The 72,089-nt window shown below is 37.1% G+C and overlaps 5 protein-coding genes and 1 long non-coding RNA gene across 7 annotated transcripts; 1 reads left to right on the plus strand and 5 right to left on the minus strand.

The window, feature by feature from the left end:
- Positions 1-8,213: 8,213 nt before the first annotated feature.
- LOC111805767 (myb family transcription factor PHL8) lies at positions 8,214-9,704 on the minus strand. 2 transcript variants are annotated; one of them, XM_087128202.1, is made up of 5 exons: positions 9,305-9,704; positions 9,145-9,221; positions 9,001-9,058; positions 8,840-8,918; positions 8,214-8,755 (listed from the first exon to the last, which is right to left on the minus strand). In XM_087128202.1, the coding sequence occupies exons 1-5, from the start codon at positions 9,444-9,446 to the stop codon at positions 8,359-8,361; spliced, it is 753 nt and encodes a 250-aa protein (XP_086984328.1). In that variant the 5' UTR covers positions 9,447-9,704; the 3' UTR covers positions 8,214-8,358. The 2 variants fall into 2 exon arrangements, with proteins under 2 accessions (XP_086984328.1, XP_023546754.2); XM_023690986.2 differs by having other exon boundaries at positions 9,326-9,696.
- An 11,577-nt stretch (positions 9,705-21,281) lies between these two features.
- Positions 21,282-21,719, minus strand: LOC111805733 (E3 ubiquitin-protein ligase MPSR1). Its single transcript, XM_023690949.2, has one exon. It carries the CDS (start codon positions 21,717-21,719, stop codon positions 21,282-21,284), a length of 438 nt encoding a protein of 145 aa, XP_023546717.2.
- A 1,406-nt stretch (positions 21,720-23,125) lies between these two features.
- On the minus strand, positions 23,126-27,221 carry LOC111806165 (uncharacterized). The gene is made up of 7 exons (XM_023691535.2): positions 26,543-27,221; positions 25,547-25,618; positions 24,372-24,430; positions 24,073-24,229; positions 23,902-23,982; positions 23,723-23,812; positions 23,126-23,550 (listed from the first exon to the last, which is right to left on the minus strand). The coding sequence occupies exons 1-7, from the start codon at positions 26,831-26,833 to the stop codon at positions 23,341-23,343; spliced, it is 960 nt and encodes a 319-aa protein (XP_023547303.2). The 5' UTR covers positions 26,834-27,221; the 3' UTR covers positions 23,126-23,340.
- Positions 27,222-32,188: 4,967 nt separating this feature from the next.
- Positions 32,189-39,664, minus strand: LOC111806048 (putative apyrase 6). Its single transcript, XM_023691389.2, has 9 exons — positions 39,514-39,664; positions 38,612-39,218; positions 38,365-38,477; positions 35,654-35,761; positions 34,293-34,347; positions 33,490-33,687; positions 33,282-33,379; positions 32,943-33,139; positions 32,189-32,856 (listed from the first exon to the last, which is right to left on the minus strand). Exons 1-9 carry the CDS (start codon positions 39,634-39,636, stop codon positions 32,553-32,555), a joined length of 1,803 nt encoding a protein of 600 aa, XP_023547157.2. The 5' UTR covers positions 39,637-39,664; the 3' UTR covers positions 32,189-32,552.
- Positions 39,665-47,875: 8,211 nt separating this feature from the next.
- Positions 47,876-53,094, minus strand: LOC111806151 (uncharacterized). Its single transcript, XR_002816749.2, has 2 exons — positions 52,917-53,094; positions 47,876-48,330 (listed from the first exon to the last, which is right to left on the minus strand). It is a non-coding gene; the product is annotated as an uncharacterized LOC111806151 (long non-coding RNA).
- Positions 53,095-62,105: 9,011 nt separating this feature from the next.
- Positions 62,106-64,404, plus strand: LOC111805695 (sphinganine C4-monooxygenase 1). Its single transcript, XM_023690873.2, has 2 exons — positions 62,106-62,416; positions 63,719-64,404. Exons 1-2 carry the CDS (start codon positions 62,195-62,197, stop codon positions 64,256-64,258), a joined length of 762 nt encoding a protein of 253 aa, XP_023546641.1. The 5' UTR covers positions 62,106-62,194; the 3' UTR covers positions 64,259-64,404.
- The last annotated feature ends 7,685 nt before the right edge of the window (positions 64,405-72,089 follow it).

Here is a 72,089-nt window from a genome sequence, read left to right on the forward strand (position 1 = left end):
TCCTAAAACTTATCATGAAGTAGCATAATGTATTTTTCGAAAACAAGTGTTAATCTTGAGCAGATCATCTCTAATTAGGGTAGCCTCTTGATTACTTGGAAATCAATGATTATCCTAAACCTTATCTTAAGGTAGCATTTTGATTACTTAAAAATCAAGGAAAAACTTAGAGCTCAACTTAACTTAAAAGACAACCTCTAGATGAATTGAAAATCACCCACTATATAATTCTTAAAGTTAATCGCTAAGGGTCTTTAAGGATAGTTTCGTTATTTATTTTCAGTCTTGATTTTACCCAAATTTAGTTCATGTTTAAAACTTGATCTAAGAAATCTTTGGTAAAGTTTGATGTTATTACCCATTGGCCTCTCTATAAAGCTTAAAGAAAAAAAAAAAAAAAAAAATCCTAGAGCTCACCTATAAATAGCCAAGCCCTAATAGGCAGCTGCCACCTCTCACATTGCACGAAGCTTGATGAAAGCCAGCCGCTCCTAACCCCTAGTTGTCGCCCACCTCTCTTTTTCTCCTTCCTCTCTTCTCTTCTCTTCTCCATGCAATCACTTGCATTGTTTTCAACCATCGCCAGCTGCATGTCGCACATTGCAGCCCAGCGGCATGCCAACCTCACTCGCCGCCTGTTTGACATTGCAACCTTCTATCGTCAAAACCATCTGCAGTAAATAAATCGCAGTAGTGCTACTTTTCGCTGTCGACCGACACGCTGTGATCGCACGCATGCATCGCCGCTATCATCTTTGCCCACATCACCACCACCGTATTTGTCCTCGTCAAAGTTAACGTATTGAAGGGAGAGGTAAGGGTTTTGCTAGATTGGATAATTCTTGGTGGATTCCAATTTTAAATAATGAAATGCTGCCATTACTTACAAAATCTTTGGACATCAATGGTGTCAAAATGAGAATTACAATATGACGTCTTAACGTTTCCCAAATAATTTTGTTGGGAATATTGGAATTGGTTTCAACCTTAGGAAAGTAAGTAACCAAGTTCCAACTAGTACTTTCGGATCATTATGCAACTAAGGTTAAGATGTCTCGATAGAAACATTGTCTCACTGCTAGAGCAAGGGAAAGCTCGAAATGGTGGAATAAACTTCGTGGGATAAATTGCTTGCACAATAGGTCGAGGTAAGGGACCTTCCTCTTGGATCAAGTTTTTGTTTTTAAATTGTTTTTAAATTGTTAGATATGCATGCACTTGTATGACTGCTTGATGTAGGTGTTATGAAGTGTCGTGGAACATGTTTTTATTCATGACTTGATTTTTGCTAAACATGTTTTTATTCATGACCGTCATAGTCACCTTTGAGTTATTATGACTAATTGGTGGTAGTTGGACATTGTTTATTCACGATCACTACCATAGCTACCTTTAGGTGATTATAATTAATTGGCGTTGGTTGTTCATAATTATTACTATTGTCATCATGGAGGGATGAAAATCATGTTTGTGGAAAAGTTACCTACGGTACGTACGAGTAACTATCTACTATGGTCCAATGATTTTGATTGATTAACCATATAATAGTTTACCTATCTAATCTAGATGGGGAAGTTCCTTGATGAGTATTTTTAATACTAACCCTATTTCTTAGAATGATAAGTTCATGATACAAGAGTGAGAGGCCGGGTGAATGAATCGATCATGGAGCAACTTTGAAATTTTTATTGTTTGATTTTAAGGACGTTTTCACCTTTTGTTTTTCAATTTGTTTAATTTATATTCAAGAAGTCTCGGTTTATAAGAATTAGGAAGTTAAATTTATGAAATCTATTGATTTATGTTTAGGTTGTTGGACTACTTAATTAAACGGGAGGTTTATCAAAGTTTCTTAGAAGGGGTACCCTACATGATTTCACTAAATTATCTTTTAGCATCTTTATACGTATTTTAAAGATATAAAAAAAGTCTTGTTTTTAAGTAACAACTAGTACGTGTATGGAAATTTTAGCTCGTTATACTTTCTTAAAATCTTGAGTCATTTGAAGGATTTTTTTACCTTGAAATATTTTAAAGGAATCTTAGACGCATTTTGATCCTTTACCCCTTAAACTTGATTTGAGTCCCAAACATGATCCAATGATTCTAAAAGTTTACATAATCTTTGGACATTATGAAATAAAGTTTCTCTTAAAGTTTCATGATATTTGGAGATCGTTTGGATCATGAACCAAAAGTAAGTTACCTTAGGAGAAATATGGTCATTTTGTATTATTACTTAGCTTAGCTACCTTAACCTATCATATTGTGCCTAGCATTAAAATTTCATGGACACCAAAATCCATTTAATTGGTCATTTTAATGTTATATGATCTTCGAGGAAAACGTTAGGTCCTTAACACATGGTTCTTTGCTTGATTTTTCCATAATGCTTTAAATCTTACTTGACTTAAGGTTCATAATGAAATCCAAGCTATTCATACAAGTATTACTTAATAAAAGTCTAGATACTCTACTTACCTCATCGTTGACATTTGGGTCCTTAGTTCTCGAGTTTTCTCAGTATCTGAATTGCACCAAATTTTGTTTGGTAAGTTCATCTTTGAGTCTAGTTTCTGGAACAATCAAGAATTTCTTGAGAGTTGATCAGAAAGAGGTTCAATTTGATTAAAAAAAAAAAACGAAGAGAGGGTCAATTTTGGATTGACATGGTTGCCCACGTCATCGTCTTGTTCCTCAGAATAGTGGAGAAGCACGATTTGGCCTTGCAAGATATCTAAAACTCACTCCTAGCCTCATACAGTGAAGTTTGAAAGTCATTAGAACATGTTATGAAGTTTATCTTATGATGTTTGATAATGTTGAAATTTGAAAGCCATTGGAACATGTTAAGTAGCAAACCAAGAATTAAGGGTAAAATGAACCAAATGCCCCTAGGACTACTTATGATATTTGAAGGCCTAGACGTGCTCCAAATTACCTATTATTTTCTACTATTCTAAAGTTATGAGGATAAGTTCAAGATTTCAAGTTGATTGGAGTAAGTTTGGAACCTAAACCAAGATAGAACCTAAGAAATACCGAAAGGAAACACCTCAACACACAAGACCCTTCTAGAACTCTCTAAAGAACTTATGATGACCCTATGACTTTCTAGAATAACTGAGGCTTGTTATTACGATGGGTTTGTATATCCATGTTACAAACTTACAAGACTGAGAACCAATAAGAATACTACACAAACCTCTACAACTACCAAAGTAGGAAGAATGCTAGTACCACTCAAGGATAAGGGACCAAGGTCCACAGACACAGAAATTTAAGAATGCTATGTAATACTCTAATCATGCCAAAAGTGACCCATGACCTCCCACCACCCCGTGCTTTAAGAGGCCCACATTTCCTCTTTTAGGTGGGATGCCCTGCACTATGTTCTCTTTGCAGGATGTCATGTTTGGCCTCATGTTTCCCTTACCTAGACGAGATGCCCTACACCATGTTATGGGTACCCAAAGATTCGCAGGATACCATGTTCATGTATGCACCGATCAAGTGACCTCTATAGTCTATCATGGGGAGCAGTCTAGGGTGACGATGGAAAAAGAAGAGAGTAAGTTACCTTAGCCACGAATCTAGAACCTCCTAAGACCTCTCACAGTATAGCATGCTCATGACTTAGACTACGCTGCTTGGAACATATGAAGCCTTGAGCGTAGGTATTCAGACTATGCCGCTTGGAACGTATGAAGCCTTGGATATAGGTACTTAGGCTGTATCACAAAGTGCATGAAGCCTTGGACATAGGTTAAGACTGTGTCGCTTGGAACGTATGAAGCCTTGGACACAGGTTGTCAGGTTCATGACTCATATCATAAATCCTAGGGAGAGTGTCTTCAAGAACAAATCAAGAACAGAACAAGAACCTAGAAAGTACCAAGAACGAGATAAAGATCAAGGAGTATGACATGGATCAAGATCCAAGTCCTACGGAAAAGAACAAAAAAGACAAGAACTATAGTACTAAGGCCCTTAGAGAATAACAAAGGTTTCAAAATCCAGGGACCAAGGTCCTCAAGATAGATTATGTTATGAACCCACAAGTCAAGAACAAGAACTAGAGGGCCTAAGTACTTACAACCAAGAACCAAAATAAGACAAGAAAGAGTGTGGTACCCTAGCATATCAAGGACACGATTAAGAGCCTACAAGAAGGCTACTTACCGAGTCTTTATACTCATCCCTTATTCTCCATTTTTTTTAGGTAATAAGGAGCTGGTCGAGGTCGAGAGCGGACTCTGGAGCAGGTCCCATAGACAAACCTCACCCGTCATCCTCAACCCTTTTCTTTAAATTTTTTTTGTATCTATTCCTTATTTTGTGTTTTAACTGTTATATCGTGTTTTAATTACTCATGTATAGACACTATTTTGTTTTAATGAATGTTAGGCTTTAAATACCGTTTGTTTTATTTCGCGAAAATTTTACCCCTCTTTTTGGAGTCATTGAGTCAACCCGGTCCTTATAGATTATCCTAACGGTCTCCTAAAACATGTTATACATAGTCTAAATTTCATGCAAGCTAAATAGGGAGAGAACATCCATCAATCACCCGGAGCATATATCACAATAGCTCATCCTTCTTTCTAACACAGCAAAAAGCATTTATAACATACATCTCAAAATCAACCTAGGAAAATTTGGTAATTTCGTACTTGTTGAAATTGGCCAACTCGTATTCTAGTCATGCATATTTTCGTTCTATTTTCATTCTATCCTACAAAAGGTATAAAAACCGCATGCATCTTGGAATTCAACCTAGCTTCACTATTTGAGTAGGATAATAGGAATTAATTTTGCATGCCTAGACAACCAATATCAGTGAAGGAGCATAAAGGGCCAAGGGAGTTATTCCGTTGGAGAGTCTTCTTGCCCACTCTTTGACACAAACATTTTCCTTCCACTAGAGCAGGTTCCCGGGAAGCGATTTTCAGGGAGAGGAGCAAGTAGTTGTGCTAGTATCAGATGGAGATGGAGATAAACGGAAGGTGTTAGATGTGGCCCACAATCGAAATATGTTGAAACAAGTTTTCTAAATGAGAGAAATATTTGAATAGAAGACCCTTAAGCACTTGTACTTATTTTTTCTTTTGTTATGAAAAGAGCATACATCTAATGAGTATTTATATTAGAGAAAGTACTGAATAATTTTCTAAACTTTCTCCTCAAATTAGCTAGTATCGTATTCTATTAAGTCTACTAACAATTCTTCTAAAGTTGCTCCATAAGTTACTAACTTATTCTACTAAGTTAAGTTTATTGGCACATAATCTATCCCATAAACTTGACTTTGTTCGAGATTCTTCACTCCCAGCAACTCCTGCATCTCTGCAAAGTTAACCTTTTCTAGGGTCTTGGTTAAAATATTCACACGTTGTTCTCTAGTTCATATGAACTCCACACGATTTGTCTCTTCAAAACACACTCATGGATGAAGTGGAAGCAATTGTCAATGTGTTTGCTATGTCCGTGAAATACTGAATTCTTCATCAGTGCAATCGCAAATTTGTTGTCGACATAGAGAGTTATTGGCTTTAGTTCACTCCTAGTTAATTCGCAAAAAAAAAAAAAAAATTCTCAACTACAATGCTTGGTACGATGCCACGGTTGCTATCATGAACTTGGCCTCATAGGAAGATAGCGCAACAGTTCACTGCTTCTAAGAATGCCAAGAGATCAAATTTTCATTGAGATAAAATGTCATTCTTGTGTTTTCTATCGTCGATGTCTCCATCTAAATCACTATCGGTAAAACTAACTAGATCTTCAGAACCACACCCTCTTTGATATTTCAGCCCATAGCTTGTGGATCCCTTCTTAGAGTCTTAGAGTGGAGAATGTACTTGACTGTTTGATGATGCATCATAAACCCTAAACCCTAAACCCTACTCACCATTCCAACAACATATAAAAGATTCGGTGAGTCAAGTACCTTAGATTCCGATGATGTGCCTGTACTCATAATTCACCAAGCTTCTTTCAACATCTTTACCAAGTTGTAACTTTATTTCCATGGGATATACTTGGTCGGGTTGCACTCTGTCATCTTAAATTGCAACAACAGCTTGTTAGCATAGGTTGATTGCTTTAACATGATGCAATATTTCCTTTGGTCTACTTCCATACCGAGGTAGTATGTGAGTAACTCGAGATCAGTCATATCAAAATCTTTCATCATTTGTTGCATAAACTCTTTGAAGCCTTGCACACTTGTACTAGTGACCATTAGGTCATCAACGTACACACCAATTATGAATGTTTCAACTCCATTATTTCTTGTATGCACTGCTTGCTCTTGCAAGCAGTTCATGAAGTTTAGAAATCTTTAAGCTCTTGTCCAAACGTATGTTCCATGCCCTCGGTGCTTGTCGTAAACCGTAAAGGGTATTTGACAACTTGTACACTTTGTACTCTTTGGTTTTGATGACGAACCCTTCCGGTTTGGCAACGTACATTTCTTCTCGGAGGTCACCATTTAGGAATGTTGATTTGACATCCAAATGATGGACCTTCCACCTATGTTGAGCTGCAAGGGCAGGAATCGACCTTTCATATGTTGTTGGAATGGTGAGTAGGTACATGGAAAAGCCTACTACGATGCCTCATCAAGCAGTTAAACACATTCTCCGCTATGTGAAAGAAACCACAAGCTATGGGCCAAAGTATCAAGGAGAGAGAGGTTCTGAAGAATGAGTCGGTTTTACCAATAATGATTTAGCTGGAGACATTGACGATAGAAAAAATACTGCAAGAATGACTTTTTATCTCAACGGCGAATTGTGGCACTATCTTCCTGTGCCACAAGCTATGGGCTGAGAAATTTGTTGAGCGAAGTGACTAGAAGTGAACTAAAGCCGGTAACTCTCTACATCGACGACAAACCTGCGATTGCACTGATGAAGAATCCAATATTTCACGGACGGAGCAAACACATTAATACTCACTTCCACTTCATCTGTGAGTGTGTCGAGAAGTGACAAATCGTTGTGGAATTTATATGCACTAGAGAGCAACGTGCTGATATTCTAACCAAGGCCCTAACAAGGGTTAAGTTTGCAGAGATGCGAGAATTACTAAGAGTGAAAATCTCGAAAAAAAAGTCAAGTTTACAAAGGAGATTGTGAGCTAATAAACTTGGCTTACTAGAATAAGTTGCTAACTTAGGGAGTAACTTTAGGAGAATCGTTAGTAGACTTAGTAGAATAAGTTACTAACTTATGAAGCAATTATAGAAGAATGGGTAGTAGTTGCCAAATTGTGGACCAAGTTTAGTTCTTTAATTGAAGATTGTTAGTGGTTCTTAACTCCCGGAGAAAGTTTAGGAAACTAGTTAGTGCTTTCTTCACTATAAATACTCATGAGATGTATGCTCTTTTCACAACAACAAAGAGAATTAAAGAGCTAAGTTTCTTTGTTCCAAAAGTCCCCCCCCCCCCCTCAAGTTTTTCCTTTGCTTCTTTCCCTTGTTTCGATATAGTTTGATCGTGGGTCAAATCCAACACATGCAACGTTTGCAGCACCTCCTACACTGCCTTTGCTGAGCCCTTCTCTACCAACATGAGAAGAACGTCCTTCGAGATTGCTTGGTAGATAGCGGCAAGAGCCATCCTGTCCTTACGTTCCTCCACATCACCATGCTCGATGGCGTCCCACACGCCTTGTGCCTATAGGTTAACACGCATCTTTATCGACCATGCTGCGTAATTACTCTTCGTGAGTAACAGGTATTGGAGTGTTACACTCCCCTTCTTTCCACTCTTTATCGTTGTCATATCTCCTCCGACAACTTCGTCTGTCGATGACATTTGTTTTGGCATCCTAGCTTTGATATCAAATGTTGTATGTAGCCCAAGATCAAATATATAAAATAAACAACTAAAGAAGAAAGAACAACTTGATGGGAGAGATCTTTCGAATAAAAAGAACCTTAAGCACTTATTTTTTTATTGTTGTGAAAAAAGCATACATCTAATGAGTATTTATAGCGGAGAAAACAGTAACCAGCTTCTTAAACTTTCTCTCCCGGTTAAAAACCACTAACAATTTTTGTAACCCTTGGGGACAGTGCTGGATGAATATAGTAGTACGTATGTTCTTACCCAAGTAGTAATGGGCCGATTTCATTAGTCTTCTTCCTCAATTGGACATTGGTTAAGAAGCATAAATTCACAACATAAGGGAATAACTGGTAAGAGTAGAAGAATGATTCTTGTGGTTCTAGATTCACCTTTGCATGTCTTTAGCTTGCTTATAAACCCACAATCTCTTTTATTTAACATTACATACCTTATATACAACACTACCATTTACACATTCCCATCATAAAATAAAACCACCTTTTCAAAGAAACTCGATCAACTCTGATCCAATTCCACTTCCACTTCCAGTTGCTGCATCATTCAAGTCGACCATTCTGAACTCCTCTTGATTATTCTCATTACTTTCTTGCATTGTTAATCTCTTACAATCTCCCTCAGAAACAGAGCTGCTCTGTTCTGACAAACATGAGCTCTCACATCCAGAGCTCACCATTGAAGCCAATTGAGAGAGCTCTTCCAGTGCTTCTGAACAACAACCGTACCCTGCAATTGTCTCTTCTGCCTTTCTCAACACTCTCTTTAAGTACTTCCCTTGTGCTTCAATTCTCAGCTGCAAATGCCTTTGTACCTCTATTTGCTCCTGCAGCCTCTTCTCTACTTCCATTTGCATTTCCATAACATCCCATATCTTCTTTCTCCTTCCATTGTTCATCCAAACAATATAAACACAAAGCAATGTCTACACAACAAAAGGCAAATTCAAAACAGAGATGGGTTTTTACTCTTTCGTGTTATGATTTTGACCCACATCGCTGTTTTCCACGTCCAATTTCCCACCTTTTACCTGCATCTGTTTCAAGTCTTCAAAGAACAAAAGTAACTAAAAGTGAGAGAGATTGTTAATGAAGAGTTTTGTGATGGATTGATTGTATTGAGAATTAACCTTCCAGCTTGAGTTGGGCATTGGCTTCAGACTGCTGCATTTTTCCCAATCTAAATTTCTGGCTCATAAACAAACATAATTAACTTTCAAGAACAAATGGGCATGTTTTTTATAATTTGATATTGCATAGAATAGAAGAAGAACCTGTAAATGGCTCTTGAGGTGGTACAGCCTAAGCCCAGTGATACCCATAACTCTCATCAAGCTCTTAGGAGTGGCCTCTGCAACAAACCAACAAAAAATAATGAAACACAAAGAAAAGGAAAATGAAGGAAGATGTAATAGAAGAGAAAGAAAACAGAACTGAAGAGAAAGAAAACAGAACTATGTGCTCCACCGAGATGATTGACAGCCTCCTCAAATCTGTGATGAAGCTCCGGAGTCCATTTCAGCCTTGGCTTTGCATCAGTAGACAAAACCAAGTTGATGTGGTGATGATTCTGCATAATTCTGTTTGTGTTTAGAACAAAATGGGATTTGGTCGTGTTTATATGTCCGTCGGATGTTGTCAGGAGAGATTGGTGGGGTAAGGCTATGTTGGAAGGGAATATATGCTCTCATCAGCTGAGACTCTTTCTTTCCTTTCTATCCGATTGCTTCCCGATTATATTACGTTCATACAAACTTTTACATTGTTTAAAATTTTGATGTTTGACTTGAAAGGATGAGAGAATCTCCAAAAAGAAAGATGCAGCGTTGCAAGGGAGGAGTGTTAAAAGCAGAGAAAAAAGCGTAAGGTTTGTTGTTGATATACCAAAACCCATCATGGAATCACTTTGTTTGAAAGGATGAGGAGCTTTTAAAGTAATTTGATTGCGATTATGGATATTTGTTTTGCTGATTCAAAATGGGTCATTCCTGTTTTTGTTGAGTGTGTGATTCTTTTTGTTCTTTTCAAAGGATGAAGGAATCAAACAAAAACTTATCCCTTTCTTTCTCTCATTTCAACCAAAACCACAATCATACAATTCGTTCGTAGACGTATACGCTCTTCACTCAACTGGTTAAGACGTATACTCTTGATTAGTAAGTCAAATGTTCTATAAACTCCAATATATATATATATATATATATATACACATTTTCAGTAAACTAAGCACCCTGAGATAGTGAGCGACGATCAATAGTCTAGACTTAGTGCTCCTTGAAATTGGATTAGCCTTTAAGAGCTAGTCTTGAACGTTCTACAATGCAAAATGAGATTACTGCATTACCAAGTAATAGCAGCATATAAGCAATATGATCGAGCCAAGCTTAGGGTAGATAACATAGCGCATTGAGGAACCCAAGTGCCTTTATTTGGTGGAATGGTCGGTGGTCTTCTGAACAAGGCATTTGCGTTATAAACTCGTCTTGAAGAGTGTGGGACCACGTAAGTAACTTTGTAGCTAGCAAGCTCACAAGGTCACTCTCCTAGATTCAGAATAACTCTATGGCTCTATGGAAGGGTATGCCAGTTAACCTTCCACAAATGATGTCCATATCAATAGGTGTCATACGTCCTATAGGCTTTTATGAGGTAGTGCCTCAACCCAATATACCGATCATTTAGTGCTCTGGCATAGCAAGCTGACTAAGTCAAGAGAACAATAAAGTTAATTCACCCCGAGCTAAAATACGTCTAGTAGACTCATAATGTTAAAAATTGGTGAACAACCTCCCCCAAACCCATATTGAGTTTCTGATAGACAAGAGAACCACTCGAAATTTTAAGTCCTCCCCATAAGCTCAAATAGCAATAGAAATTGGTTCGAAATTCCTCAAGGCTAAAGAAAAGCTAGTGTGGTTATAGAGGAGATGTCTCGGGGCACTAATCCTATCTGTATATTTTGGGTCCTTTATGTTTTGTTTGAAGTTGTATCTCAAACTCATTCTACATTTGTAAATAAACTTGAAGAACGTTGGCTTATACCGAATTTAGATTTATTTTTAATTATGGTATTGTGTTTAATTTGCACAAAATGTTACTTATTTAACAAGGTATGCATGCATGTTAAGAAATGAAATAAAGGGGAAACAAAAGAAGAGAAGAAAAAGAAGATTAAATGCGATCGAATTCCATCCATCTTTGAATGGAATCAAAATCCAATCATTTCATTTTACAAAGCAACATTTTTCCTTTCAAACCCCATTCATTTGTTTGCATATTGCTTCATTATAACCCAAACTTTCCTCTCCATTACGTGATTCCTAACATGATATCAAAAAATTTCAAAGTGTCGAACAAAGAATTTTGAACAAATGGGGTACTTTGTTTAGAGTTTTTAAACTTGATTAACATACCGATGTGGAGATCCATGATTCCTAACAGTTTCGAGCGAGATAACTCAAGAATTTGTTATTGATGGGTAGAACAGCTTTAAGAAAGGTGGGAGAAATTGTTAGAGCTTAAGCAACTTTGAAACATAATGTGGGGCGAAGGTTTGAAAAACAAGTTAAAAAGAAAGAAAGAAAGAAAGAGAAAGAGAGATTGAAGTGGGTTTCCCCTTTAGTGAGAGAGGTAATGGCGTAGTTTGGTTCAACACCTTTATCTTTACTTTAATATATTCCATAAGAGGTAAAGGAGATTCCGGGGATGATGCCTAATGCTAATGCCCCTCATCCCCACTACTCTTACCTCCAAACTCGATCAAGATCCAAAGGTGAATGATTCTTGTTCGTAAATCAATTATTGTGCTTCGAGAGGGAGGGGCCATATCACAACAAAGTAACTCCTTTTTTGAAACAAGAATCAAACTAAAATTCACATTCAATGGTTTAATTCAAATTACATATACTTTACGTTGATTTGTGTGGTTAAAAAGAGATTTTTGAATTGATATATAACTTTTACGTCACGCCGTAATTAAGTATAGAAAACGACATATTTCAAACTTTTGTTCTAAATTGACAAATAAAAGGTAGTAAGAAAAACAAAATAGTGTAATGAGATGTTCTAAATTTACCATTAAAAGGTAGTGGGGAAAACAAAGCTGAAGTAAAATAGTGAATGAGAAAGACGCGTAGGAAAGGAGAAAAAGGAAGAAAAGAGAAAGTTGGTGAAGGGCTATTATTGGATTTGATCTATTGAACTAGTAATGATATTTTAACAGTTACGTATGTGATTGCATAATGGGTTTTGTGGTTGGTATCCATTCCAGTTTCAGCTTTCATCCATGTGTCTATCTTTGTCACACCCGTCCATGCATTTATTTTTGCGCACGCGACCATCGAGGGAGGAATCATGTACAAAACGACCAGAAAGAACATGCACTATCCTACGAGTGGAGGATATGGGTTAAGATCCAACTGTTAGGAATGAATGTTCACCATTTGAATTGTTTAGAATAGCAAACTTATATGGAAGACATATGGAAAAAGCTTTGGTGAGTCTTTATTCTACTTGTTCCAACTCCTCTAATGGTACTTCTTCGTGATTGCGTAGTGTCATGGTCATGCTTATCAGAGTGTGTTACACATGGTATGCCAATTCCTTGTGCCTATTTCATGTTGTATTACTTTATCGCTTTCTTGATATATTATTTTATTTTTTATATTTTCTATGTGTATGACTGATCTGAACCAAATCATCTCTATCAGACACTATGAACTTGAAAAAAGTTGTGAAGAATATTGTTCAAATTACCATAAGATGAAGTCAAGTTCTATTAAAATTGAACTCAATTCTACGTTAAGAAGATTCAAGTCTCATTTATGCAACAAGAGCTTCAAGATGCTTCAAATGCAGCTTCATTTGTTCTTAAATTGCTACAAATTTATGACCGGTGATAATCTAAAGTCATGGTGTTTCTTTATTGTATTTTAAGGTTTTTATTTACTTAACATTAAATTTATATAGTGGCTAATTATTGTCATAAAATATATATAGTGGCAAATTATGGTCATAAAATATGAAAATTACAACTCTTGGAATGACTCCCATACGTTAAAGAGTTTTTATTTTGAGGCTATATAAAGCCATGTATCTTATTTTTGTAAAGCAGACTTACAATGCAGCAAAAGGAGCATTTGTGCTTTCCTTTAGCCAATGACTAAGTTTCTTTGCCATTATATGTAGTTTAGATTTCATGTTTAGATTCATTCAGATGACATGATCAATCTTGCTTGTAGAGTAATTCAAATCTCAAACAAAGTGTTCTTAGTCTTGAGATATTCGATCAACAAGGTAATCTGAAGTTTACTTCTCTTGTAGTGATTCCTTGTCATTTGGTATCAAAGCTTTTCCTTGGGTTGATTGCTTATCGTTTGGTATCAAAGCTTTCTCATAGGTTAATTTCTTATCCTTTGGTATTAGAACTTTCCCTTGAGTTGATGATTCCTTATCATTTGGTATCAAATCTTTTCCTTGGATTGATTCCTTACCCTTTGGTATCAAGCTTTTCCTTGGATTGATTATTTATCATTTGATATCAGTGCTCTAGGATCAAGATCATATATTCTATATCAATAATGGAAGCTGACTATCCTAAAGGATTTTCTATATCAATAGACAAGAGTCTGATATGGAACGGTTAACTATGCGTACTTAAAAATGAGTCTATATCAACATAAAGAGTTGCTTTTTGAGGCCCACGACTCGCCATATACTATCCACCCTAGGAGTACCAAGATGTACTAGGATTTCTAGTCTTGTTATTGGAGGCAAGGGATGAAGTAGTACATAACTGAGTATGTAGGTCAATGCTTGATCCGCCAACATATCAAGGCACCAAGACATCGTCCATCAGGACTCTTACAACCCCTTAGTCTCCCCTACAAAAATGGGAGTACATTACCATGGACTTTATTTCAGAGTTGCCTAATACCAAGAAGGGCTTCACCGTCATATGAGTTATCATCGGCAGGTTGACCAAGTCTACCAACTTCATCCTAGGAAAGATAATATGTTCAGTAGACAAGTAAGCCCAACTGTACATGGAAGAGATAGTTTGAGTACATAGAGTTCTTGTATCAATAGTATGAGATTGAGATGGAAGATTCATGTCACACTATTGGAAGAGCCTACAAAAGGCACTAGGAACACTACTAAGGTTTAGTACGACCTTCTACTCTCAAACTACCGGTCAGAAAATGTAACACTTAAAATAAGAATAAGTCGCTCATGTAAGACTCAAAGGATCTAAGGTAAGGAATTAAGAGATTTAAGCACTGACAAAGGTTTGAAGCAAGTCATTTCAATACCCTAACAAGTAATTTTAGGGACTTGAGGCCTTTGGAGAAAGATGAGAAGGAAATAAAAAAGAAAGCCTAAAAGACAAAAATGTCATTTTTTCAATTTTTAAGAAATTTTCGAGATTTTTAATTCTTTAACTAGAAGATCGTGAACAACAACATAAAAATGACCTACAAAAAAAATGAAGAATTTTTAGAAAAGTTATAGATTTTTGAAAAAAGTAATAATAAAATAATTTTAAAAAATGGCAAATTACCAAACTACCCCTAGCCTCGAGATATTTATGAAAATGCCACGGATCAGAAAATAAGATATGTGACGGTCAGCAGTAATTAGAAAATCTTTCAAATCTTCAAATCTTCAAATTACCAAACTTATTCATTTTATACTTATTTTTATTATTTTATATGGTTATAATGTTAGAATTTAATTTTTTAGAAATTAGGTTGGTACAACATTTTATTATATTATATTTTTGTTTGTAAATATTATATTAGACGTTTACATTTTTTTTAATTATATTGTAAAATGGAAATTATGCATTAGAAAATTTCATAACCATTTAAAAAAAAAAAAAAAAAAAACTAAAAAAGAAAAAATAATTTTCGCAGGAAACCCAATGTAACGACCTTAGTTTTCTACTAACCTAAAGTTATTACTAAATATGCAGCGTTGTGTGGAAATATTTATTTAAAACGAATTCATAAAACAATCCCATCAACTTACATGTTTAGGAATTGGTCTTAAAATAGTACAAAGAAAATATTAGAATAAAGATAGTTAAATATAAAAATAGCAATGTCCTACACTAACTTAAATCTACAAAATTAAATACAACTACCCTATGCAAGTTTCAAGGTTTTTATTGCGATGTTGTCGTTAACCATACATGGTTGTTACGCCTTTACCTGAAATATAAAAGTAGTACATGGGTTGAGTATTTTAAGAAATACCGCAACTCACTCCACTGTTGAGGTCAGGGAATGCAAATATATGCAATCATGATTTTGGACCTATCATTTAGAATCATCATAGGGATGGCCTTTAGTCCGAACAAATTGGTTGTGTAGTACTTCCCTACACATGACCCACATGGGCGAGCATAGACTCACCAGACAGGCTCGCACACCCTCTGAGTGTGTATGATCAAGCTAGTTGGCTATAGCCAGATGTCCTGAGGTACAACAAACCCTCGTATGTCATGCAAAGCATGATGATGACGATCATCATCATAATGTACGTGCCTCGTACTCATCATAAAAGGAGAAGTATCCCAATGTAAATGAACATACGTTATGCATGAGGTCCCTATACTTAGAATTTTAAATCATTTATGTAACACAACCCCACACATCGTTCACGTATTATCATAAGTAACATGCAAGTTTTCATACATTCATCGTTCATAACATCATTTAAAGGTTGTGTATCAGAAAACTTTCATTATCACAAGGCATGTAACGATTCGGAACAAAAAAAATCATGGTCGCCGAAAAATGCGAGATTTTCGGCGAAACGCCAGGAATTTCTAGTCTCCGACTAACCCACGATACCACGCCCCCTCAATGCTCGAAAACGCCCCAAAACCTTCTATCATTTTGGAACAACAGAACATAAATGGACGTGGAAGAAAACTAACGCCAAGGGTGTGGCGTTCCGATGAACGCAAACCGGCAAAGACAAACTGAACCCTACCTCTCATTTTAAGACACCCAATGAACCACGAATAATTCTCAAACGTTCCCCACGCACAACTACTCATCGTGAGCTCACCTTCAAGAAAAATAAAGGTGACAAATAGAAAGAAAACGACGGAATATGAACAATTTACCCCGTTGGTTAAACGTCGGTGAGACGAAACTCCCTTCCTTCAGGTGTATCAAGTTAGTGCAACGCCATGGAAGAAAGGACTAACGAACCATGGAACACCTTGATGCACATGATTGATTACAACTCAAATGGTGTCGTAGCGTTGTTGACCAAGAGGATGGACTTGTTGCTAGAACAACCTTAGTTGGCAGTGGAAGAGATCAAACTCAAACCTTAGTAATTACTGAGGAGGAGGGCTACTAGATGAGGAAGAATGGTGGTTGGCTGTGGAAGAGATCAAACTCAAAAAATGATGTTTTTAAATGTTTTAGGCATTTATATTAAAGATGATGTTTTCTTTTAAGAATTATCTTTCCGCATTATAGAGGAACATAGGATGTTAGTAGCAACTCTGAGTATGTAGAAATTTAGGATCGTTACAATGCAACATGACATGTTTTCTTTTAAGAGTTATATTTCCGCATTAGAGATAAGCATGAGACGTTAGTAGCGACTCTGAGTATGCAGAAATTTAGGATCGTTACAATACAACATGATATCTCACACATGCACAATATTGTAACATGAGATATAATCATATTATGTCATATCATCCTAATACATCTCATGTCATCATATCATAATGCATCATCATCGTAACATATCATAGCATCATAATACATCACATCATCATAACATAATGTATCATCATAACACATCATAATATCTTAGCAAATCACATCATTATAACATATTACGCCATCACAGTACATCATATCAACATACATGACATATGCAAGGACTACTAGGCACGTGTCATCATACATATAACAAGTCTTTCAACTGAGCTGATAGTATGACCACCTACTTAGTTAGCCTAAGCCGAAACTACTACGACTCCTTGATGCTAGCTTAACGCTGCTTTCTGAAATTTAATTCTACGTAAGGAGTTCCACAGTCATAAATTAGCATTCTAATATGGGAATTGGCTCAACTAATATAACATAAAATATTAAATATCAATTTGAACACTTCAAATTTTCTTTCAAATAAATTGAACTTTTTAGCGGTACGATGAGCTAGCGAGGGGACCTTATGGACCTACAGATTAATTAATTAAACTCTTTAATTAATCAATTTCCATTCATTAACTATAGGTCACTCCACTACAAACCTAGAGTTTCACTCTTATGAACTGTAGGACATGTTATGTCCATTGATATAATCATTACAAGCAAGTCGATCCTTCACGAGTTGTTTATAATTACAGTTGGGTCAAAAGTCTCTTTTGCCCCTGTAATTACATCTTTCACCTTAAATATCACTGATTCTCTAATGAACAATTTGTTTATGCTCCAATCATAAACCAATTCCCTCTCGGGCCAATGAGAGGGTGGGGCCTCATTGTTCAAGTCCCGAAATCAGTACTTAAGAGAACAACTCATCTACTTTCTTTATATGGAAATGAGTGAATTCCATCTCATGATATTATGTTCCCAACTTCCTATTTGGTCAAGTCCCAAAATGGTAGGCATATTGAATCGGGTAAAAGAGACATTCTCACCCATGTAAATTAAAGGACAAGCCTTCACAGGCAGGATTCCATAACTCACTCAGGATTAAGATCGAGTCGCATATGATTATCATGTGAAATATTAATCTTCTCAATTAACGGATTTATAAACAGAGATTAAATATTTCTTGGTCCAGTCTTATACAAACTCATTGTATAGGATACCCCCACTTACATGTCTTCACATGAACGATTTGGATCAAATAATTTGTAACGATTACAAAGTGGGCCGTATCAATAGTGTTACCAGGATAAGGCACCCAACCTTATACATATACTATAGACTCTTTAGGTTATTACTTGAACACGATCCTCTTATATGTCAACCACATACGGTTCAAGATTACATTAATAACCTTGGATTTTCATATAATGGATAACAATTAAATTACAAATAAAATAATAAAAATTATTGTTAAAAACTAATAATTAATTGTGAGGCTTTAGGGCATAAATCCCACCAGTTCGTAACTAGAGTTGGGTGAATTTACCGTTTTACCTCTGAAGTTACTTCTTGTTCCTTATGTTCCACTAATCCTCTAATGAACAATTGGTTTGCGGTCCAACCACCAAACCAAATCCTTCTCAAGCCAATGAGAGGGTGGGGCCCCTTATTCAAGACCTGGAATTAGTACTTAAGGGAACAACCTCTCTACAATCTCTAAAAGTGGGTAGGAGTGAATTTCATCTTGCATACTATGTCCCCAGCTATTCGCCCAGTCTTACCCTTGAAATGGGAAGCTTATTGAGTCGGCGAATTCGAGCCACTCTCACCCATGCAAATTGAAGGATAATTCTGAATAAACAGGAGTTCATGGTTAGCTCAGGATTAAGATCGAGTTACCTAGGTCATCGAATGAAAAAAAAAATCAGTCTCAACAGTAAACGACATTAAAAAGTGAGTGATTTTCTTCATGGTCTGATCTTATGCAATACTCATTACATAGGACGCCCCCACTCACATGTCTCCGCATGTACAATTTAGTGATCACATTGTTTATATCATATATAAAAGTGGGCCGCATCCATAGTGTTCCCAGGATAAGGTACTCAGCCTTATCCCTATATTATAGATCATTTTGACTATATACTTGAACTTGAAACACTCTTATGTCAATACATATAGTTCAAATAATCATACTATAGTTAGAGTGTTCTTAGTTTATTGGATTTAGATTAATAATCGTAAAATTCACTTTATTCAATAACAATCTTTACTGAATAAACATCAATAATAACTTTATTGAAAAATAGAATATGTTTTTGTTTACAAACTATGAGTTTTAGGACATAAAACCCAATATAATAATATATCGATTCTTAGGTTTTTAGCCCTTCTGGAGTCGTTTCTGCCCTTATTTTTTCATTATGAGGTTAGTATAGTCCTTAATAGTCAAACCAGATTGTGTTAGGGTCTTCCTTTATTAACTAACATGAGGTTTAACTAGAATAGGTTATGAAAGGTTTCTAAATATGTTACATGGTTCTTATAGGACGTAATTAACCATTGGAATTAACTTCTTGTGAGTGACTTCGGCCAAGGCCATCGAGGTAAGTGACATTACTGTTGGAGTTAGCTTATTACGTGTTGTATGATGGTGCGTGCCCTGTGACCCCTACATACACCATATTTATGTGATATAACTATGTGATGTATAGATTGTGTTGACTGTTGACTTTTTATGTTATGTGATGTATGGATTAAGTTGACTGTTGACTGTTATGTTATGAAACACTTATGGAATTGGAATGTATTTTCATGTTATATGATATGTCATGTAATGTAATTTATGTGATATGCCATGTAATGTAAGAAATGTATATGTAATGTTAGTAATGCTTATGTAATGTCATGTTAGGTATGTTAAGGGACCTCATGCATATATGTATGTCACTTGCATCGGGATACTTCTCCTTTAAGTTATGAAAGGATGAAATACGATATTTATGTTTGCCATGATATCATGCGAGCCTTTTCTGTTCTGTGGTGTCTGGCAACGTGTAATACGTTGTGCCCGACCAAACCAAGCCTAGAGGTACGTATACGAGCCTGCCTGATGGGTCCATGTGCGCGTACATGGGCCATGAGTGAAGGAGTACAACACATCCAACCCTACCCAGAATAGAAAAGCACCCAAGGTCATGTAAAGTTTACGAAAAGTTAGCTCCCGCTCATATGTTGTATGTATTTACATTTCTAACCCCAACAGTGGGGTAACTTACTGAGTATTTCATAAAAATACTCAAGCCACGTACTACCTACATTTTTCAGGTAAAGGCAAGATACCAATGTACGGCTGACGGTGAAGCTGAGGACACCATGGAAGTTGAGGAAGGGGCATTATTAGTAGTTTACGTTTATTTGACTGTTAAGTTAAAGCATTGAACATTGTTTTTATTTAGAATTTTTTTGAATTCAGTTACTGAACGTTTTATTCTCAGATACATGTTTGGTTTGGATTTTTAGACCTTTATGTTAAGACTACATTGTGTTTCCCAAAGTTATTTATAATGAGCTTCCGCTTAATGATTTATTTATTTATGCATGAGTGACAGTCACGAATTAGGTTTAGAAAATTAGAGGTGTTACAACATCACATCATCATAACATAATGCATCATCATAACACATCATAATATCTTAGCAAATCACACCATTATAACATATTATGTCATCACAGTACATCATATCCACATACATGACATATGCAAGGATTATTAGGCACGTGTCATCATACATATGACAAGTCTTTCAATTGAGCTGATAGTATGACCACTTACTTAGTTAGCCTAGGCCGAAACTACTATGACTCCTTGATGCTAGCTTAACGCTGCTTTCTGAAGTTTAATTCTACCTAAGGAGTTCCACCATTATAAATTAGCATTCTAATATGGGAATTGGCTCAACTAATATAATATAAAATAATTTAAACTAACTCCTAATAATTTAAACTAACTGAACTTAATTTTACATAAAATAATTTAAACTAACTAAACTTAATTTTACATAAAATAATTTAAACTAGACTCCAAAAATTTAAAGTAGCTAAAAGGTAGTCACACTAACCTTAAACGCTTTCGAAGAGTTGCAACTAGTAGAAAAGGGTCCGAGCGTATGATTGTTGGACTCTTTAAGCAGAATTAAATTTCAGAGAGCAATGTTAAACTAGCATCAAAGAGTCGCAGTAACTTTGGCCTAAGCCAACCAAGTACATGGTCTTACTATCAGCTCAGTTGGAAGATTGTCGTAAATATGATGACACCAGCCAAAAGTGGTGTTGGCACGTATCATTTACGCTTTACATGTTGTGATGAGTTTTAGCTAAATTATGGTAACCTTAATTGACGATGACATAACGAGGATGATATAATGATTATGTGGTATGCTATGATGACATTCTATGATGATGTGTGATATGATTATAACGTTATTTGAGGATGATATGATGATGTTGATATAATGACGATGATGATGTAATGACGATAACATTATTTGAGGAAGATATTAATAAAATTTTGAAAATTAAAATGTATTTTTAATTAATTTTGTTTTAAAATAATTATTTGCATACAAAACACAAAGTTAGATTATGTTAGAATAAATTAATTTGAAGTGATTGGAGGAAGATTATGTAAACAATAGATTTTATTTTTGAATTACATGATTTATTATTATTATTTAGTGTATTACACAATAAATCCAAACCCAGAAACAGAGCAATGGATTCTAACCCTCAACTCTCGTATCGTTATTGAAAGAAAAGGCAACCCAAATCTCCCTCGCCCTCCTTGCCTCCACTCCGACGCCGTTTTCCTTCTCATCAACGGGCATCTTGTACCGACAAACCGGACATGTCCCATGGATGCCAAGCCATTTCTGTATACAATCGCGATGGAATTTGTGTGTGCAGGGAAGTTCCTTGGCTAAACAACCCATCTCCCACTCGTTCAAACAGATGGGGCACTCGCAAGGCAGCTCCTCTTCTGCCTTGACCTGAACGGTGGGAAGCGCTTGTATGGACGCCTTGGAGGCCGATGGGTGGCCCTCCTTCCCACCCAAATCGCGCAATAGCGCTTCCAACCTCGAACGTCCCTCGATCACAATCATACTCTGTGTAACAAGGTTCACCACCAGTATCCTCTCGCTTCCATTTTCGTTTTCCATTCCGATTTGAGAAGATGAGACAGGTCTCTGTGTTTCTGAGGAAATTTCAGGGGAATTGGGTTTCTCAACCCATGGATTTGGATATAACCTCAAACGGTATTATGAAGAAGCTGTGGGCGAACCCCACAATCAGGAAGGATCTGGAACTTCTTAGGATCACAACTTGGAAAGTTCCCTAAAATGTTAAGCATATTGAATTTGATACAAAAATCATTTTTAGTTATGTAAATCAAAGAACAGGTCTCTAAAATGTTAAGCACATTTTTAGTTATGTAAATCAAAGAACAGGTCTCTAAAATGTTAAGCATATTGAATTTGATACAAAAATCATTTTTAGTTATGTAAATCAGAACAGGTCTCTAAAATGTTAAGCATATTGAATTTGATACAAAAATCATTTTTATTTATGTAAATCAAAGAACAAGCTCCACAAGTAGTTCATAACTCACTCAAAATTAAGACCCAATTGCGTAAGATCATCTTGTTAAATATTAATCTTCTCAATTAACGAATTTATAAGAGATATTAAATATTTATAGGATACCCTCATTCACATGTCTCTACTTAAACTATTTATATCCAATTATTTGTAACAATTATAGAGTGGGGCTATTTCGTCTCGTACTTCTGTTCAACATTACACTAATAATTTTTTATTTTTCATAAAATAGATACTATTAAATTATAAAGAAAATAATCAAAATTATTATCAAAATTTAAATATTGGTACATCATATCATAACACATGTCATAACATTCTCGTATCATACCTATCATAATCATCATTTCATAAACATATCACAGTCATATTGTTTTATAAACATTTCATACATTTTCTCATCTATTCTTCATTTTTCCATTTTCATCATCTTCTATTATTATTTTAAGGTCCATTTGTTAAAATTTAATCAACTATGTATAGACTTGTTCATCCATGAAAGACATCAATTTAAGATTTATATTTCTCTTTTTTTTTATACATAATTTAAATTTAATTCTCCATTATTTTCATATAAAATTTTGCAAGTTTTGTGTTAATTAGACTAATATACAACAATTAATATATACTTCGTTTGCTCGTCATGAGTATATACTTTTCATATATATATATAATATATATGAAGATTAGATGTAAGGATTATAAATAAATTGAAAGTTTTGCAATAGAAAATAGGATCATCATACATTTGATCGTTTGACACCGTCGTATGATCGTGTTGTTTTGGTTAAAATTTCATGTTAGCCTTTAACTTCTAACCAAATCTTCTAAAAGATTAAAATAATGTTAATATCGAACGCATTCCGAGTACCTTAAGGTTGTATCAACATCTCTTTTAACATGTATTTGAGTAATTTATCAGACATATGTTGATGAACTGAATGAAGTTCTTACGCTCCCAACAAACTGGACAATAAACAGCAAAATCTTTGAAGGAAAGACGGTACACATGAAGAAATCCCCTACTTTTCCTTCTAAGTATTGGCCTTGTTTTCCATATGAAAACAAAAAGAATCCAGAGATTACAGCAGCAAATTGTTTGTATCGACACGACGAGAGGGAAGTAGAAGAAAGGTTTTCCATGTATGAACAACATAGTATTATTACATGTTTGGTTGTGGTTCAAACAGCAGGGTGAGGGTGTGGGTGTGGGTGAGGGTGAGGGTGAGGGTGAGGGTGAGGGTGAGGGTGTGGGTGTGGGTGTGGGTGTGGGTGTGGGTGAGGGTGAGGGGCGAGGGGCGGTCCTGCTGATGCAATTGCAAATTGTAAACCTCTATGCTGTCCATGTTGTAGCACAAACGCCACTTGTGTTGCAGCCAGTGCTGCCGCCTCCTGTTGGTTCACAACCACCACACTTGTATTCAATTCAAGTGTCAACAACATTCTTAAAGACCAACAATTTTGCCTACCCCCTACACAAACATCCTTGCTTTCTACAATATATGCCAAAATATCTACTTATTTAAGAGATGGCAACACCTAAAGAACATAATCACCAACCAACCTGTCTTTGTCGACGACGTTGCAGGATACTGATGGCCCAAGCCATGATGTAGCATGGTAGAAGAAAACCAGCAGCACGAAGCAAGAAAATCTGTCAAAGGTACATCCAGATTATAAATATCCATCCGATTATACTATTGTTCTTTCAAATTTAAGAAAACAAATTCCCATCTCGCTTACAGAGAAAAAGGCAGATGCGTCATCATCACCGTCTGGATCCGTTATGGTCAATGCGTGTCGAAGAAGGAGAAGGGCTAATAGCTAGCCAGTATAATCAAATAGTTCATCAATCATCAGAGTTTCATGGAAAATACAAGAGTTGTACGAACTAAAATAAGAAAGAAAACTTACAATAAGGGCAGCTGATCGGCAAAATGCAGCTCCACTATCATTTGAAGCAGCATAATCATCATACTCAGCTTCCAAGAAATTACGTTCTGCCTCCGCAATGGCCAATAGCCGAGTATCTCTAAGGTCTAACGGGTTACCAGCGATAGTCCATCGTCCCCTGTGCATATCCACATCCAGGTCAATATTTCAAATGCGTGTACAAATTACATGAAAATAAAACGGTTGTGGGTGTTCAGATGCATGATTATTGATAAAGCCATTCACATGCAAATTGCAAATAACAAAAAGGTTGAACTTACTCCATATCAATCACAGTTTCTTCAGAACGAGGGGGTGCAGTATATCCAGGTTGATAAGACTGGCAATTGAATAAAGCGTACCAGAATATCAATCAATGAGGAATTAAAACAAGAAAAACATCATCAGAAAAGAAACTGCAAATGAAAATCACATGATGTCGGTACCATTCAACATAACATGAAACACGTAAAGATAAAGGGGAAAGAATCACAGACAGAGGAGAAAAAGAGTCGAATGTCCTGAACTGAGAGCCCCACGCTCAAAATTTGGTAAGACTAAAACATCGAACCAACTTTTCATTTAACAAACGAAGTTCCAACAGCGAGAGATATGTCTTAAGACATAAGTCTGAGGAAACATCAATGCCTCCATTGATACCAATGCCTCCATTGATACCAATGCCTCATCCATCATCACACTTCAACACTAATGAACTTGCATCTTCATGGTAGACACTCCTTACCTCTACCATCTCTGACAGACAGCATATTCGAAGTAGCATCCACATTACTTTTGGTTGAGCATGAGGAAGGAAGAATCCACCAATTGACATGCTGCTCATCTTCTCCTCAAGGAGTTGGAACAATCTTCTATGATGTCAGATTCAAACTATCCAAAAAGGAATCCAGCCCATTGCAAAAAGATCCAAATAATTGTGTGCGCTATAGTAAACCACTGACCACTGTTATGGTTTTCTCAGAGATGGATGTATCAAAGGAAAAGATGAACAAAAGGAATGGCTCGGAGAGGATAGACAAAAGAGATTGGTCGAGAGTAGAGACAATCAGACAAGTACGAAGAGAAGTAAACGGGCAAGAGTCTCCAATCATCCATGAGGTTTCTAAAGTAGCAAAGTCTCGTTCTCGAGTTTTACAGTTTTCTCCTACACAACAGCAACCCTAGCAAATTGTGAATCATATGGTTTTCTCCCTCTCATTCGTAAGCGTTCATTTTTTATGCACATTTTAAATCACTAATAATGAAAATTTCGAACTACCGGTGTAAAGCATGCCTTTTTTCAAAATTCGAAGAGTAATGAGTTCAACAAAAATATACTAGGAGGAAAACTTGCACGGAAGCTAAAGTATAAAGATAATATTAGCAACTTATTTGAAATTTTTTTATAAAATAATACTATAATAGTTGAAATATCAAATCAAAACATCATGCATACCTGATGACATATCTCACAAGTTATGTCTCCTTTCTCATTGCACCAATGTTGAACGCACTTCCTATGAGCATACTGAACACAAACATTCATCAGACACATGCAAAAGATTAATAAACAAGCACGCCCGATAAATTTTCCTATACTAGATCATATTGGTCAATAATTCTAAGGGCATAACCAAACTTAGTTACATTCTGGAGAGAAAAAAAAAAAATAGAGTTCATGGATCACTATAATTCTACCATGACATCATGAATGATAATCATAATTCGTGTCAAGTTTTATCAAGCCACTTTATAACTCAGACACAGCACATACCACCACATAACAGCTCATAAAATTTCCCATCGATCATAGAAATTTGTGCAAACAAAAGAGTTTAGGCAAAAGCGTTACTCTTATCACGAAACTATTAGACGGGAGATGATATTAAACGTCACAAACGAAGCATTGGGGAAAATTTTATAAAGAAATATTCAATTGACCAAACAAAGAATAAAAGAAATGACCACCAAACAACAAATTATTTCGTGCACTTCATTCCAGTCCTCCCCGCATCAATGATATAAATCCTCTCAAGATATGAGCATGTCAATTCTCAACAAGACACTGTAAAATTTAGGCAAACTCAAATCCATCACAGTTTTGGAAAATACTAGATAAACTTGTTATTTTATGTCCTTTTCCAGCTTGCTTCCGCGAAAACTAAACCACATTGGAAGCAACACAAAAATTGACCAAAAAAAACAAAAATCAAAGCAATAAACATAGACTTGAACCCATCCCAAAGACAGTAAAAAGAAGAAAGTTACTAAACCCAAATGAACCAGTATGAAAGAACTATATCCAAAGCTTCCAATTCAGCAAAAACAGCATTCATAAATCCAACGCCATGAAAGAAAACAGAGTCAAATCAACAAACTAAGGTAAAAGGGTGTCCCCTGTGTATTCACGTATTAATTTAAGAAGCAACAGAAAAGGGTGAGGCGTCAATACCTTAAGACTACCACTACATGCGCAGGGAGTTTCTAAATTATTGAGAGTGTCTTCTTCCTGACAAATGCGACACTCCGCCGCCTGAATCAGAGGGTCCTCCTCATTGGGTGCATCCTGCTCCACCGTCCGATCATCCGCAGTGGCAGTAGAAGACGAAGGAATAGCCGCAGCCGAGTCAGAAACACCCTCACGCGGTGCGGAAGGAACCGGGTCAACCGGGTCGGACACAGGTTGAACTGGAGCAACTGGTGGAATCAAATGGTCAACATACAGGACAAGATGATCGCTCATTGTCCTCAAAACCCCTATAACACCAAAAACCCAACTCAGGCGATGAATTCAAGAAAAGAAAGAAACCCTATTAGAGGAGGAAAAGAAGCGAGAAAGAAGAGGAATATAGTGAATTGAGAAGACAAAAAAAAAAAATGAAGGAGAAAAGGAAAAACAAAGGTGGAAGAGGAAGAGAAAACGCGTTAGGTGCGGAATGGAAAGGAAAATGGAAGATGGGTAAGTCCGCGTTTTGTATAAGATTCCACAAAAAAACTAAAAAAAGAAGGAATTTGGAGGCGAGTGGAGCTGGTTGGCTATGTATAGCCGGAGTTTTCTTCTCTCCAAACTTCCTCCATTCCAATCCAACGCCCTCAACCTTGTGTTTCATAAATGCGTCGCCGCTGCGCCTCAAGTCAATATCTACGCACTGTGCCCGCCTCACCTTTACCAATTTTCTTTTTTCTTTTTAATTTTGAATTCAAATCTTACAAATGTTTTCTTAATTCTTTTCTTAATTCTTGAAGCAAGGTTGAATTTTTTTTTTCTCAATTCTTCTTCATCAAGCTTCCCCCTCCCCTCCAATTTATTTTTCTATCATCTTTTGTGTAATAACTCAAAAATTAGAAAACTAAAAAAAAAAAAAAAAAAGTTGTCCCACATCCCGAGAAGTGGGGGTTGGCCTCCACTGTAAAAGGAAGACCCCTTACTTCATTTTAACATCTCACTTCAACCGTTGGAGCGAGTCGGAGAATATACTTTCTGACAGCTCAAGACCAACATGATATGAACCAAGAGACATCAATCATATATACTTCAATAAAGATGTAAGAAAATGTTGCTGAAATTATCAAAAGATATTTCAATTCATGCAACATTGAAGAAAACGAAGTTTCATTATTATAAATTTTGGGTGGATTACAATTTAGACTAATTTGGAGTTATTGTATTTCATTAATATATTTTAAGACTTTTTATTTACTTTAGGTTACATTTACATAATGCTTAATTATGATCATAAAGTATGAATGTTACCACTATTAGAATATTAGTTTCATTTTGCCATAATGATTAATTATGATCCTAAAGTGTTAAGTTTCTTTGCAATTTTATGTAATTTAGGTTGCATGTAGAATCATTCAAGCTCGACATGATCAATCTTGCTTGTGGAGTGATTTGAATCTCAAACAAGTGTTCTTGCCTTGAGATATTTGATCAAAAAAATCATTCAAGCTAGACATGATCGATCTTACTTGTAGAGTGATTCGAATCTCAAACAATGTTTTTGCCTTGAAATATTCGATCAACAAGGTAATCTGAATCTTACTTCCCTTGTAGTGATTTCCTTATCATTCGGCATCAGACTTTTCCCTTGGGCTGATTTCATATTAGAGCTTTCCCTTGGTTGATTCCTTATTTCAACATCTTGGTTGATTTGACTTGGTTCTGATATGCTCGGACCCTTTCCTCCTAATTTCAATTTTTCAAAAGTGTTTAAGGTTAGTACGACCATCTTTTGGCTAGTTAAATTTTTTGGAGTGAAGTTTAAAGTATTAGGAGTAGGGTTAAATTGTACGACCACCTTTTGGCTAGTTAAATTTTTGGAGTCAAGTTAAAATTACTGGGAGTAGGTGTAAATTATTTTAGGTAAAACTAGGTGAACCAATTCGCATGGTAGAATTTTAATTTATGATTGTTGGACTCCTCAGGCAGAATTAAAATTCAGAGAGCAGTCTTAAACTAACGTCAAGGGGTCATAGAAGCTTCGGCCTAGGCCAACCAAGTAAGTGTCCCTACCGTTGTTTGGTTATAATTGTGTGCTTTATGATGACACGTGTTCGTGGCTTCACACGTGTCATATGCCCATATAAACAAACTGTTATGAAATGATATGTATATGTTATGATATGTGAATGTTATATTGTATTTGATGAATTGATATGTTTATGATATGATATGTTGAACGTGTGCTCAAGATATGATATGTGACTGTTATGATATATGATATGATGTGATATGTGTATGATGTGAATGATTATGTCAAGAAGCATGAAAATATTATGATATGACATATGTGTAACATGAATGATATGATATATTGACATGCAAAATGACGAATTGGCATGAAATATAACCCCGATACACGCATGAAAGATATGAGAAAAGATATGAAAAATGATATGATATGAAGAAGACGCTAGCGGGATTGTATTAAATGATAATGAAAATGAAAAAATGTTGGGACCTCATGCATTATTGTATACTTATTCAACAAGGGATACCCCTACTCCTTCATGATAGTACAGACGCATGCATTACGAGGCACAGAAATGATCATTATGTTTATCATAATGATGTCGTGACAGTCGCTATTCCTAACGGGTGTCTGGCATCAATAGCTACTAAAGAATACTCGCCCGATTAGAAAGGGGCCCAAGAGGTGTGCAAATCGACTGGTGGGTCCATACTCGCACATGTGGATCGTTGTAGGGAAATCAAGTACACATCCAAGTTGTCCGCTAGGATAACCACCGTAGGAAAATAGACTGTTATGATAAGTTTCATTCATGAAATTGTATGTGTAACATCTAACCTCGATATGGAGTTGCATACTGAGTATTTCTTAAATTACTCAAGTCATGTGGTACTTTCATTTTGCAGGTAAAGGCAAGACACCCTTGTACGGCTGACGACGGCGCCGCAATTCGAGACCATGACACGTGCATAGGGTAGTTGCATTTAATTTCTTACACTTAGGTTAGAATAGAATGTTTTTAACTTCAATGTTTATTTATTTCATTTAGTATTGCGATGTGTCGTTTTAAAGATGTTTTCAAACACACAAGTCCATGTCAGTGTTTTAAGATGAAGTTTATGTTTTATGATAAAGTTTAAATACTTATTCCCCCACAATATGATTACGTTATGATGACGGTAGCGACTCTAAGTAAGTAGAAATTTAAGGTCATTACATTTTATAAAAGAATAACTATTCAAATAATCGTCATACATGATCTTCCTGTCAAATTGTTAAGACCGGCCAAGTAATATGTTTTCAATAAACATAGGTAAATCTTTATCTTTGTACTTTTACCAAGTAAAAAAAATTAAACCTTGAGAAACTACCTTCATTGTTCTACTATCAAAAAGTCATTGAAGCTTGTAACGTATAGTGGTGGGTTGAAATTGCAACTTTTTTTTTATCAACATGGTACTTATTACATTGGTGCACATTCTACTATCAATAACATTGGTGCACATTCTACTATCAAACATGAGTACAAGGAGTAAGTTATCTACGACATAAGAAATTACCAAAACTCCCCTCCCCTAGGATGACATTTTGGGACGAATATTGTCTTATGTATACCATGCTTTATATGACTAGAGGATTAACCCTTAACAAAGCATATGCAAGGGAACCCAGTTAAGAATTGACCTATGTATAGCTGAAGAATCTAAGAATTTGTACACCCACAGAGTGGATTAGCCTTAAGGCTTTAAGGGTTAGTCCTAAACGTCCGACAAGGAGGGACAAGATTTAAATAGCTTAAACGCCCATAAGAACCTAGTAAACCTCCATGACATCTAAGAATGATCAAAGTACCTCTCCAAGTTATTAGCAGTATGAACAATGCCATAAGAGTCTCTACTACTATTTCCTCTCTGATACCAATATTGTCAAGCTAGACCTAGATTGATTAGGGTAGTGCGTTAGGACGACTAGGTGCTCAAACCTTGTGAAAATGATCATGGGTCTCGTGAAAAGGGTCCTTGTGTTTCCATCTTGAGAGAGGATGTGGGGCCACATAGGTTTACCCAGTAGCTTGGCCGTATACGTGGGTGTGTTCTCCCAAACTTAGGTGACTGTATGGTTCTTTGGAAGAGGTCGCCATCTAACCTTTCATGGATGATTCTCAAATTATGATAATGTGAGTTGACATGAAATTATGGTGTATTATGATGATATGATGTACTATGATGCTACGATAAACTAGGATGATGATGCATAATGACATGATGACATAAGATGTATGATGATGATATGACATAATATGATGATATCTCATGCTATGATGATGTGCATGTATGAGATATCACGTTGCATTATGACAAAGAGTTTTCTGATACACAACTCCTAAATGATGTTATAAATGATGAATGCATGAAGACTTATGCATGCATGTTACCTAGAGTAACATGTGAAGGATGTGTGAGGTCATGTCATATGAATGATTTAAGATGAAAATATAGGGACCTCATACTTATATGTTCATTTACATTGGGTTACTTCCCTTTTTATAATGATGTACTTCCACTTTTATATGATGAGTACGGACGCGTACACTATGATGATCATCATCGTCATGCCTTGCATGATATTTCAGGGTTTGCTGTACCTTAGGACATTCGGATACAACCAACTAGCCCGACTATGATGAGCGCAGGGGGTGTGCGAACCGCTCATTGTGAGCCATGTGTAGGAAAGTACTACACATCCAATTTGTTCGAATTGGAGGCTACCTCTACGATGATTTTAAATTACAGGTCCCTAATCATGATTGCACGTGTTACCCATGTGCTACTTCTATATTTCAAGTAAAGGCAATGGACATCGCAATTAAAGACCAGCATCTGATGGTTGTATTTAATTTTTGTAATTCTTAAGTTGGTATAGAACATTATTAGTTTTATATTTTCTTATATTTATTTTAATATTTGCTTCATATGGTTTTAAGACCTTTTTATTAAAGGTGTAAGTTCATGACATTGTCCTACAGAATCTAGTTTTTCTTCAAGCAAATTCATACTCTATGGTCGAGTTTGGTGAGTTTGTAGAAGTGAGTTTGTATAAGAAAGGGATTATAGAGTTTGACATTTTAGCCTTCTAATAAATATGTAAATGGTCTAATAAATGATAAGAAGAAAAACGATAATTATTGCAATATCACTGTTGTATTAAATTTGATTAGATTGCAATTCCTGGGCGTTATCTGTTCGCTGAGCACAATAGAAAGAAAGATAGCCTTGTATGAAAAGTTGGTAAAGTTGTCCTGTAATACATCCGTAAGCCTTCCATGTATTGCATTCGTTCGTCAGGGAATGTGTACTAACCCCTATTGGAACTCCAATTAGGGTAATTTGACTTCTATGTACAAGTGGACCAGCCAGTCCGTCCGGTAATGGATTCTGTATTCAAGGCCGTCTTAGCTTTCCAATTTCTGTGTCCTAGCAGTGTTCGAAACCCTTGCAAGCTTTAGATTCTTTCCTATCTCTCTTTTGAGTGTAGTATGAGCCTTTTAAAGAAAGGATGAACTAAAAGATAGAATTAAGTATAAGAGTAGAGTATAAAGATGCAACCAAACAACTTTTAGAGCATTGAAATAAGTTGCCACTGGGATCAGCAAAATTCATTCCGTTTCAGTTACTGATCATAAGGAGAATTCAGTCGCAATACATTAAACCCCCCCCCCCCCCCCCCCCAAAAAAAAAAGAGAAAAAAAAAAGAAAAAAACTTGTCCTACAATTTCGTTTCACCCGAACTTCGGCACAGGCAACGGAAGTGGAAATGGGAATGGCGGCCTGTCCTCCCGCTATATGCTATAAAAGGGAAAGCTTTTTCTACAAAAGTGACACACACCCTACAACACATGAGGAGATGATGTGAACCAAAAAAACACATAATATACAATCAATCATCTCACTCAAGCCTCTTGGGACTTGCAGATTGGCCAAACATCAGTCAGCATTTACTCACTCGGGTCACTATGTACCGTCCTTTCTCTAGATCGTAAATCGTCTTCAACTGAGGTTTCCTCCACTTTGATGATACCAACCATGCTATGAACAACAACATAATTGATACCCCTATTATTGACAGCTTTTTGGGCATCTCATACCCGTACATCTCTATTGCAATCCAATCCCATTGCTTCTTCGGTTCTGTCTCTATTGCAGCAGCAGCAGCAGCTGTGCTTTGCACCAAGATGAATGCTCCCAATGCCCAATCCACTGCTATGTTTTGCACTTCACTTGCAGCTGTGATGCTGCTATTCATACAGTTCTCAAACCTAAGAATCACCAACTAATATATATTTACTTACATATAACTAGCAAGAGATCAGCAGCCTACCCCTTATCCTCTAATCCAATTCCAAGACTGTCATGAAGTAGAGCCACGATATACGCTGATGAGAAGCAATACCGCGCCAAATCTTCTTCATCAAGCAGCTTGTATCTCTTCTTCAACTTTACCCAGTCCTCACCACAGAACTCCTGTCCCGCCACCACCAGATCTGAAAGAAAATCCCTCGGTCCAACACCAAAGAACTAGTGACAAAAACACAGAAAGGTTTCATATAACACATGAAAGATAAAACATTGAACAAGAAACATACTAAAGAATACATATACACAGTGGAGAAAGTGAGGAAGCACACAATATACTTGTAACAGGGGAAGAAAATCATACTTTTGATGTGTAAAAGAAATTCTCTGTCGCCAAAAATTTGCCTCTAAGTTTTGGTGTGAAAATGGATCCTACTCGGCAGTTCATATCGGTGCATTTCTCTACAGGGGCGAACAAAAGAGAAAAAGGAGGAAGTATTATGCACAATTCTGAAAGAAAGATCGGTATGAGAAGGGTTTTAAAAAGGGAAGCATATGATGATTTGTACAACCTTTTCCTTTTTGCAGCAGCATTAAAGCAACGGATCTGCACTCAGAGAAGTTTCCCTTAGAATGGAAAGATGATATATTATACCTACTATTCCTTTCCACCATCATAACGCTTGGAGATGGTGCTTCAGACTCCGAAGCATGAGAGAACCCAGTGGGAGTACAAGGATCCACAGACAATCCGTTTTGAAGAGTTTTAGCTGGCATGAACAAATGAGAATCAAAACTCAAGATTACTAAAAAAATAAGCGAATTGAATGAATGCTCTCCCAGTGAATGTCAGACTCGATGCAAATAGAAAGAATTCAGACGGGGGCATTCCAAGGGTCTTCTCAATCGTCTTTTTTTCTAAATAAAAGACATCGTAGATGAATGAAACAAGAAATTCAAGAATCAAGATCCATCAGTCTGGTGTGCAGGTAACTTCATGAGAACAGTTTAAAGTAAATTAGCAACCATCAATTTAAACTACGTCCTACAAGTTGTTAAGTCCGAGCAAGGCCACTATGGACATTGTGAGGAAATGGGATATATTGAATATTAAATAAGCAATCTAGAGGTAAACCTCGGAGTCCCGAAGAATGCATATGAATATAGACGATAAGTTGACAGCATGACAACTGTGAACATAAGTAAACAATTCAAATATAATGCTACTTCCTTAAAACAGTACTATCCAATCCAGTTTGTGACATCAAACTTGACAGTAAACAGAGATGACTCTACAGACAAACTGAGAATGGAATGCTACCCAATTTTTTCCAATCTAGATGGTTAAGAGAAAAGAATAGACATGCACATTTACCTGAGTTGAACTCTCCTTTACTAAGTGCTTCTCTTAAGGAATCATGAGCAGCATTCTGCAAGACAAGGCTAATCACGACTCTGAACGGTTTTAAACATTACAAATTAAGAAAATTCACAGAAGTGAAACTCCAGAAACATGTCAGAGATTTTACATTAAAAAGTTAATAAAAGAAAAGCACTTCACGTTCAGGATGACAAGGGATCTTCAACGTAGCATTCCATCATTGCTAGCAAATATGATGTATGCATCAACAAGCAGGATACAAAAATAAGGTCAAAAGAGGTAGCAGCCATAATCTGTGGTTTTTTATTTAGAAAATGTGTCACATTCTAAAACTTATACATTTCTATCTCGCATACAACAAATGACCCTTGCTCTTAAGGTTTGCAACAGTATCACACCAGGTTTGAGTTGGCAAGTCAATTTGGCCATTTAGATTCCTCCATTGGTTATCTTATCTTCAACTTCAAAAATAAAGAAGTGGATGTGTGGATGTGTGGCTTACTACTCTGGGGCACGCTTATTTTGCATTCTTTACTGACTGGATAATTTGGTCACCAGAAGCTATAAGGTCCTCTCTTGTAAGTCCTTTTTTCAATTACATAGGCTAAGTACTATCACAATGGCTAAGGTTGAAGGAGTTTCTGCTCCCTATGAATATCGTAGAGTAGTATTTTGGATACCCTTTTCCCAAAAGAAGCAGACTAATGAGAAAGTGCCAAGAAGGCAATGGGCCATGCTCCTCAAACCACAAATATCTTTTGAACTCACAATGATCACACAGCTATTTGCTCCATAATCCCACCAAATGATTTTATGTTTCGTTGACTAAAAAGCACTTCTGAGAAGATAGATAAAAGTATAAATACTGGCTGCTAAAGCACTTTGGAAAGATATAATCAACAACCATACAAAAGCACCATCAACGTGATTTTACTACCAAAAAAAGGAAAGAAAAAAGAACACTACACCAACAATTTAGAATGAAAGTTGAATTAAAGAAAAAGAAGAAAAAGGATAGAAATCTGAAAATCTCATCAGAGCGGGAGGGTAGAAAATGAGTGGAAGATAATTTGATTATATTACAGGGACCAGAAGGGTTTTATTATTATTCTTATGATTATTGAACAAGAAACGAAAATATGAAAAGAAACTAATGCTCAGAGGATACAAACAAACTGAACAAACTCTAAATGTAGTGAGAAAGTGAAAAACAGGATTAAAACAATGAATAAAGGCATTCCAATTTAAATTGATATCCTGCAACTCAAAAGGGTTTTATGGTAACATGAATTCCAAATTTTACAAGTACAACTCAACTTCAGGAGAGAATATAGCTCATAAGAAGAAGGATTTACCTGCCCTAAATGTAGAAAGCTGTGAGAGTAAAGACTATAAGTCGTATTGCCAAATTTAACAGTACGTGAGAATTCAGGAGGCATTGGTTCATTTGAAACAAAAGTAACCTGAAACGGAGAAAACCATCGATCAATACAATAATCCTATACCTTACTGTTTGTTCTCTAATCTCCTTTTTCCTGTATGTCTTTAAGCTTCATTCAATATCATTCGTTTCATTTTTTTTCCTAGTCCTTTTCTTTCATTTTTATTTACCTGGCAAGGTTGACAATGTTAGTTGTGCATTCATCATTGTTCAATTAGATTTCATATTCTTTATCGTCTAACTTCTGCACCCATCATTACCATTGCTGCAGAGATCACTTGATACACACCATACATACATTTCAGAGAGCTATAATCTTTTAGGATCAATTCAAAATTTATGAAGACAACTTTATGTGGCCTATAACGTTATAGGAAAACCTCTTGGTTTCTCTAAAGTTTTATAATTAAAAAGAAATTCGAAAACCGGCTAATAAATCAAAGGAAAATAAACCCTCAAAATCTGTAACCAAATGCTTCATTAATTAGGAAAGAGTCCATTTCCACACATTACAAATCATAAACTAAGAGGGCAAAGAGCAGAAACAGCAAAAGCATAAAGAGTCAACAAAGTTGAAAAGAAAAATCCAAATATCTATCTTCTTACACAGTATATGAACTGTAAGAGCAAGAAAGTAACCAAAACCTCTCTCTTCTTTTTGCTAGTCTTCGGTGGTGTAGAACCAGTCCAGATTATGCAACAAGCTCTGAATGGTTTGGTGTTTTCATGAATATGTAAATTTGATATTTCTGGACTTTATTGCCTTAAAGGAAAAGCACTAGTGGAGCTACCTTTTGATTAATTTGGAGACAAAGAAACAGTAGAGTTGTTTAAAGAGATAAATAGGGATTTCATTAAGAGGTCGTTTGGTTGGATGTTTTGTTTCAGATGTTTGAGAATAAAATATTTGCAAATAATATGTCTGGGAATAAGATGCTTAGAAATTGAAGATAACTGCATTTGATTTCAAGTCCATCTATATCCCCCAAACAATACTTCACTCCCTGTAGCCATCTTATAGCTCACATTTTACCAAAAAAAAAAAAAAAAAAAAAAAAAAAAAGTCTTAGCAATCTCCTTCCAAGGACTAAGATTCCCTATTCAGTTTTTAATTATTTAAACCTCCGAGGAAATCAACTCCAAATTTCCTTTTCGTCACCACCCTCCAACGAGCATTTTCTTCTTTCTCAAAACTCCACAGCTGTTTAGAAAGAAGAGCCATATTCTTTGGGTGAAGGTTTTCCACTCCCATGTATCCCAGAGAAAGAGGAGCCCTTACTGAGTCCCACCTAACTAACTGAGTGCCTTTATTTGCAGCTGCCCCCTTCCAAAGAAAGTTCCTAAAAACTTACTCAAAATGTTTTCGCACAGCCACAGGCAATCTAAAAATGGACATGAAATAAGAAGGGATGCTACCCAAAGCGCTGCCCCGGAAAGCCCCTCCAAATTGCAAGTTTACCTTTGATTTTATCATAGACTTTATCCAAAAGGCAGTATGATTGGGCTTCCCTACAATAGTAACACCAAAGTAACTAAAAGGGAGGTAGTTGTTTACATCCCAGCATTTCAGCCACTGCTTCAACATCTGAATCTGCCACATTTACTCCCATAACTGCTGTTTTCTGCATATTTATGGTTAGGGCCAATGCAGTTTCAAACAAAATAAGGAAGAATTGCCAATTTCCTATACCTAAACCCCCGAAAACAACAGGTTTCAAAACCTCCACCCAGCTAATCAAATGAGACCCACTCCCTTCCTCCACCCCTCCCACAAAAAATTCCTCGCAAGTTTCTCCATAATGTTACTCACAGACAGGAATTTTAAAAAGAAAAAAGGAGTATCCAAAGCTGACAAATCTTGGGTAGAGATAGGATTCCAAACCACAAGCATGAATCTCCCCCTTATCTCTCCATCCTCCTGTAAACACTCTCCACAATCATAATCCAAGTGGTCAATAACATTCTTACTATCATGACTACCTTAGCTCAATGAACTTTGGTTTTCTGTCTACAAATCACCACCTCTTTCGTTACCAACTTTGTATACTCCCCCCTTTAGCCAAGGGACGTTCTTCCTTGAGAATATCACTCACCTCTCCCTCCTCTAGGTCATCTAGAGCTTTAAGCCTACTCAAAATCTCTTGTTTCATGATTTTCAAGTCTTCATAAACCTCCCAATATGAAGATTTCAAGAACTTCATAAAACGTTCGTTCATCCATACAACTATTCATTCCAAAATTCAAATTTAACCCACTCCCAATTCTGAGCCACAATTCTCAAAAATCAGCATCCCAACATTTTAGGAGAGCCTTATCCAAATTAAAAGGATTAATAATCTGAACCCTTTAAAAGACATTGCACGATGTCTCAAGCTTTTATTCCAAACATTGTGGAAGCATCTCCTACCAACATTTCTTCCCAACGTTTTAGGGCTTTTGTCCATGTACATTCTTTCATATTTTCAATGAAAGCTTCATATCTAAACAAGAAATATATATATATATATATATATATATATATATATATATATATCAAGAACATCTAAATTTCAGTAAATAAGATCGATGCAACACCCTCGGAAGACAAACTGTGCCTGATTAAAAGTAAATAAGGTCAATACAAACCTGAGCAGAAGCTCCACCAAGTTCAATGATTCCAGTTGTCGCGAGGGGATCGCTTCCAAGAGTGCCAAGTGCATAGTTAGCCGCAACCCACGCATAAGTCCCTTCATCAGAACCTAACACACCCATTACTTACATAACGTCAGCAGATATGCATTATAAACAAATTCAGAAGCTAGAACAAATGCCTTTGAGATAACACACCAACAATAGAAAAAACAATGCAGAGGTTGAGAAGAGAAGTTGAAACCTGTAATGACCGACGCCCATTCATCCCGGAATTTGAAGCCCGAAGAGCGAAGCACCCACCGGCAAGACTCCAATATGCGGTTCTGTACATCCAATTCCAGCACTCTTAGCCCCGCCGTTGCCATTAACCGAATTTCAGTGACCCCCCATTGATCCCTTGGAACCCGAGTCTTGGCATACTCCAAAAGTTCCACCAAAGACTCTCCAGCTCCGTCTGGATCTTCTGCATAAGCCGACAGCCCAGGATTCACCTTCATCGACGCCAATTCCTCTTCGCCCAAATCAAAAACCCCATAACCACCCTCTACTCTGTAGCGAAACACGTGGAGTCGAGTCCCTGTGCTACCTCCATCGATAACGATTCCGTACCTTCTCTTCAAGGAGCTGCGGAAGTTGGTTGTAAAAACGAGGATATAAGAGAACAAGAAAGCAAACGCAAGCAGGGCTGCAAGGGGAAGCCAGCATCTGGATTTGGAGGAATTATTGAAGTTGGTCCTGGCGAACAAATTGGGTCGGCTGCTAGATCGAAGGTGCAGCTTGGTGGGATCCATAATGGGAATTCTAGAATCGTGCCTCTTCTTAGGGGCATTCAACCGTCGCATGAAAGACTAGGAATTAAGGGGAGGAAAAATGAGGGAACACATGAAAATGAAAATGAAAATGAAAATGAAAATGAATGGAAAAAGAAGAATGAAAAGGGAATAATAATAATAATATTATAGGTAATGTGATTATTAATAAATAAGGTCGATCGAGACGGAGAGGGCAATCTGTGAAAACGTATCGCCCTTTCTGTCTCGGTCTTGCTCTCTTCTCCGGCGATGCTCTGTCTCGGAGACGAAGAACAAGAACACTTTATTCAGAAATTAAAATTAAAGAAAAGGTTGAATTTCTACTGTTTACATATATAGGGACTCCAATTTCCGTACTCGGCATCCCGCAATGCGCGTAAAAATGTTTCCTCGGCCTCCGCCTCAGCCTCAGCCTCAGCCTCAGCCTCAGCCTCAGCCTCAGCCGCCATTCCATCCGACCCCTTCCAATACCAACCGCCGCTCAAAAACTGATCCATACAAAAGCGAAGGTTTGAATCTTCTCTCTCTCTCTCGGATTGAATTCATTAAAATATGCATATTTTGTCCCATAACACGAATACTAATACTAGTATACGGATAAAATTAAGGTGTTTTATGCTTATACGGGTAACACTATTGATACAGTCCACCTGTAATTGTAACTAGACCATGAAATATTTATCTTTTCAATAAATATTTCATGTGATGATCATATGTGACTTGATCTTAATGTTGAGTGAGCTATGAACTTTTGCTTCTAACGAGGGATTATCCTTTGATTTGCATGGGCGAGAATGACTTTTGTAGATGATTCAATGTCTATCATTCTGGAGACTTGACCAAATAGAGAGCTGGAAACATAATTTCACGATAGAGAAATCATTGTTAAGTAGATGAGTTGTCCCCTTAAATGTTGAGTTATTTATTAGAGATTTAGTTTATGACGGAATCATAAACAAATTATTTATTAGATAATCAATTGTACTTAACGTGAAAAATGTAATTACAAAGGTAAAATAGACTTTTGACCTTGTAATTGTAAACCACTCGTGAAGAGTTACTTACTAATAATGATTATATGAATGGACAACTTATTCTACAATACATAAGAGTTGTGAACAACTCATGAAGAACTGGCCTACTAATAATTATTATGGACAACTTATTCTACAATATATAAGAGTGCAACTGTAAGTCGTACCGTAGAGTGATTTATAGTTAATAAATGAAAATCGATTAATTAAAGAGTTTAATTAATATAAAATCTCTATACTAACTCATAAAAACACTGAAAAAGAAAAATCTCAAGATTGTTAAAACGGTTTTAAATTATTTGTATGAAAATAATTTTATAAAAAACATAAATTCTCATTTATATAAGTAATTACGTAAGACGTAGGATTATGGAAAGAATTAAAGGGATATTTCTAATTTGGCGAAGTCCTTCCACGCACGTTAATATGAATTTTGAGGGACAAGTCAAGTCAATCTCAAAAATAAGATAGAACGTCCGCTAAGGTCAACTAAATAAGTGACCTTACTATCAACTCGATCGGAAGACTTGTCTAATGTATGATGATATGTGTCCGTGACTCTTGCACGTGTCATGTACATTTATATGATATTATGATTGTTGGGATTTATGTCCTAAAGCCTTGTAATTAATTATTTTAGTTTTTAACAATAATTTTATATTTTATTTGTAATTTAATTGTTATCAATTGTATGAAAATCCAAGGTTATTAATGTAATCTTGAACAGGATGTGGTTGACATACAATAAGATCGTGTTCAAGTAATAACCTAAGGAGTCTATAGTATATGGATAAGGTTGGTGTCTTATCTTGGTAACACTATTGATACGATTCACTTTGTAATCGTTACAAATGATTTGATCCAAATCGTTCATGTGGGGACATGTAAGTAGGGGTATCATATACAATGAGTTTGTATAAGACTGGACCAAGAAATATTTAATCTCTCTTTATAAATCCGTTAATTGAGAAGATTAATATTTCACATGATGATCATATGCGATTCGATATTAATTCTGAGTGAGTTATGAACTCCTGCCTGTGAGGGCTTGTCCTTTAATATACATGGGTGAGAATGACTCTTTTAGCCGATTCAATATACCTACCATTTTGTGTACTTGACTAGATGGGAGTTGGGAACATAATATAACAAATTGTTCATTAGAGAGTCAGTGGTACTTAAAATGAAGGATGTAATTACAGGGGTAAAACAACATTTTGGCCCAACTTTAATTATGAACAACTCGTGAAAGATCGACTTACTTGTAATGATTATATCAATGGGCATAACTTGTCCTACAGTGCATAAGAGTGCAACTCTAGGTCTACAGTGGGGTGACTATAGTTAATGAATGTAAATTGATTAATTAAAAAATTTAATTAATTAATTTTGTATCATTGAAGCTTATAATCGGTAGGTCCATAAGGTCCTCTTGCTAGCTTTTAGTAACGCTAAAAGGTTCAATTTATTTAAAAGGAAATTTGAAGTAGATATATTAAATATCAAGGAGAAAATAAATTTAACTCAAATGTCAAATTAATATTTAATATATTAGATATATTAAATAAATAGAAAAAATATATTTAATTTAAAATATTTAAATTAATATTTAATATATTAAATATGTTAAAATAAATAGAGAAAAATATTTAGTTTGAAGGGTTCAAATTAATATTTAATATATTAGATATATTTAAAAAAAAATTATTGTATTTGATACAATTAAATATTAAATCAATTAATGTATTTTGATACATTAAATATAAATATTAATATTTAATTAAAATGAGATTCAAATTAATTAAATATATATTAGGATATCTTATAATATCTAAATATGTTGTATAAGGTATTATATCTTAATATATTAAATATGCAAATATATTATTTGACAAGGATTCTCCAAGAATCTCTATAAATAGGACTTTCTGGTTGAGCCAAAATATATCAACCTCTCCCCCTTTCTCTAGAGAATGAAATTACATTGCCAGAGAATTCTCGAAACTCTTTCTTCTTCTCCAGTTCGTTTGGGATTTTCTTTCAAGAAGGCTCCCACAAGCCTTGGCCTTGTGTTCGAGTCATAGCAAGAAAGATCTGGTGGAATGTTGAAGAACTTCTGCATGGTTGAAATACTCCGAGGAGTCTTGAAAGCTAGGGTTTCTACAAAGGTAGAGTTCTTACTCTCGTATTTATTGTTTTTTTTTAATTCTTAATAAAAATCAAAACGGTTCCCAATGCTTACGCTACGTGGATGAAGAGTTCATTCCCTTCAATGATGATGTGACGTGATATGATGTTATGATGTATTATGATGATGTTATGATGCTATGATGATGTAATTTGATGACATTATGACACGTTACGATGGTGCTACGATGTTATGACGATATGATGTACTATGATGTTATGATACGTGGGATGATGATGCATTATGACATGATAGAATGAGAAGTATGATGATGATATCTCATGTTACAATGATATGTATCTATGAAATGTTATATTTCATTATGATGAACCGTTTTCTAACACACAATCCCTAAATGATGTTATAAATGATGAATATATGATAACTTATGCATGCATGTTACCTAGTGTGAATGTATGATAACTTATGCATGCATGTTACCTAGTGTGAATGTATGATAACTTATGCATGCATGTTACCTAGAATAATATGTGAAGGATGCGTGAGATTGTATCAGATGAATGATTTAAGATGATAAGTACAGAGACCTCATACATATTGTAGGTTAATTTACATCAAGTTACTTCCTCTTTTACGATGAGTATGAGCCCGTACTCTATGATGATGATCATCATCATGCTTGCATAATATTTGAGGGTTCGTTGTACCATGATGGGTCCAGAGGGGACGTGCGAACCGCATGGTGGGCTCACGCTCGCAGGTGTGGGGTACTATTATCACGACCCAATATTTTACTATGAGTCGTGACTCAAAACGAAAACATGAATGTAAAGAAAACATTTGAAAATGCATTAAGACGAAATTATTTATTTCAAGTAAAACTTCAATCCAAAGGTTCAAATGATTGACAGTTTTGAGAAAAAAGATATGAAAATTTGAATATAAAAGAAAAGATTGCACTGACGCCCCGAGATATGCATTCCTCTGTGATAATCCACATCTCTAATCACGCCCTCTCTTGACTCGAAGCCTCATGCACCTGAAAAAAAAAAAAAAAAAAAAAAAAAAAAAAAAAAAAAAAGTATAAAAGTTATACTCAGTAAACCATCTACTTTTAGGCTCTCATAGCGCTCTAGGCTTAACAGACAAACACGAACTTCTCATTAGCTCTAGGATGTCTGGTTCTAGTCTTAGCCCCTTGGAACTTCTCTCGTTCTCCGTCCTTTCATTTAATACCTAAGAGTTCCTTAGGCTGAGCTGTAATGAGCGGTGTTTCTCTATGAGGCGCTACCTCTGCATGGCTATCTGAGACTATATGACATCTTACCTTAGGGGTGTGCTAAGTATCTCCTAGGCCCATGATAATCCCCTGTTGAAGGGCGCGACCCAACCCTTGCACATGCAGCTAATGGCTGTATGACGTGGGGACACATTTTGCATGTGAAACGACTAGGAGCAGTGAGAATTGATCAGGAACCCCTGGTTCTCCCACGAAACCCTAAACACTATAATAAAAGTGTCTAAGAATTCGTTAAACACCCTGCTCATTAGTTCCATGAAGACTGCTGGTACATTGGTAAGGTCAAAAGACCTAACAAGAAACTCGTAATGTCCATAATGACTTCTGAAGGCTGTCTTGGGTATATCCTCTTCTCTGATCCTCAACTGATGGTACCCTGACCTCAAATCAAATTTGGAGAAAACTGTTGCTCCTTGTAGCTGATCAAACAAGTCATCAATTCTTGGGAGGGGTACTTATTTTTTAGGGTGACCTTGTTTAGCTCTCTATAATCAATACACAGTCACATAGACCCATCCTTCTTCTTGACAAATAGAATAGGGGTTCCCCAAGGTGATACATTGGGTCGAATGAAACCCTTATCCAACAACTCATGTAACTATTCCTTTAATTCTCCGAGTTTTGCAGGTGTCATTCTGTAGGGTGCCTTGGAGATCGACACGATTCCTGGTTCTAGATCGATCCCGAGATCGACTTCCCTGATTGGAGGCAAACCTAGCAAATCCTCCAAAAATACATCTACGAACTCCCTGATGTGTACTGGTGAAACTGTCTACTCGTTATGGTTGTCTAAGGTCACGCTGGATAAAAATGCTCTTGCGCCACTACGAATTATCTTTCTAACCATTAGTGTTATAACACTTGAGGTTCTTTTGGAAGTACCTCCCTATAGGTAAAGTTGTCCCCTGACAGGAGTTTAAAATCACTATTCGAGTCTCACAATCTATCTGAGCGCGATTCTTACCTAGTCAATCCATACCCAAGATGACATCAAAGTCTTGCATGCTTAACATTATCAGTGCGGTTTCGACGACACGTCCTGACATTGTTACACTACCTCCATTAACCCTATGAGTAGCCATCAATAACTTGTGGGCAGGGGTGGATACCGACAAGGTGATCTCTAAGGGTTCCTTTTCTAAGTGTGCTAACTCAACGAATTCCTCATATACAAACGAATGTGTAGAACCCGAATCAAATAACACTAACGCCAAACTGTGTCAGACTCGTGAGCTTGCCTGACTATAGTTGCACGGGCTACAACTTGCCCCTGCTAATGCTGAGCACCCCGGCCCCTCTGATTATGTGTCGTAGGTCGGTTGGTATGCTAATCATTCCTATGAGGGCAATCTGCTGCAAAGTGCCTTGTTTGGCCATATCTGTAGCATGCATCTGTTCCTGCTCTACACTCCCCCCGAGTGAGGACGCCAACAATTAGGACAAATGGTCTTGTTCTACACCAGAACTTTCCTATGCCTATTAGTGCGGCCACGGGGCAGTCTACCAGTTCTAGGGTGCTTCTGTTCTGTCCTCTTCCCTTGAACTGTTGTGTGGGATGACTAGGCTAATTCTGACTGTAACTTGCGATGAGAATCGCCACCCGAAGGGCTTCTGCATAATCAGAGGATGTCTGGGCTGCCACATACCCCTTTAGGTCCTCCCTTAGGCCAACGATGAATCACTCGACCTTCAACTCCTTAGTACTAACATATGTTGGAGAAAACCTTGCCAGCCTGTTGAATTCCAGATCGTACTCCTCCATCGACTTGCCCCCTGTTTGAGCTTTAGAAACGTTGCCTGCATTTTCATTATGGCGTGATGGGATAGTACTTGCGGAGGTAGGCTTCTTTAAACTGGCACCAACTGATAGTCTCTCCTTGTGGCATAAAATCTTTCAAATAACGGGACTCCACAGACAGTTCTTGAATCTCTAGTCCCTTGCATTGTTGTCTGATTAGCCACCAATGTCTGCATCATTTGGGTCATCAGAGCCTAATTTTCCATCGAGGTCAACATGAATGCTTGTAATAAATCCCGTGTAAGCGTGGTTGGCAGCTGGCTGGGCGAGACTTCTGTACATGGCTGGCACAGATGGAACCTCCTTGGAGAGGGAAGCAGTAGGGTATATCAAGCAAGTCTTGGGCCCTTTCCCTCCTTCTACACTTTCTAGTTCTTGATGCTCGCGGTATGGTTCTCTCGTTAGTTTAGGGCGTGTCGCCAACCTCCTCTTGAGCTTTAGGTGTTGGAACAGGGGTGCCCCAAGCAACTTTTCTTCTTCCTCTTCTGAGTCCGAGCCCAACATAGGGTCTACGCCTCTTTGGTGTCATTATCTACCAAAAAAAAAAAAAAATTGCAATTACAATTCATTCATAACACAAACTCCCATAAATGCGCAATTATAACATACCAGAGTATACAACTCTCTATCTTAAATGTCTACAGGACCTATGACATGGGACTCTAATACCAAATCTGTCATGACCCAATAGTTTACTATGAGTCGTGACTCAAAACGACAACATGAATGCAAAGAAATTTTTTGAAAATGCATAAAAGAGAAATTATTTATATTTCAAGTAAAATTTGAATATAAAGGTTCAAATGATTGACAATTTTGAGAACAAAGATATGAAAATTTGAATATAAAAGAAAAGACTGAACTGACACCTCGAGACATACATTCCTCCGTGAGAATCCACATCTCTGATTATGCCCTCTCTTGACCCTCAGTAAGCCACCTACTTACAGACTCTCATCGCGCTCTAGTCCTAACAGACAAACATGAGCTTCTCATTGGCTCCAAGACGTCTGGTAGTCTTAGCCCCTTGGAGCTTCTCTGGTTCTCCGTCCTTTCATTTAATACCTAAGAGTTCCTTATGCCGAGCTGTAATGACCGATATATCTTTATGAGGCGCTACCTCTGCATGGCTATCTGAGACTATATGGCATCTTACCTAGGAGTGTGTGGCCCATGATAGTTCCCTATTAGGAGGCACGACCCAACCCTTTCCCATGCAGCTAATGGGTTATACGATGTGGGGACACATTTCCCATGCGAAACGGCTAGGAGTAGTGAGAACTAATCAGCAACCCCTGGTCCTCCCACGAAACTATAGATACCGTTCACACAACTAGCAGCCTAAGAATACTCCTAAGGTACTTCATTTGTCGTGGTGATCTGTTAGGCTCTTAGGGAAGGGATAGGTTTAAACTCAGTGACTCGTCACTCAAAGCATGAATCCCTAGGGTTATCGTAATAACGGTTCATAAACATTATCTTAGTGTGCAACAACAAGCACTAACCTAGTGTGCAAACATCAACATCTAGATATACCATACACGGTTCATGCAAAATAGGCAAACATGCTCAATGGGGCGATGACATCCATCCGCACCTGGAACGTAGAGTTCACAATTTTTCCATCCTCCTTTCAGCATGAATAAGCTGATACATATTAAGTAGAAATGTAAAGCATGATGGACTCCTCAGAATACTTTATCTTATTATTGCTTCATACGCCGGGTGGAGCAACGTAGCTTCGTCCTTTCCTTAACATGCAGCTGACCCGACCCACAAACCCACGTACTGACCCGCTCTGATCCGTGACCCAGCGAAGCAGCTGACCGGTCCAACTCAAACCGTCGCCAAATACCTAGTCCGTGACCCACGACTACAGATATCTTCTCTGCGCGTGGCACGCACGTGGAACCTTCGAGTGGACAATCTCGGTGTGTGAACAACACGCGGCGGGCGCATGTAAGCCATTTTTTGACTCGTTCGACTGTTGTTTGCTTGATTTTTGTCCCGATTCAAATTCTAACCATGTTTTTATGTGAATAGGGACCTAATTGAGGAAAATCAATATTTTTTGACACCCTACTTGCATAGAAACGTCCGCAAAAGAGCATGCGTCAACCAAGTAAGTCACCACACAGAATTTTAGGAAGAAACACTCATAGGAATCACTTGTTATACATGCATGCTAGTTTACCTAGGAATCACTTGTTATACATGCATGCTAGTTTAATTAACTTAGGTAAGTAGAATTTCTATGTAATGCGCTTAAGTCACCACATAGAATTTCACTTGAATTTGTTCGAAAAATCATCACGACATACATGTACTAACAATCCAATCTTATGCTAGAAATAGGGTCGTTATCACAATTAACAACATGCTTGTTGCATCACTTTGGAATGGGCAAATATAGGCTGGAAATCACACCAATGGTATAGAAAAGAATGTTGTATGTCAGGTTTGAATACCCTTGGCTACTTTTGATGTTTGTGCCTATCAAAGGCAGTATTAGAAAGTACTTTATGGAGGTAGGGTATTATCTCTCCCCGCCTTACAATAAATGAAGTTCTAAGTGAACTATCTAATGGCACATGCCTATGTCATGGTACAATCAAACATCATAAGATGAGTGGGTCTGGGATCTTGAGGGTCTTCCTATAGGGATGAAAACCTTGAGAACAGTATTGGGAGGCATGTGCATGCTAGAATTATTCTCCTTCCCATGGGTCAAGTTTATCGAAATAAGGCGTAGCTAACTCTCATGAGGGCGAAGTACTCTCTCAGTGCAGTAGTCAAACAATGGAGCCATAAATAGAGATGAAGGGAAAGATTTTGGCCTACGACAGGGGCATCACTTAGATGTGGAGCTGGGAATAAAGTATACAAGGAAATTAGAGTCACAATATAGCTAAAACCGTACATAAAGGCGGTGTGCAAGATCAAATGCAATCTATGCAAGCACAGTCTCAAATACCCAATACTGGAGACAAAGTGAAAAATAAGCGAAACCATATTCATGCGTGTAGTAGTAGTTAAGTAATGCAAGTTAGAAGAAATTGGATATGGAATAAAGAACTCATTTTAAGCCTAAAAGATCAGAGAACACAAAGGATAGGATTATTTAGGTAACATTATTACATTATTCAGAAAGAGAATGCAGCATTAATCTGCAGTTGATGCCATTGAAAAAAGAACAACAAAAATCTGACTGAAATAAGTATCTGTCTCAAACATGTTTTGAAGGCATACCCTTTGCACCTTCCACTTTTGTATCTCTTGGGCCGTTTATGATGGGATGAAATAAAGATAGAGACTAAATGAAATTGAAAAATGTGAAAAGAGAGGGATTCAAAGATGGGAAATGATCTGTAACCAAAAAATAGTAATAATCAGAGCTGACACTGACTCGCTTTCATAAACTTTTCTTCTGGGATCAAGTCACTGTCATGTCATTCCACTTTGACCCTTCCTTTACATAGAGGAGGGAACCCTAAATCCAACTCTCCATTTCTTTTTTATTCTCTTTTCCCCCCCTTGTCCAATATCCGTTTAATATTGTATGGTGGAAACTAAATCCAAAACAAAAATATACAACATTCACGCTCCAAAACATTCAAAATGGTTTTGATAAGACTTTCGTTTTTTTATTTTTATTTTATGTTTATTTTCTTACATTGTATTCAGTATACATTCACCTTTTTTTTTTTTTTAATTTACATATGAATAGTTATCTAGATATTAAAAACAAAAAACCATTTTGTTTTAGGTCCTAGTACTCATTTGATTTTTTTACTATAGGTTTCTTGGTTTTACCGTCTACTTTTTCGAGATGTTTTAAAAATTCAAGATAAGTTTAGAAAAGAAAATAAATAAATTTTAAAAACTGTCTAATTTTATACCCAAAAAAAGACTAATAATTCAAAGGTTTTTCTAAGAAAAATGAAAACTATGGTAGAAAACTTATGAACAAAATAAGCATAATTCTTAAAAAGTAAAACTAAAAGTAAAATGGTCACCAAATGAAGTCTTAATTTCTAGAAACTGATGTAAAAAACATTCAACTCTAGAAAATGGTTATGAAAGAGTAACCAAAATTGTTGCCAATTTTGCTTCAAAAACTTTAAATTTAAATTTAATATACTCAATTAAATAATAGAACAAAAAAAAAAAAAAAAAACAATTAAAGTGAAAAGGATAATAGAAATGTTTTGGGGTGATCTAAAGTGAGGGAAGAATAATGTAATAATGGGAATTATGATTAGGTGCGGGAGAAACCATGAAAAGAAAGTTAAGAAAGCCCATATGGACAGAAATGCAGACCCTAAAGCAACATCTCATTCCAACTCTTTTGCTTTTAATTGGAGAATGAAAAAGTAAAGAAGGAGAGGACAATATTTTAATAGCATCACCGTAAGCATAACATCAACATCAGCATCCCATCCAAAACGGCACCGTTTTTCCTACATTGACCAGTCAGCCACCGTGCCCACTCTATTTTCAGTAAAGGCTGCAACTTTGGCTTTAGAATGTTCCAACAATCCCAACTTGCATGTGGTATCCACCACTCTAAACCAAATTTGTTTACTTTTTTATTTTCTATTTTTTTTCATTTTCGTTCCTCAGTTTTTAAATTTGTTTACTTACAATATAATTTTATCATCTAATATTTTCTTGTTCAATGCTCGTCTTCAACCTATATAGCTAAAATATGCTTCTCTTAACATGCTAGTATCTTTACTTGAAGTTATGCTATTAATTTTTATAAAGCAAAACAAAGATAAAGACTAAATTGATTGTGTTTTTAATGTTTAAAAACTGAAACAAATGATTAAAAAGTTTAGGAATTAAAGTTAGAACAAATGTAAAAGTTTGTAAATCAAAGTAGGCATCTTAGAAAATTAGAAACCGAATTAAGATTTTTTAAAAAAAAAATTAAAGATCAAGATAGGATTTAAATATAATGTAAAGACAAAAGATGTAAATGTGAGAGCGACAAAGTTTAGACTCACATAAGTGACAGAGTATAAAGAAATGAACATTAAATAGGCTTGGAAACTCAAAAAGGAATAATTTATAGAAAGCAAAAGAAAGGCATGATGAAATTTGGTTTAACAAACAATAAACAGAGTGTTGTTTTAGTTGCATAGGAAGGAGAGCTTGGAATTCAAAAGTGGAACTGCAGAAGGAAATCTTAGGATGGCCCAAAGCAAGCGTTTGTTTTCTTCTTTTTCTACTCTGGCTCTGTAACATATGTCTAATTATAATAATATCAGTTTTATAGTTGGCCCATTTCTTCTTCTTCTCTGCCTCCTTAATAATTCTTATCCAACCCCATTTCAAAAGAAAGCAAACCATCAACAATCCCCTTTTCTTAATAGCAAAGGAAGGTTATATTACAAAAACAGCCCTGAAAGAAATGTAACCACAGATTCTATTACAGTGTTTTGAAAATTAACTAGTTGCCGTGTTTAAGATTCCAAGTGGCACATGAACCAGAAAGAAAAATTCCTGCTATGTTGGGAATTTCTTTCAACTGAATAGATGTATTCAAATGGATGGTGTGTTTACGAATGAGGAGGCGATTTGGCAAAGCCTATGGAGTTTGGTTTTATGCATTTTGGGGTGGATAAGAAAATAAAAAGGAAAGAGGGAGTGGATATAGAGATGAGGAAATAAAATAGGAAAAAAGATGCTTGGCTTCTCAGAGGCATTGTTCCAAGAAACACCTTTATTCATCCTTATGATTCTTGGTTAACAGCCTTAGATTTGCAGGCTTATGATTTGAATGAATCTATAATTGGTCTAGATGTTTGAGGGCCCAATTCTGCTTTATGCTTTAAAGCCACTTCCAAAACCAATGCAGATAAATAGCAGCCTTGTGTGTCTACTACAGGAATCAACCTACCACAGAAACAAAACAGAAGAAAAAAGGAGAGAAAAAAATCAAAATATCTATCCTCTTTCTCTCTCTTTTTTTGCTTCATTGTAGAAGCCATGGTTTTCAGTATACACAGAGTACTTGTTGTCCTCCTCATGTGTGTTGTTGCACTTTTAGCTGTTCAACCAGATCAGGCTTGTGCTTTGAGAAGCATAGACCTTGCTCTAAGATCTAGTCGCCACATTCTTGTTGAAGACTCGAGGGTGGAGGAAAAGAACATGAAAAGGAATTCACTACCACGAAACAGCAAGTTTGATCCAAATCAATCAAGCAAAAGACGGGTTCGACGAGGTTCGGATCCTATCCACAACAAGTCTTAGTTCATTAATTTTGTTTGCTGAAGGAACCCACAAGTTTGGCATCAACAAAAGGAAGGAAACAGAGATAGGTTCAGACCATAGCAGAGGAGAAAACACCAGCAAGAATCTGGTTTCTCCAATCGTTGGTTGGCTTGATCATTTATACCCCGTTTGATAATGATTCCGCTTTTCGTTTTCTGTTTTTGAAAATTAGCATGATTTCCCACAATTTCCAGGGTATGTTTTTCACATTCCTTAAAAACAATTTTCTTTTTTTGTTAGTTTTCAAAATTTGGTTTAGATTTTGAAAATGTTTTTAAAGAGTGGGTAACAAAACAAAAACAAATACCTAATTGGAAATAGTATTTATATATATTTTCAAAAGCTGAAAGCAAAAAACGTAATGATTATCAAAAGGGGTTTAATGTTTAGTTTTCAGTTTTTATTCTTAGAGATGTGTATAGTGAAGCTTACTAGAGAAAGTCCTCAACAGTGAGCTCTATACTGAAACTAGAAGCGCAGTTAAAAGATCATAGAGATAAATGATTGTGCAGTTGACAAAAAGAGTTGAGCTACTTCACAAGATACCATTGAATTTCTTTTGAAGAGATGGTGATTTTGAATCTGTTATGCACTTCAAGTTCAAGTTTCAGGTTGGAATACAGAGAGATTGTTTTGTAATCCATCAGCTAGCTCTCAACAAAGCTTCTTAACTTAGTCCATCTCCTACGGATACTATTGTATGAAATTATGTAGAAGCTATCCCCTGTCTTCCCCAGAAGCTGCTCAGATTCACTCAAATCAATTACCCATCTGCTCACTGTGGAGCCTAGTGAATCTGTACAACCCAACATGTGACCTTTCCTTTTGGTTTTTAGCTTTTTCTTTATGAATTGTGGGTTTCGAAGCTTGGAGATGAACATAAAAAAAGTGTAATGCGCAAAGCATATTGATGTTGTGAGAAACTCTGAACAAGAGTCTATTTCTTAATGTGTGTGTTAACAAGAACAAAAATCTTGCACATCATAACCATGTGCGATCTGAGGTAAGTACAGAGAAATGAAACAATCGTGCAGAAGGTAAAAAGAGGCACGCATATGCATTCTGAGTGTCTGAATGAAAATTAGGGCTTCGGAAAAAAATAAACAAATTCAAGTGAAATTCTCAAGAACAACAACAAAATTCAGTAACTACCAGTATCGAATCGTATTCGTACCTAGACCTCTTTGCCGTGGAAGTGGGGATTGGGAATCAAGAACGCAATTTGCCGCCGATATCAGCACAATGGCCTTATTTCAATTCAGTTCAACAAAAATTCGCGTGGGAGGGTTTTGCCAGTTTTTTACTTTTTGGGATTTGAAATTTTGCTTTTACCATTTTATCCTTTATTTCTACATCCATATTTATTGATCTATTTTTATAATTAATTTGTATCACTTTAAGGTAAATTTTAACACATTTAATTCAAACAATCCTTTTATATATATATATATATATATATATATATATATATATATATATATATATATATATATAGATATATATAGATATGTAATGACTCATTTTTTGAGACTCTGAATCATGAATCGCCACATAGGTTCAATGGTAAAGATGGTAAGATTTTTCAAAATTGTAAAACGAGGGACATGCGCAAAATTTATAATTCAAACATACCGTAAATTCTGATATAAAAGTATCCTACTTAGAATTTATCCTCTAAAAACGGAAATATAGAGCCCAAATGTAGGTTCTATGGCTAAGGAAATGTAAAAAAAAATAGCTCACGTTCATTCATATTCATATTCCCTTCTAGACTCAACTGGGTGTAAAATGGATGTCTAACCCCTATAACATGCTCTTATGGGTAACCATTGTTAAAGGTAGAATATGTCATATCCATACATAGTAGGAGAATCTCTTAATTTCCTGGTTTGTTACCGTGGATCAAGGCCTACCATGTAATCCTCATGGTACACATCTATATATATCTATATATATATATATATATATGAGGTCGTGACTCATAGAGGTCACAACGTCATTTAACCTAACATGGTATTAGATACCGTTTATTCATTAACAATCTCTACCATATCTTCTTCCGCCTCCTCATACACCATCTCCAACACGATCTTATCTACCATGGCGTTGACTTTTGTACCAATCCCCCTCCACCACGCTGTCACAATCCGTCTCACCAAGAACAACTTCATGATATGGTGCGCCTAGCTCCTCCCCTACCTAAAGAGTACGAAGCTTATGAGCTACCTCGATAGCACCATTGTTGCACCTGCCAAGCTGATCCCTTCCTCAACCGCTGTTGGTACTGACCTAGTCTCTAATCTGGCTTATGATCAGTGGTATGATCAGGATCAACAGGTCCTTAGCGGCCTTCTCTCCTCCATGTCTGAAGAGATTCTTTGCAATGTGGTTGCTGCTACTACTTCCAAGGAGGCGTGGGGTACCTTGCAGCTTATGTTTTCATCGTCAACTCGTGCTCGCACTATTCAAATCCGTGTTGAGCTTGCCACGTCTAAGAAACGTGATCTGTCTACTGCAAATTATTTTCGCAAGATCAAAGGACTGGGCACCAAGCTGATTGCGTATCTCCTCGCTGGTCTTGACCCTAACTATGATCCCTTCGTCACCTCGATGACTACCAAGAATGAAGCCATCACGCTTGATTATGTGTTTGCACATCTAAGACGTTTGAAGCTCGCCAACTACAACACTAGGCTGAACTTGAGTTAAAGCTTGGATCTTCAGCCAATTATGCTGGTCGTGGTGGTCAGCAGAAGAACCGTGGGCGTAAGGATCGTGGTCATGACTGTTCTCGAGGTGGCGCACCCTCTCGTCTTGCTGGTGATCGTCGTGACTCTTCTACTCATCCTTCCTGCTAGATCTGCGGCAAAGTGGGGCACACTGTCGTTCGCTGCTGGTATAGGATGGATGAGTCTTATCAAGATAAACCTCCTTTTGCGGCATTGGCGGCTACTTCCTCCTACAAGATTGATCCAAATTAGTATAATGACACAGGCGCCACTGATCATATCATTAATGACCTTGATCGTCTGGCTGTGCATGAATGCCATCATGGAGGTGAACAAGTTCAAGTCGGCAATGGAGCAGGTTTATGGATTTTGCATACTCATCATTCTTCAATTAATACTACTGCTCGTCCTCTTGCATTGCGTAATATTTTGCATGTGCCTGAAATTTCCAAACATCTTCTTTCCATTCATAAATTTTCTCGTGATAATGACGTATTCTTTGAATACCATCCTTGAAAATTTTCTTTTAAGGATCGACGGTCGAGGAAAAGTCTTCTAGATGGGAGGTGAGTCTGGTCTCTATCCTATCAAGTCATCTGATGTCGATGATCTAAAGCACGCCTTAGTGAGCAGATCTACTACACGCGCCCAATGGCATGCACGTGTTGGACATCCTTCATCTCAAGTATTAAAGTCAATTTTGCGTCTCAATAATATTTCGTGTGCCAGTGAATCACCTTTCCCAGTTTGTAATGTGTGTCAGTTAGCAAAAAGTCATCAATTATTACCATAAGCTAGTTCTTTTCATCGGTCTTCGTCACCTTTGGAACTAATTTTTTCCAGATGTTTGGGGTCCTGCACCTCCATCTGTTGGGGGCTTTAAATATTATATCAGGTTTATTGATGATTTCAGTAAATTTTCGTGGCGTACAGAAGCTCCTCGTATACTTTTGCAGTTCCAAGCTCATGTTGAGCGGCTCCTAGATACTAAAATCAACTGTGTCCAGTCGGATTGGAGTGGAGAATATCAGAAAATTCATAACACATTCTTTCGTTCCCTTGGAAGCTCATCATGTTTCCTGCCCTCATACGCATCAACAAAATGGATCTGCTGAACGCAAGCACCGTCATATTGTTGAAACCGATCTAGCCCTTCTAGCTCATGCTGATGTATTATTAAATTTTAGGATGACACATTTCTTACTGCCACATATCTCATCAATCGTCTTCCTACTCGTGTCATCAATAACAAATGCCCCTTAGAGCGTATTTTTCATATCCCACCAAATTACTCCTCATTAAAAAATTTTGGGTGTGCTTGTTGGCCTCATCTTCGCCCTTATAAAAAACAAAAGCTCTCTTTTCAATTCAAGAAATTTTTGGGTCGTGTCTATATTCTAGAGATGTCATATTTGATGAGAATGTTTTTCCGTTCAAGAGAGCCCTACCCAGCTCTTCCTCAACCTTGCAGCCGACGCACAATGCCCCTGATTTGTGCACCTTGCATTTGGGTAATAGCAGAACTAATTTGGAGAATGATCATATGCATATATATGTGCCTCCTGATTTGTGCACCTTGCATTTGGGTAATAGCAGAACTAATTTGGAGAATGATCATATGCATATATATGTGCCTACTAACTTTTTTGATACAGAAAATCTGGTGCCCACATCAGCTTCAGGATTTTCGCAGCAATCATCCCCGTCCTGCTGCGTGAATCGGCATCGGTTGTTCCACCAATGATTGGGGCCTCGGATCCTCCACCGGCAGATGATATTCCTACATCGCCCTTGGCCCTGTTGAGAATAAAACTCGCTCTCATACCAATTTGTTAAAATAACACTCACGAATTTGTGAAATAATTTCACACTCACTAACAATCGAACGCTCCAATACCGCTTTTCTAAGGTACTACTTGCGTACTTGTGAAGGAGATGTCAAAAGAGGAGAGACAAGGAGACAAAGAATTCTGAAAAAGCTTTTTCTATTGCTATGTACTTTTTGTTCTCCACACTTTTACTCTGTGCTCTTTTGCTCTGTTTTTTACTATGGAAAACAAATACTAAAATTAAAAAAAATTAAAACTACCCTTCTCATTTAAGTTTATTCTAACAAAACTTCCCCATAAACTTAAATGTTATATTCAATGATTCCACCTGAGCCGTTTTCGTTTTCTCGAGCTTAGTCGTGGTTCCTTCAATTTCCTCTCCTTGTTTAACCTCCAAACCAAGAAAAACTTCAACAAGCCCAAGTCTGTCATCTTAAATTCTCGTGTCATTGTGCTTTTGAACTCTTCTATCATTTCATCATTGTTGCTTGAGAAGATGAGGTCATTGACATAAAAAGCGACAAGTATCACATTACCTCCACTCTTCTTTGTATAAAGTGAATGTTCGTGGAGACATTGCTTGTACCCGTTCTCCTTGAAGTATGTATCGATATGAGTATTCCTTACTCGTGGTGCTTGTTTCAACCTATAAAGCGCCTTCTTCTCTTCTCCAATTTTCATATACCCGGGAGGTTGTTCGAGGTATACTTCTTCTTCAAGTACACCATTTAAGAATGCTGACTTGACATCCATTTGAAAAATCAGTCATTTGAATTGAGCTGCTTGGGAAATGAGCAATCGGATTGTCTCCATTCTAGCGACGGGAGCAAACACTTCGTCATAGTCGATTCACGCCTTTTGCTTGTATCCCTTCGCAACAAGTCGCGCCTTGTACCGCTCAATCTTGCCTCGAGCATTCATCTTTTTGTTGAATACTCACTTCACACTTATGGGCTGACTTCCTTCCGGTAATTCTGTTACTTCCCATGTGTTGTTGCAATGAATCGCTTTAATCTCCTTATCCATGGCAGTTTGCCACTTCGTGTCTCGCACCACCTCTTCAAAGCTGATATTTTCAGCATCTGCCAAAAGACATACAAGGTATACCTCATTTGTTGAGGCATACAAATCTCGCAAACTTCACATTTTGGGTTGTCGTGGTTCATCTTCATCATAAAAAAATTCTGAGTTTGTTGGTGCACTTGTTGGTGCAGCGACTGATGATTCTCCAACTTCGATATTGACTTCCGTCGAATTGTTCCAGTCCCATTCGCTTGCTTCATTTACTCGCACATCATGACTCACTATCACCATCTTGTTAAATGGGTCAAGTAGTTTGTATCTTTTGTCTTCTCATCATATCCAATAAAGATATACCTTTTGCTTTTGTCTTCGAGCTTCGTTCTTCGTTGATTCGGTATGTGAGCATAAGCCACACTATCGAACACTTTGAGATGAGAGATTGTAGGCTTTTTTCCTCTCCAAGCCTCTTGTGGTGTTTGATCATCTAGCTTCGCATGTGGACATCGATTCTGTACGTAGATGGCACATTGCACGACTTCTGCCCAAAACTCAGCCTTCTTTTGAATTGAGGTTCTCGCATGCTTGTTGAGCACGCATTCTTCACAAAATTTTCCTTCAAAGTCCATGTTAGGTAGCCCATATACCATATTCTTCTTCGCTAACTCCTTTAGGCTGCCATGATGTAGGTGACCAAAACGGAGATGCCACAGTGATGCCTTGTCTTCTACGTCGACTCGCAAACATTCTCGTATGCTTCTTAAGTTCAATTTGTACATCTGATTTCTTCCTATCTCGACTCGAGCAACCAAACACCCTTTCTTATCCTTCAGGTGTAGCAGGCAGTTCTTTAAGAATATCGAGTAACCTTTCTCTGTGAATTGCTCCATACTCAATATGTTGGTCTTGAGGTCTGGTACGTAGTAAACATCTTGGATTGACCCCATTACATCATTCTTTTGCAAGAAATGTATCGTACCTCGGCCTTTGAATAGTGTAGAAAAATACTATGCATCCAACCCCACCACAAATAAAGTAGTGTCCAAGGAACAGTTAGGAAAAATTAGGTTTCACTAGTCATGATACATATCGTATATGAAAGTATTTTTCTGACTCCAATAGTGAAGCGACTAACTAAACATTTTTAAATTAAAGACTCATCCTCTGTTTTAATTTTTTTAGTAAAGATAAAGGGTTCATGCATGGTTGACAGGGACTTCCAAGGAGGTCATGTCATGTTTTTCATGGTTAGAATAACATAATAGTGTTTTCCCTTTTAACTTCTTAGAGGGTTGTTAAATCTTATTTCAACCAAGATTTTTCTATGATGGCAAGTTTGTGAGCATTTAAGTCCATAACAAAGTTTAAGATAAAAATTTAATTTTTTTTTTTTTTTTTTTTTTTTTTTTTTTTTTTTTTGTGCGCGCTAAAACTAGTCATAGCAGGCATGTAATAACAATCTTATTTTTAAAGGAAAAATTAGGATCGTTATAGTTGATATCATGACTCCAGCCTTAAAGATTTTGTAGACCAGAATGCAACGTAAGCTGAAAGTGTTTCCATAGCCTTATAATAAACGTCTCGTCACTATCAGGTATGTCCATGAAAGATAATAAATGATGTTACTATGTTATGTTATGGTTTACTATATGTGAAATGTGAAAGCTAAGTGATGTATTGATGATTCGAAATATGTTTGGATTTAGCAAGATTTGTACTACAATTGTGGTGATACAATTACATGAAAAGAGGTCAATAGGCTACTTAACACTAGTATACCTTGAAAAAGACTTTTCTAAGAAAAGTTAGATATTTTAATCAGATGTCTTGATGCACAGTTAAATGATCATAGAGATGGACAACGACATAACCACACATACTAGTGAATAAGTTGCTATAAATGAAAATGCACCAAAAAAAGTATGATAGACAGTAATATTTTATAGGTTGTTATAGTATTAAGAATAGTACTGTCAAAGAAAATTTTCATCAAAGTAGTTGGTATGAACACCAAAAAGGTGATTTGAGCTTATCAAATTGAAAATTTATGAGCTAACATCATGAAATTTCAAACATGGTGTACTTAATATGGATTTGTAAAAGAAACGGGTGCCTTTCATGGGATTTGAGTTTTGAAAGTAGTGAAAGGTAGAAATCTCCTTATCTTGACACTAATTGTGACACGAATCGCTTTCCAAGGCTTTAAAATTCTAGATCGAATTGGATTGATGGCTTATTGATTGACTCTGCCACCATCCTTTTCTGTCATGCATAACGTGTTCCACGTATCTATATTCTGTAAATACATATGACAAATCAGATCCATGTGATAGACTATGCACTTTTGTAGTTACATGAGTGACTGAGTTATGAGGAAAGACCCATATAAATTTTTGCTCGAGAAGTAAAGATGTGACACCCGAGTAAAGAAGGGGTACATGAAAAAACTAGGACCACTCTAAATGAGAGCAATTCTAAGGATAGGATAACTAAGAAAAACTTAAAAAGAATTGAAAGTTACTGCTTGTACCAACAAGATGCACCTTACTTTTCGGTGGCTTAATCATATAAACTCTAAAGTTAAGTGTGCTTTGCTTTGTGATTCTTTGTTGGGAAACCTACTGAGAATTTTCCTAGGAGACATGTGAGTTAGGACAAATCATGCTGTAAATACCCCGTGTTGGTTTGTAGGGATAAGTTTTCACTTTTAGAAGCAAGAAGTAGGTAACATGGCCATATCGCAGGGAATGTGAGGCCATCAAGTGTTGGTTTGTGGGGTTAGATTTTCACTCTTAGAAGCAAGTAGGTTACGTGATCATGTCATAGAGGAATGTCGTGGCCATCAGGTGTCGAATTCGGATTTCAAATCCTGGACATAGGACAATACAAAGACCTTGTGCACTAGAGAGATAACATTCGTCAAGATAAGAAAGATACAAAGTATAATGACTCTAATTTTAATAAGGTCGTCATTACATGTATGTTCGTGTGAGGAAAAATCATTTTAAAAAATTTACTTTAAACATTATCATAAACGTAAAGGGTCATAAATTCATTTAAAACATGATAGTAGCATCACGAAATAACATAGTTGAAAACTGGAAAAAATTAACATTTTTATCAAAGTTTTTGAAATAGATGCCATTGACCTGTCCTAACATAAGACTGATTTGAATGCAAAAATCTTATCATCGTAACTCTATCATCCATGATCGAGAGCGTTAATCTTTACCTGAAAGAATAATAAGCGTCGTTTGAGTAGTTCAAAATACTTAGTAAGTAACCCCACTGTTAGGGTCGGAAAATGAAATCATATGTAATCATGGGTCATGGTGAGACCTATCTTTTTGTGATTGTTCTTTAAGCTTTACTTTCTTTTTAGGGTAAGGTTGGATACATAGGCAGGCTCGTATACATACCCCTAGGCCTGACTACGGGTTAGTGCATGCTCATGTTGTCGAAAAATCAATGGGAAGAAGGAATGCATATCATATCATGGCGTACACATCTGTACAAAATATACTAGAAAAGTATGCCATGCTCGTGGCATAAAACATGTACGAGATCTCGTATTTTCAAATTATGGTACATACTTATGATGCACATTATACTTTCATTCTTTTCGTGATATAACTTCCCTACGAGACATGCATACACATACATGATATATCTTTCATTATTATCATGCAAAATTATATCATAACATCATAAAATGATACTTAGATAGACCAAGGGTAGTGTCTGTAACGATCCTAGATTTCTAATAACCTAAAGTTGCTACCTTCTTCATAGCATCATCCCTAATGCGGAAATAAAGTTTAAAACATCATTGTAAAACAATATCAAAGACTTACATGTTTCAAAAAGTCTTTAACAACCTAACGAAATATTAAATAAAACAAAGTAAATATTAAAATTAGAAAATACCCTGTACTAACCTATGGTCTAAGAATTTAAATACAACTATCCTATATATGTGTCATGGTCTTTACTTGCGATGTCATCGTTAGTCATACAGGGGTGCCTTGTGAAAATAGAAGTAGCACATAACTCGAGTATTTTAAGAAATAATCACTAACTGACCCCACTATTGTGATTAGTGAATGCAAATACATGCAATTCATTATTAGAGATCTATCGTTAAAACCATCATAGAGGTGACCTCTAGTCCGGACAAAATTAGATGTGTAGTACTTCCATACATACAACCCACACGTGCGAGTGTGAATTCCTAGACGATTCGCACCCCCAGACCCATCATAGTCGAGCTAGCTGTTCATAGCCAGACGTTCGGAGGTCAACAAACCCCCAAGTGTCACGCGAGGTATGATGATGATGATAACGACCATCATCATCATAGTGTACACGTCTGTACTATCATCTTAAACGAAGAAGTAACCAAATGTATATGAACACACAAAATAAATGAGGTCCCTATAGTTTTCATCTTTAAATCAACACACCCTATACATTATTCACATGATATACTAAGTAACATGTCTGTCTTAATTTTTATTTAGAGTACTATTGAATCTTTAAAAAAAAATATTATTGTGATGAAAATTCATAAATTTATTAACTTAGTATTATAAATATATAATCAAATTTAAAAACCCTCCTTCGGGCATTCCATAAACAAAGGATTATTGTTAATTAAAATTGTGAAGTAGCGATCGGCTTATTGTTATCTTCACAACTTTCTCTCTTCCGGTTAACGAGAGTGGGAAGATTTTTCCCGATTTCCTTCCCAACGCCCTGCGGATTCCTGATTTGGGGATTTAAGCTGCATTGGTTTTCATTCTCGCTGAATTTATGGTTCTTTCTTCCCATATCTGAATCTCCACCTCCTTCCTTCCTTCCTTCCTTCCTTCTCAATGGAATTCATCATCTCCGATGATTTGTTGGGTACTTTTGTCCCCATTTTCGTTTATTGGTTATATTCTGGCATATATGTGCTTCTCGGTTTCTTCGACAATTATCGATTGCACTCCAAGACAGAGGAGGATGAGAAGAACTTAGTTTCAAAATCCACTGTGGTTCGGGGCGTTCTCTTTCAGCAATTCGTTCAGGCTATCGTCGCCATCATCCTCTTTAAGGTTAGCTTCTTGTTTTCTTTAGTTTCTTTACCACTATTGCAATCATAACCATCGTCCTTCTCGGTTTCGGCATTTTTATTATAATTTAGTTTATTTCTGATCCTAATTATTGGCGGAACCTGCCCTACAAAATTCCAACTGAGATTTATTTTTCTCGTACACTTGGCTGAAACCTTGATGTAATCTTCCTGATTTTTTCTTAGTTTAGCAGCTGTGTGTGGAGCACGTTGATTACAGGTTTACCAGCCTAGATATAGTTCGTTGTTTGTGGACCTTTTCAGTTCGACAAAATGAAAATAGCAACTCCTTTCTCTTTACATGTCTTTTGAATTTTGATCCAAACAAGAACAGACTAGTTACCAATTGTCAAATTTCGGTTTCTTATAATTTTAACTATTGTATATTTATTTCAAAGATGAGTTGTTGCTTAAGAAAAAAAAGTTCACATCAAAATAAGTTAGATGGCAATTGGGAAAATTTTAATTTGGTTGAAGAATAAGAGGAGTTAATGATTCAAGTTAGGAAGTTGAAAGAATTTTTCTCTTTGCAGTTTTTAGTTTCTCCAGTAAAGTTATATTAATTGATGCAAGTCTGTTAACTTTTGTCTGTGAGTGTTTCTTATATTGAACACAACAAGAACAGCTATTCAAGATAGATATGAACAAAATTGTAGGCTATAACGCCTTTTTCATTGTTAAATTCCCTATGAGATGATCGTTTGAACTAGAAAGTTAATGTTTAAAGACAACACGATATTTCTGCTTTGTTTGAAAATTAAATTCCACTTCCTTCAACTACAATTTAATCCTTTGGATTAGGTTTCATGTTTATTCACAATTTTGTGCCACATTCAAATCCTTCTGACTCTCAGAATCTGTGTCATTGTCTTTCAAATTTAAGTTCAAATTTTTTGGGATAGCATCAATCCCCTGTTGTGTCATGCTTCGGCACTCGGTAGGAAGTCACCAACTCAGACAAACAAAATATTTGGACTTCCATTTAGTTTTGTCTCGTGTTGCATGAATTTGCTACACTACTCTTGCTATTGCTAAATCAGATGTAGAGCGGTAGTTTAGTGGATTTTCATGTGAAATAGACATCCTATTAATTGAATTATTTGGGTTTGGCCCTGTGGATAAAGTGGCAAGTCCTGAGCTCAAACATAGAAGCCACCTATTCAGGACATCCTTAGAAACTCTGGATTCGTAATATTCCATGACTGATATCATGTGGAGTGTCTGCTCTGCACTTTCATACTGGTTTGTGTCCGAATTTATAATTGCATCGTGTTATAACGTTCAGGTGACTGGAAATGAAGATGGGAGCAGTGCAGTTCCAAAATCCTGGCCAATGGTTGCTTTGCAATTTGTAACAGCGATGTTCGTTCTGGACACGTGGCAGTACTTCGCACACAGATACATGCATCATAACAAGTTTCTGTACAGACACATTCATTCTCATCACCATAGGCTTGTTGTTCCATATGCATTTGGGGCATTGTATAATCATCCTGTGGAAGGTCTACTGCTTGACATGGTTGGTGGGGTGTTGTCCTTTCTAGCATCTGGTATGACTCCTAGAGTCTCCATCTTCTTCTTTTCCTTCGCCACTATTAAGACTGTAGACGATCACTGTGGATTATGGCTGCCTGGTAACCTCTTCCACCTCTTATTTCGCAACAATACTGCATATCACGACCTCCACCATCAGCTATATGGCAACAAGGTTAACTATTCACAACCCTTTTTTGTTACATGGGATAGAATACTTGGTACCTATATGCCATACTCCCTAGAGAAGAGAGCAGGCGGCGGCTTTGAAGCACGCCCAAAGATTGAATAAAAATACTCTAAGCAGCTCTCAGTTGCTTATATATATATATATATATATATATATATTATTTGTATCCCACGACCATAGAATTTGTATATTACTCCTATTGTTGCCATTTTTATCCTTTTCCCTAACGTAGATTTGAAACATGAGTTGAGATCTTTTAAAATTTTCTTTTGCCTTTTCATTTAGTCAGAGTCATTGTGATGACTTTTCATGAGTTGCTACATTCAAATTTGATGAAACGAAAGGACCACATTTGGTTTAGTATCGGTACGGTTTGATGATTCATTCGAATCGAGAAAATGATCACCGTTTTTTTAATAAAAATTATAATCTTTGACTTTGCTAAAACAAACGTTAGGTTGGACAATATTGATATTGTAACTTCCCTATATTTTTCACTAACCTAAAGTTGATGTTCTTACGCAGAATTAAGCATTTAAAACATAATCGTAAAATATAAACATTTTAAAACACTATCATAGACTTGCTTAGCATATTAAAAATAAGATGAAGACAATAATAATAAATATGTCATGGATTTATGTGTACGAAAATATATTTAAAACAAGAATAAGGCAATAATAAATAAAGTAAATTCTCTATACTAACCTAAGTCTAAAAAAATAAAATGTTATTATCCTATGCACGTGTCATGGTCTCTACATGCGATGTCGTGTTAGATGTTACGGTCATGCTCGTCCAAGGCGTGTTGCCCATGGCCGTATGCCCATAACAAGCCAAACCCTTTATGTCTTTCCATATTGTAGTGTTTTTACTTTTGTATTTCTAGGAAGTATGACGTTTCAGAAAAATCATGTCTAGGCCTGCCAAACATAATGCATCAAAATATACTATAGGGGATATGACTAGTTGTCAAATTCTCCCTACCCGATAGTTATATGCAGTAAGATGTTGTTGTTGCCTTTTGCTTACATTCCCATATAACACCAATTTCAATTTCTCAAAATCTTGCTTTCAAAACTCTCTTTCGAAATCTCTCTGCCACCGTTTTCTAAAACTTTTTTCTTAAATCGAGGCCAGAGGCTCGAGCATACGTCACTTGGCCGTGGCGACACAAGAATGAATAGACTTAACTCACTTGTTGTTGGGAAGTGAGTGCCACACAATTGCAAGTCCGCTGCCATCAAAGTGCGATTGTGACAAATGGTATCAAAGCTTTGTTAGCTCTGTGACATGGTAAAGACCGAAACCATGTCGACGACAAAGTCGACACCCAAATCACAAGCCGACCGACTTACTTTAATAGAGGAGGAAATGCTATTCCTCAAAGAAGTCCCTGACACCGTCCGCTTCCTGGAAGCATAAGTGACGAATTGAATGGAAAAGTCGAAGAAATTGACACAATGGGAAATCGCTTGGATGGGTTGCCAATAAAAAAACTAATGTTTCGAATGGCCTCGCTCGAAGAAAGAGTTGTTCCTACAAGCAGCTCAAGATCTGTTGGCAGCCCTGATAGCTCTGTCGCGCACAAGGAGGGACGTGGCAAAGAGTTTGACGATCGATGAAGTTGTTTAATGGATTAGCTGACGAATTCAGAACAACGATCGATGCCATCCAAGAAAAGATGGCTGAGATGAACACCCGAATTGGGGTGACCATGAAAGCAGTGGAGAACGTGACGACAGGGCAAACTCATACAGGATCCAACAAACTGAAGTTCCCAGACCCTAGACCTTTTAAAGGGAACCGGGATGCCAAAGAGTTGGAGAACTTTATCTTTGATGTCGAATAGTACTTCAAAGTCATAACGACTTGTACTGACGACATAAAAGTTACAATAGCCTCAATGCATCTCATAGACGATGCAAAGCTTTAGTGGCGTTCGAAGGTGCAAGACATCGAAAATGGATTATGCACCATCGACTCGTGGGAAGATCTCAAGAGAGAGTTGAGGGACCAATTCTTTCCCGAAAACGTAGAATACATAGCAAGGGAAAAACTAATAGCACTAAAACAAACTAGAAGCATAGGAGAATATGTCAGACAGTTCTCGACCCTGATGCTAGATATTAGGGGTACGTTAGAGAAAGACAAGATATTCCTCTTCATAAATGGGTTGCAACCGTGGGGCAAAACAAAAATATACGAGAAAAAGTTCAAGACCTAGCCATAACAATTGTCAGCGCCGAAAGACTCCTAGACTTTGGAAGCGAAGCGAGTTTCCAAAGAAAAACAACACAAACCCCAAACATTGGGGGCAAAGCATATAAGCCGCCGGGTCATCAAAATGAAGGCCCCAATAGGCCAACTAGAAGTAACGACAAACCAAATGGATGGGCAGATAGACCTCCTCAATAAACCCAGCGGGGACATCTCAAGGACCTTACCTTCAAAAGAACTACTCGACGACACCTTTACAGTGCCTGTTGTGTAAAGGCCCCCATAAACTGTTCTACTGTCCTCATCGGGCCTCTCTCAGTGCATTCCAAGTGTCCATTTAAGAGAGCAACGACACAGGAGTCGAGACTATGCAAGACAAGAGGGAAGATCAAGACAACCCCCAAATGGGTGCGCTTAAATTCTTGTCAACCCTCCAACGGAAGGTCGACCCAAAGGAGACAATAGAGAAAGGGCTTATGTTCATAGACGCCACAATAAACTCACGACAGAGCAAGAGCAACTTGATAGACTCAGGTGCGACCCACAACTTCATTGTCGACCAAGAAGCCCAAAGATTAGGATTCACCATAGAAAAGGACCCCGAAAAAATGAAAGCTGTCAACTCCGAGGCCTTACCTATCATGGAAGTCTCCAAAAGAGTCCCCTTGAAATTAGAGCCCTAGTTAGGAGAAATGGACCTTGTCATGGTTCGTATGGACGACTTCGACGGTGGTACTTGGGATGGACTTCCTCCTAGAACACAAAGTTATCCCAATGCCACTGGCGAAATGCTTGGTGATTACCGACCACAACCCCATAGTAATACCTGCAAGCATCAAACAACCAGGTAATCTGAGAATGATCTCTACCATATAATTGAAAAGAGGACTCGCACGAGAGGAACTCACATTTATGACTATACCCTTGATGAAAGAAGTGACCATTAAGGATACTATTACGAGCGAAATCAAGAATGTACTAGACAGTTATGCCAAATAATGTCGAGAGCTTACCACAAACATTACCATCTTGTCGAGGCATCGATCACGAAATTGAACTTCTCCCCGGGGTTAAACCTCTTGCGAAGAACGCATATCAGATGGCTCCCCCTAAGCTAGCCGAATTGAAGAAACAACTAGATGAGTTGTTGGCGGCAGGATTCATCTGCCCCGCAAAGGCACCTTACAAAGCCCCCGTACTATTTTAGAAAAAGAAGGATAGGATGTTGCGTTTGTGCATAGACTATAGAGCCTTAAACAAGGTGACTGTACGCAGCAAATACCCACTGCCGATAATATCCGACTTGTTTGACCAACTTCACGGGGCCAAATACTTCATGAAGTTGAACTTACTATCAGAGTACTATCAAGTACAAATCGCCGAAGGGGATGAGCCCAAGACGACGTGTGTAACAAGATATGGGGCTTTTGAGTTCCTGGAAATGCCCTTTGGCTTGACAAACGCCCTAACTCGTTTTGCACGTTAATGAACCAGGTTTTCGACGAATACTTGGATCAGTTCGTCGTAGTATACCTTGACGACATAGTTGTATACAGCGCAACCCTGAAGGAACATAAGATGGACCTGAAGCTAGTGTCCGACAAGCTGCGGCAGAATCAGTTGTATGTCAAGAAAGAAAAATGTGCCTTCGCACAAACATGCATCAACTTCCTTGGACATGTCATCAATTCTGGACAGATTGGTATGGATAGTGACAAGATAAAAGCTATCAAAGAGTGGAAAATTCCTACTTCCGTATCCGATGTATGATCCTTTCTGGGATTGGTGAACTATTATAGGCGATTCGTCGAAGGGTTTTCACGACAAGCCGCCCTATTAACAGAACTTCTGAAGAAAGACCACCCTTGGTCGTGGTCAAATGAATGTCAAATGGCCTTCGAAGAACTGAAGGCAACCATGACGAGGGGTCCTGTTCTCGGATTGGTGGATGTTGCTAAACCATTTGAAATAGAGACAGATGCTTCTGATTTTGCCCTAGGTGGTGTCGTTATCCAAGAAGGCCACCCCATCTCTTATAAAGTCAAAAGCTCAATGATGTAGAAAGGAGGTACACTGTCTCTGAAAAAGAAATGCTAGTTGTGGTCCATTGCCTACGAGTCTGGAGACAGTACCTCTTGGGGTCACAATACGTGGTGAAGACGGATAACAGCGCCATTTGCCACTTTTTCAATCAACTAAAGTTGACGACAAAACAAGCTCGGTGGCAAGAGTCATTGGTTGAATTCAACTGCAATGAACACAAGATAGGAAAGAGTAACCAAGCTGCCGATGCGCTAAGTAGGAAGGGCAAACATGCAGTCATGTGCATGCTAGCCCATATTCACTCAAGTAAGATTGATGGACCGTTGCACGACATCATCAAAGAACATTTACATAGAGACCCATCGGCCAAAGTCGTCGTTAAACTAGCCAAAGCTGGGAAGACACGACAGTTTTGGGTCGAGGGAGACCTTCTAATGACAAAGGGAAACAAATTATACGTCCCAAGAAAAGGAGAACTAAGGAAGAAATTCATTTAGGAATGCCATGATACTTTATGAGCGGGACACCCTAGGTGGCAACGAACTTATGCCTTAATCAAAAAGACGTATTTCTGGCCAAATATGCAGGACGACATAATGCAGTACACCAAGACATGCCTCATCTGCCAACAGGATAAAGTCAAGAAAGAAAAAGTCTCAGGACTCTTGGAACCTCTACTTGTGCCGATAAGGCCTTGAAAAAGTGTCACTGGACTTCATAACACACCTCCCAAAAGTCGAGGAGTATGACTCCATCTTGGTTATCATAGACCGATTCTCAAAGTACGCAACGTTGGTTCCCACCCAAATTATGCTTGGCCGAACTAACAACCAAACTATTTTTTAAACACATTGTGAAGTTATGGGGTATTTCGTCGAGCGTCATCAGCAATAGGGATATTGACTTTTGACAATCGAGAGGAAATCATCGACGGAGTAAAAAACGCCCAAAGGAAATTTGTTGGAAGAAAATGAAAACAAAAAATAAAAGAGAGAGAAATCTTGGGATTTGATTTCCTGAAAAAGAGGTGATTTTGTTTCTCATCAGATTCGCTTATTTAAATAATTATCTTATCCTAAAAATGGTCCAAAGTGGCCAACTAATGTCCTTGTGGAGTTCAACGGTCCTAGAGCTACTATCCCCAAACCGATGGACAAATAAAACGGTTCAACTTTTTGCTCGAAGAATACCTATGTCACTTCGTCGACGCTTGCTAGAAGAACTGGATACAACTGCTAGAAGTTACTTAATTATGTTGCAATTGTCAAACTAGTTCGTCTACAGGAAAGAGCCCCTTCGAAATTGTAAGTGGATGACAACCGGCAATGCTCCATATTATTGATCATCCTTATGCAAGAAAGAACCCTTGTTCCTTGTTCTTGAGCTTGCTATAGCAATTCTTGCTCAGGTGGCCCTTTTACCCGCAGTTCGAGCACTGGATTGGCCCGCCATCAGTCAACTCCTTCCAGGTGGCCCTTCTTCTCGCAGTTCGAGCACTAGATTGGCCCACCATTAGTCGACTTCTTCTTTTGATCCACCTCTTTCCCGCGCGTGTGCCCGCGAGATTTCCATGGCTTCTTATCACCTTTGCGGCTAGAGGATCCGTTGCTCTCGTCGGTGTTGTCGTGGAGCTTTAGGCGTGCAAGCCATTCCTCCTTAGTGAGGAGTAGACGACTCTGCTTGTCGATAGCTGAAGCGGGCGGCATCTTCTTCACGATTTCTGTCTTGTTGATGCTCCCACCGAGAGTGGTGATGCTGTTGGCGAGCCCCGTGATCTGCATTGAAAAGTTATCGACGGATTCGCCGTCCTTAAAGCGGATCTCTGAAAGCTACTTACGTAGCTGGTCAATGTTGGATTCCCGCACTCGCTGCACACCAACCCGACGGGATTTGATACCCTCCCAGGCCGATTGCGTGGTGCGCTATCGCCTTTGCGGCTCGAGGAACCATTGCTCTTGCCGGTGTTGTCGTAGAGCTTTAGGCGTGCAAGCCATTCCTCTTCAATGAGGAGTAGACGACCCTGCCTGTCAACAGCTGAAGCGGCATCTTTTGATCCCCCTCTTTCCCGCGCGTGCTTCAGTGAGATTTCCATTGCTTCTAATCGCCTTTGCGGCTGGAGGACCCATTGCTCTCGCCGGTGTTGTCGCAGAGCTTTAGACAGGCAAGTCATTCCTCCTCAGTGAGGAATGGACGACCCTGCTTGTCGACAGCTGAAGCGGGCGACATCTTCTTCACGATTTCTGTCTCGCTGATGCTCCCACCGAGAGTGGTGATGTTGTTGGCGAGTCCCGTGATCTGCGTTGAAAAGTCATCAACGGATTCGTCGTTCTTATCGTTAAAATTGTAGAGGTGGTCTCCAGTCCGGAAAAATTAGATGTGTAGTACTTTCCCACATACAACCCACACATGCGAGCGTGATCCTTAGGTGGTTTGCACCCTCTGGACCCATCATAGTCAAGCTAGCTGTCCGTAGCAACATTCGAAGGTCAGCAGACCTTTGAGTGTCATGCGAGGCATGATGATGATCATCATCATCATAATGTACGCGTCCATACTCATCATCATAAAGAGGAAGTAACCCGATGTATATATACACATAGAATGCATGAGGCCCATATAACTTCTCATCTTAAAAAAAAACATCTTTGTGACACAACCATAAGTTTGGTTCACATATCACTCTAAGTAATATGCATGCATTGGTCTTCATACATTCATCATCATTAACATTAATTAAGGTTGTCTTAGGAAAATCATCGTCATAGTGCATCATGGCATTTAAAACAGAGATTTCATCTTAATATGGAATAACTACATATTAAGGAATCTCATAATCTTACATCTTACATCGTCATGTTGTCATGCATCATATTCATGTAACAACATCATAGAACATCGTATACTATCATATGACATCATCATATAACTCAATCCTTCATCATATGTCATACATTATACGTCATACTTGATACATCATCATCATATAATCTAGTAAGAACATCATAAATATAAAGCATAAATAGTGAAAAAAAATATAACGTATTTTAGTGAAAAACTAAATGGTGCAACATTGAACTACCCTACCTATGATAAACAATTGTTTGCTTTAGTTCGTAGGTATGGCAACACTACTTATGGCCTAGAGAATTTGTGGTCCACTCTGATCATGAAAGCTTGAAATATCTTTGGGGTCGAAGCAAACTGAATCGTAGGCATGCAAAGTGGGTAGAGTTTATTGAAACATTTTCGTATGTCATCAAATATAAGCAAGGTAAGGATAATGTGGTAACTTATGCATTATCTAGAAGGTACAATCTCTTTACTTCTCTTAGTACAAAAATTCTTGGATTTGAGCATATTAAAGAATTATAGAGAGATGGCCAAGACTTTGGAACTATTTATGCATCTTGTCCAGTAAAAAAAAGTTGTGGATGATTATTATGAGTTTCATGAACTTCTATTTAAGAAAAGTAAGCTTTGTATTCCTAAATATTGTATAAGAGATTTGCTTGTATAAGAAGTACATGTTGGTGGCTTAATGGGACATTTTGGGATTAATAAAACTTATAATATGTTGCATGAACATTTCTTTAGGCCGAAAATGAAGCATGATGTTCATAAGTTTTATAGCCAATGTTTTAAATGCAAAGAAGATAAATCTAGATTACAA

This window comes from Cucurbita pepo, chromosome 11 (assembly GCF_057944985.1).
Source record: "Cucurbita pepo subsp. pepo isolate OVF chromosome 11, ASM5794498v1, whole genome shotgun sequence".
NCBI lineage: Eukaryota > Viridiplantae > Streptophyta > Magnoliopsida > Cucurbitales > Cucurbitaceae > Cucurbita > Cucurbita pepo.

Excerpts from the sequence above, each read along its gene's own strand:
- LOC111805767 (XM_087128202.1), bottom strand. The coding sequence starts at position 9,446 with ATGCAGAATCATCACCACATCAACTTGGTTTTGTCTACTGATGCAAAG. Across the intron at positions 9,059-9,144 it reads ACCTCAAGAGCCATTTACAG|AAATTTAGATTGGGAAAAAT; the intron begins GTTCTTCTTCTA and ends TTTATGAGCCAG. Across the intron at positions 8,919-9,000 it reads TGCCCAACTCAAGCTGGAAG|ACTTGAAACAGATGCAGGTA; the intron begins GTTAATTCTCAA and ends TGTTCTTTGAAG.
- LOC111805733 (XM_023690949.2), bottom strand. The coding sequence starts at position 21,719 with ATGGAAAACGAAAATGGAAGCGAGAGGATACTGGTGGTGAACCTTGTT.
- LOC111806165 (XM_023691535.2), bottom strand. The coding sequence starts at position 26,833 with ATGAGCGATCATCTTGTCCTGTATGTTGACCATTTGATTCCACCAGTT. Across the intron at positions 23,813-23,901 it reads ACGCATCTGCCTTTTTCTCT|ATTTTCTTGCTTCGTGCTGC; the intron begins GTAAGCGAGATG and ends TACCTTTGACAG. Across the intron at positions 23,551-23,722 it reads AACGTCGTCGACAAAGACAG|GAGGCGGCAGCACTGGCTGC; the intron begins GTTGGTTGGTGA and ends GTGAACCAACAG.
- LOC111806048 (XM_023691389.2), bottom strand. The coding sequence starts at position 39,636 with ATGGAATGGCGGCTGAGGCTGAGGCTGAGGCTGAGGCTGAGGCTGAGG. Across the intron at positions 39,219-39,513 it reads AAATTGGAGTCCCTATATAT|TCTTTCATGCGACGGTTGAA; the intron begins GTAAACAGTAGA and ends CTTAATTCCTAG. Across the intron at positions 38,478-38,611 it reads ATGGGCGTCGGTCATTACAG|GTTCTGATGAAGGGACTTAT; the intron begins GTTTCAACTTCT and ends TGGGTGTGTTAG.
- LOC111805695 (XM_023690873.2), top strand. The coding sequence starts at position 62,195 with ATGGAATTCATCATCTCCGATGATTTGTTGGGTACTTTTGTCCCCATT. Across the intron at positions 62,417-63,718 it reads TCGCCATCATCCTCTTTAAG|GTGACTGGAAATGAAGATGG; the intron begins GTTAGCTTCTTG and ends TATAACGTTCAG.